The 72,089-nt window shown below is 33.8% G+C and overlaps 1 protein-coding gene across 1 annotated transcript; it reads left to right on the top strand.

Moving 5' to 3' along the window:
• The first annotated feature begins 24,800 nt into the window (after positions 1-24,800).
• Positions 24,801-48,341, top strand: LOC143244668 (uncharacterized). The gene is made up of 5 exons (XM_076489766.1): positions 24,801-25,389; positions 34,428-34,479; positions 36,788-36,986; positions 39,243-39,352; positions 45,465-48,341. Exons 1-5 carry the CDS (start codon positions 25,376-25,378, stop codon positions 45,804-45,806), a joined length of 717 nt encoding a protein of 238 aa, XP_076345881.1. The 5' UTR covers positions 24,801-25,375; the 3' UTR covers positions 45,807-48,341.
• Positions 48,342-72,089: the final 23,748 nt, after the last annotated feature.

The following is a 72,089-nucleotide window of genomic DNA, read 5'->3' as shown; positions in this document are numbered from 1 at the left end:
TTTGTAGATATAAAAAAAAAGAATATTTAAATAGAGAAATATTTTTACACTGTTTAATAGAAAAGTATTGATACAACTATGCTAACTGTAGGTAGAAATACCTGGAGTACACATCTGAGTTTGAATGCACCAAGCTGTTCATGAAACCACACACCCAGAAGAAGCTTTGATTAATCGATCTTAGTATACTCCTTTATATGGATCACTAGCATATAAATCATAGAAACAAAGATTATCACCCAGTAACAATATACGTATATAACACTTTAAAGACATTCCGTATTTTGTTTTCTATTCACACTAGATTTTGAATTATAAAAGACGATTTCTGAGATTCTAATACTACAATTGTTTTTAAAAGTTTGTTTCTAATACAAAAATGCTTGCCACACTGTTACCCAGAAGGGTTTCAAAACTGACAACTTGATTGTATGTAAGACTAGAGGGAAGGCAGCTATTCATCACCACCCACCGCCAACTCTTAGGCTACTCTTTTACCAACGAATAGTGGGATTGATCGTAACATTATAACGCCCCCACGGCTGAAAGGGCAAGCATGTTTGGCATGACGGGGATGCGAACCCTCACATTACGAGTCGCACGCCTTAACACGCTTGGCCATGCCGGGCCAGTTAACAACTTGAAAATTTTACTGTCAATAAGCGTTTTAAATATGACTTCAACGATTAGCATCTTACAAAATTGCTTACTAATATTATTAAAACTGAAGATTATCTTACAAAAACACAAGTTTAGTCACATGATAAATATACAAGACTCTTACTTTGTTCTAAAGTTTAATAATTTATTAACGAAATATTTTAATATTTCTTTGTGAATTACCTTCAAACACATTAATCACTTTTATAGTAAAAATTGTATGATATTACTTTTTATTTACTATTGATAGTGTACTATTTGTCTTTTAATTTATAAAACATCTTCTCATAAGCACAGAGTTTGACAATTTCCCACAAAAGTTAAAAAGCCTAACCGATGAACACAAGTATTTGTGGTTCGGATATTTTGAGAACTTGAAGTCAAAATTTGCTTTAAAAAGTTTTAAATCGACTTTTATGAACACTAGATCTAAAAGGTTTATTTATTAACGATATGGACAAATGTGTTTCTAAGCTTATTTTTGAGTTGATTTTGTTAAATAAATGAAAATGTACAATAACTATTCAATTAAATTATATGATAGATGTCAATTAATCAACCTGAGCAACCAATTAAATCTGGAAAATTCACTTTTAAAATAAATTATATCAGAAAGTATGCGGTTACTTCCATCATTTTTTTTATTTTCGATTTAACTGGCAACTCTGTTGTGCTTTTATTCTTTTCAAAGAAATTTAAAAAAACAGTGATACATTAAAAACGTGACATCATAATATGAAAATTAATCTTATCGATAATGATACTATCACTTTAAAAATGTACCAGATATTGTCCAGCCATGTTATCCTAAGTATTCTCAAAAATCTACGAAAACTTCCCTTTATTACAAATACATCTGTTTGATACAAAGATACTTCAGTTATACTTAATTCTAAACTTCTTAACACTCATTTTGAATCGACTTATAAAAAAAAAACCAAAACAATGACGTAATGACACATAAAAATAAAGTGAAAGTTGGATAGGATGAGTAAAATGATATAAATTCTATCGAACAAAACTCAGCAATTCATTAATTTTATACGGACTTCCTTTCGTGCATGTTCTGGAAAATAACTGTTGGTCTCTTATGGGACAATGTTAAGTTTACGGATTCACAACGCTAAAGCCTTAGAACAGATTTTGTGGTGGACACAGTGGACAGTCAAATGTGGCTCTATTCTAAGAAACAATCAGACGTTTTATTTTTCTCACAAGTATTCGTTCAATATTAAACCACTGTTTTACAAGTCATTACAGGTACTAAATAAACAGCTCAAAATTAGTTTGTACATTTTCCATTTGAAAATAAATAACAATCTAACAAAAGTTGTTTTAAAGGAATAATAACGTAGTCCAAACACAGTAACAGTATTTTGTTGTTCTGTTGTGTTTTTTTGAGAAGTCAGCTATCATAACAATACATATTTAATATCAAATACGAAAACATTTAATAAGTATTTAAAGCTAAATTACGTTAAAGTAGTAGCATAGTTTTCACTTAAATATTTCTTTAGCAAATTAAATTCTTACTCTAACTTATGATAATATTTATCATAAATTATATTAAAAATAGTTAGAGATAACAAGACTGAGAACCTAATTTTCTTGTACTTGTTATTTTCTGGTTCCTCGTGATTTTAGACAGTTTATAAGGTGCAGATCATTTGAATATCTCTTAGTAAAACAACACCAAAACCAACCACTCATTACCGACCTCAAGAGGTAATTATATCGCACATTGCCGAATCAACAAATGTATATGTGAAACAGTAGCAATTGTTTACATAGAAATTGGGTAAAGATAAGACTCAGCGTCTCATCATTCTGCCATTAGTCTAATAAGACTTAACTCAAATAATAACAATAATATTGTGCAATGTTTAGGTAAGTCCTTGAACTTCACAACAAGTGAGCTTCATGTCATTAAACAGAAAAACGCTGAATCTGAGTACGACAGTGTTTCATTATTAATTATTTAAAATTGTCGACCGAAGACTTTCCTTAGTTTCCATCAAAAACAAAAGTTAGTCATTTTTATTAATGTAAAACTAGGATTACTTTGTTCATTTTCGTTATTTTTTACTTTATTGGTGATTTAATATAATTATGAGTTTTATAAAAGTGTGTGCGTGTTTCCTTATAGCAAAGCCACATCGGGCTATCTACTGAGTCAATCGAGAGGAATCGAACATCTGATTTTAGCGTTGTAAATCCGTAAACTTACAGCTGTACCAACGGGAAACAGTTTTATAACAAAGAAATTGTTTTTCTTTTCCATTTGGTAATTATTATTTTTATAAAATTCTTACCTTCAAGAAATAAGTTCGTTAAACTTGTCTATTTTACTTTGAACATTAAAAACGAGTGTTTTAGGATTTATTGATTGCAAAATAGTCTATTTTCATGTGATTTTTTTTTTCTAATCTTCACTGGCAATCAAACGTTTTTTTTTACCTTATTGACAAAAAATTATTGAATTTTCTAAATTATAAATTAAATTAGCGTTGATAGTAAAATTTCCTTTTGTTTTTTAAAGGTAATATTTCCCTAAGTGTCCTTATCAAACGCAAGCTATTCATTCTTACCTTAAACACAATGTTGAAACAATGTCTGATTTTTGTTTGTTTGTTTTTGGAATTTCGCACAAAGCTATCGAGGGCTATCTGTGCTAGCCGTCCCTAATTTAGCAGTGTAAGACTAGAAGGAAGGCAGCTAGTCATCACCACCCACCGCCAACTCTTGGGCTACTCTTTTACCAACGAATAGTGGGATTGACCGTCACATTATACGCCCCCACGGCTGGGAGGGCGAGCATGTTTTAGCGCGATGGGGGCGCGAACCCGCGACCCTCGGATTACGAGTCGCACGCCTTACGCGCTTGGCCATGCCAGGCCCTGAAACAATGTCTTGCCTTCTTCAGCTTAGCAGACGTCATTTTGTGCTTTCAACTTCGTCGTAACCTTCAAAACTAAGCTCTTCATCACAGCTAAAAAGGCATTATTTCTATCTGGCGTGTATTAAAATAATCACGTTGTTATTTTTATTATTCATTTCATTTGCTATTCAAAATTTTAACATGGTACTGTGCACGTAAGGACCCAGCAGTCAAAGGGTTAAGAAAATAATAAGAAAAGAGGTTATAAAAGACAAATCCTATATTACCACTACCAATTTATCATAGGAAATGACATGCATCAGATGTAGATGGCTTACACTGGGATTTATTATCATCCAACCAATCAGAAAGTGCCACACCACCATAAAGCATAACCGAGTAGAAAGAGTAACGCTATGCCCATTAGTTGTAGTTTATTTCCTGTAATGGTTCTAAGGATTGATTACTTCAATACAAACATGGAAAAGTAAGTTTCGACTGACCAGATATACTCCATGCACGGTACTATACCAATACTTCATGTTTCAGTAGGAGCGGTAAGTAATATTTGAAAGCGAGTACAATAAACAGGAATTGTTAAGAAACTCTTTACCAACAAATATTGAGATTGTTTATTGCAAAGCTATACAGTCAAACACATCGATTTTTTCATAGTACAACATTGTTGTAATATAGCTTTTTATTTCCTTTATTACTTACATTTCTTTTCTTACATAATTCATTCATTTTATTAACTTATAGGTAAAATCCCCTAAGTTAATTTAATTTTTTCTCGCTATATCTCATTGTACCGACTTTCTCCTTTTTTCTCTTAAAGTTATTTGTTTTTTTATTACGTCTTCCTGTTTAGAAATAATAGCAACCGTTAAATAACGATCAATAATGTGATTATAATACGCACAGCATAAATTGAAAATTTAACAAGTAAAAAAAAAAATTTGATAGCCTGAAATACTATAAAAAAATAATTTATTTTTGTCGGCATTAGTTTCCGACATTGCCTGAAGATGGCCAGCTACTTCTACTTTTATGAGCAGAAGTCGGAGTTTCAATTACTTAAAAACATTTCTATTATAAAGCTGTTTACAATATTAAATTTAAAGAATCATACTTTATTTGAAAACTCTGGAAAAAATATAATTTTATTGGTTTTTTCTTCTCAAAACTGATGGCTTATTTTATATATGAAATGTTGATTCATTTAACACGAAATAAATGATTGCCAAAGTTGTTTCACTAAATTCACATCCAATTGTTCAAGAAACGTTTTTAAATGAATATAATATCAATCACTTCAAGTGAATTACATTTTCTTCCTCTTTTCAATGTGGTTAATCATAACGGTGTATACGCGTAGCAAATTAACATAAATCACTATTTAAAGATGTTAAGAAATAGCGAGGTACTGCCAACATCCACTTCGAGTGGATAGGACGTTGCGCATGTATGGACAGATTTCAATAATTCCAGATTATGAACTTCGGAATTCATCTGATTTCCTTCATTTAACATTCTGTGTTGAAATAAATCACAAATTACTGCCAAAATTAATAATAGTACTGTATTTTGTTAAGTGCTTAAAATGTGCTCACTGTAGTAAACCTGAAAAAAATTGAAGTTTTTAACATGAGTTATTTACGTTACAAAAGTAGTGTTATACATTATTATTAGTTTCAAATGCCAATAAGCAAATTTTAAGAAGTTAAATTAGTCAACATTAACTTAAAATATTATGTAGTACCGATATCTTTTGATTATTGTTCTCCGCTCTTACATTGGTAAGTCTACAGATTTATAACGCTCATATCAAGGGTTCTATTCCCCTCGGTGGACTCAGCAGAGATGGCTTTGCTATAAGAAAACATACATTCTTTTAATCATTCCAGAATTAATTGTAGAAATTGTGATCAAGAATCACTTAAGCCATTGTGGAACGTGATGAAAATACATGAAATTCTAATGAAATGTTAATACTTGTATCCGCAGATATATTAGTAATGGAATTGGAAATATTAAGGACGCACCACTTATGTATTATATCCAAGCTCTTTCTCCAGAAAGTTTCATCTGGTGTTCAAACCTTTTTTTAGCTAATATTCATTATTTATATGGCATTATTCAAGGGTATTATAGAAGGGCATCTGTTTGTAATGTTTCCAAAAATGTCGTTAGCACCTATTCTTAAAAATTCGAATCTCAAAGTTCCCAATCAATATAGACGCTACATCTCTTGAAACACTATAAAATGTTTCATTTAGTGCTCGAATTGCATGGTATGGCCAGGTGGTTAAGGCACTCAACTCGTAATCTGAGGGTTGCGGATTCGAATCCCCGTCATACCAAACATGCTATTTCTTTCAGCCGTGGGGGCATTATAATGTTATGGTAAATCCTACTATTCGTTGGTAAAAGATTGGCTTAAGAGTTAGTGGTGGGTGGTAATGAGTATCTCCTCCCTCTATTCTTACAGTGCTAAATTATGGACAGCTAGCGCAGATAGCCCTCGTGTAGCTTTGCGCGAAATTCAAAACAAACAAACAAAATTACTGCTTGATGAATTTATTTCAGCTCCGGCTTTATAATAGTTTTACAGTTTTAAAGAAGAAATTTATATTTCATGTCGTCGTTTGCTAACGCTCTATACAAATAAGAATAAAATAATTTCCCTTCTATTCACAGGAAGAACTGACGAGAAATTCGATAACGATAACATATTAACGTCCATAGCCATTTGAAGTTATATCAAACATTCTAGTGACTTTTTAAATAAAATGGTTCATTTATGTATTCTATATTCAATTATATATAATATTTTTTCAGTACAGTTAAGATCGAAAAACAGCAGTTCGAAAATTGAAAGAAAGATTAAACTTCAAGGTTCTATAAAAACATTACGTATAATACAGAATATTGGATGGACATGTCATGAGTATTATAGGTCTTATAAAAAATATATTTTGGTGTTAAAGTGATGAGTGATGAATGCTACGAAACTTACAGATTATATATGTCTTGTTATGTCATATTATGTTAAACAAAATTAATAGTTGATAATGTGTGAGAACCCATTGCGATATTTATCATTTGAATAGCATTCGTTTTGTTTTGTTTTGTTTTTTTACTGAGCCAGAACAATTTTGCAAAGCGAAGAGTGTGTGATAGCATTTCAATTACACCTTACTGTTTAGCGTACGATGCTGTCAACAAGGCCTTTCGTTCAATTCCAGAACTCATTAAGCTGATTGGGTTGTAAAATTCAAAATTATATTGAAAATTACATCAATCATTTTGACACTTCAAGTTACATAATGTACACCAGTAGCTCAGCAATAAGTCTAAAGGCTTATAATGCAAGAAACCGGGTTTCGATACTCGTAGTGGGCACAGCATAAATGGCCCATTATGTACTTTGTGCCTAACAATAAAAAAAAACAACAATAAAAGTTATGTTGACTAGACATGATTTATTGGCTCATGATGGATTTGATATTAATCTTGTTTAAACCTATTAGCAATTGTATTGTTATATAATACTATACTGAATCAACACTTTAACCATTTTTGAAAGCGTTATACTCAATAAATATTTTTGTTTTATTATAGCAATAAGTCATACTGGTTAATGCTGGAAAATTGATTACTCACGTTTCGTTTGTAAAGAACTGCATTTTAGAGATAACCTATTGCTATTATCTGCGTCTTGATTTAGGAATCAACACTTGTGAAACCGAGAAAAAACAACTGAATAACAATAGAACAAGGTTAATCCATCTATAGACATCTCTACTTTATAATTGTAAAGGTACTTGATTATGTATATATATATATATATATATAAACTGTTGCATATTCGAAAAGATGCACAATGTTGACATAACTGAAGCCGTTGAAAGTGCCCATAAATGAAACAAGCTTATTTGTCTATAGAAGTACAAGGAAACTGGTAATTTGGAAACATTACAATCTTATTTTTCTCGCTTTAGCGCTCTTACATCATTACGGAAAAACTCGTGTCGGCATTACTACACAAAGCACTTCTGTAGTCTTAGTGCGTGTGAAAAAGTAATCAGTTAGAGAGGAGTCAATTGATTTTGGGTGAATATAATTATTGTGTCAAGGTTAATAACACCAACTTTCCTTTTTTTGAACATGACCGCTGCTTCACCTCCGTTTCTGAAGACCCGAAATAGATTAACCCTTGTAAATTAAATGGTTTTGTGTATCGGGTATGAAAAATTAAACATGTACGTTCGTCTAATAAGTTGCAAAGTCAAGTGTAAGATTGTTTCTGAAAGCGAAATATTTAAATTACGGATAAAGGTTGCATAGATAAATAAACTATTTGTTCTTAATTAAGGCAATAAAAGATATTTAAGTAAGAAAGCGACAGAATATTTTCACGTTGACTTTAGAACGACAGAAATAGGTTTCGTTTATGGATTTATTATTAATTTTGCGTAAAGCTACACAAGTGCTATCTGCTTTAGCCGCACCTAATTTAACTGTGAAAGACTAGTGGAAAGGCAACTAGTCATCACCACCCATCACCAGCTCTTTGACTACTCTTTTTTTGTTGACTACAACAAATAGCGAAACTGGACGTAACATTATAACGCCCTATACAGCAAAAGGAAGAAAAACATGTTTGGTGGTCTGGGAATTCGAAGCCGCGACCCGCAGATTGCGAGTCAAGTTCTCTAACTTCCTGGCCATGCCTGGGCCCTCGAGAGAAAGAGAAGTATTTATGTACAGTGAAGTTAATTCCACATGTTTCTTTTATTTTCAATAAGAATCTTTGGTAGTAATTTATCCAACAAGTGATCAACAGGTAGATGACAAGGTATCACTCCCTTAAGGAGCCCTTAATTGTTAATTCCCCACAAAACTATTTTCATTCCCCACTAGACCCACGCTATTTCCTTAATAACTTTAAAAAAAAATCTCTTTCAACTCTTTGGTATTTCCCCATAAAGTCATTTCTCGTTAAACCTCACCCCACAATACAAATTCTGTATTGAATAAACCTACTAAGTAAGCGGTAGAAAAGAAATAACTTATAAACACGTCATACCTTACCCTTTAATGTTTCTTCCGTCTTTGTTAAGTAATTTCTTCATAAAGTTATACGCTGTCGTTAGCACTCGCAAAATCTTGCCTTCTGTTAGAAGTGTAATACGTCAGTTACTGAAGAAAGTTGTGCTTAAAATAATTTCCACTATAATTTTCTGAAACAGTATGTATTAAAAACAAATCTTACTTATTGTTTCAAAGCTATAGTATCATACAATTTTCTAGATATTACATTAAATAATCATGTTTTAAACAATGGTTGTCTAAAACTACTATGCAAAACAGAAACGTAAATAAAATAATAAATAAGCTTATAAATTAAGTTATCAATCTAACGTGTGTGTCATCGAGCGTGATTGTCCTTTTAGTCTTGGGGGCGTTATAATGTGTCGGTTAATCCTGCTTTAGCTGAATAATAGGGAGTGGGCGGTAGGGACTAACTGCCTTCCCTCTCGTCTATCATTCCTAAGTTAGGGATGGCTAGTACAAATAGCCTTCGAATAGCTTTTCGCGAATATCCAAAACAAAAAGCTAAACCTAACGAAAAAAATGTAAACTAGCTATCTCTAAATTAGCATATAATAATGGTTAATGACGCATTTTAACCTTACTAAACTTGTAGCGGTACGATAACGGTCAAGATAGATTTCAACCGTACTATATCTGTACAAGTTTAAGATTTAAAGCATGGTTTAATTTAAGTACAAAGCGCTACCAGTATTGAAACATTTATGATAGGGTTTCATAAAAATATATTGTATCGATATTGTAATAGTTCAGGTACATTTGAACTCCATTAGTTTGTTTTTTCGCTGTATGATAGTATAGGCATTTTTCCGCATCAACTAAGAAAGTAAATTATCTTATTTTGGCTCGAGATTTAAAACATAACATCTTGTCAGCAATTGATATTGAACAAATCAGGGTTTTGTGGGCCAAGCATGACCATGTGATAAGGGCATTCGACTCGTAATCTGAGGGTCGCGGGTTCGAATCCCCGTCACACCAAACATGTTCACTCATTTAGCCATGGAGGCGTTATAAAATGACGGTTAATCCCACTATACGTTGATAAAAGAGTAGCCCAAGAGTTGGCGGTGAGTGGTGATGACTAGCTGCCTTCCCTCTAGTTTTAAAATGCTAAATTAGTGACGGCTAGCGCAGATAGCCCTCGTGTAGCTTTGCGCGAAATTCAAAACAAACCAAACCAGTATTTTGTGAAGTATGGTCGCGAACTAAAATCGAGTCTTTCGACATAGCATGATCTATCAGGTAATCATAAAACCATTTAAATCATAATAACAACTTATTCTTCAACGTCTCAGCTCTGCTTTACCATCATTGTTTTGTACACATCTATTTGACAGGCTTAGAGCTGCACTTTAAAGTGTCTGAACTAAACTATTATGTTGGCGTTTTATCTTAATACAAGGTTACATAATGTGCACGTTGTACTGTGCCCACCATGTGTATGTAAACTCGACTTTCAGTATGGTAAATCCTCATACTTCCCACTAAAGCCACGATGGAAGGGGCAGATACACAAGGGCTATCTACACAATTCCTAATTCGTTCTGAACAGCTAAATTAAAGGGAAGACAGTTTTTCAACTGTAACTACCTTCGGCTACTCTAATTGAAGAATGGAACTTGATGGTCACTCTTATAACACAATCTCGATCCCAAATTGCGGAGTGCAGTTTTTGTTGTTGTTATAACAATAATTGAACGTGTGAGTGACCACCCATTCAGAAGCCATGTTGTCTTTTCTTTCCTAAACAAAGTTGAATATATGTTGAAAACAAAATCTTATATTTCAAGTTTCTTTGAAAGGTAAATCCCCATTCCCCGTTTTAGCTGATTATTTAAAATTAACTGTGTTCGAGTTTTTGATGTTCTACTGTGCATTATAGCAAACATTTTTCTATTTACATATTATGCCTCTCTCTGTTAGCGAAGTTTTTTTGTAACTAGATCTCGATTATTTTAAAATCAATAATAATATACTTGAGCTTTAAATGATTATTTGGATAATTCATACAATTATTGAGAACAGAAAGGCTGAAAAGCAACGTCTCTGGCTACATTGGACATGCATCAGTATTTGACAACACTTAATAAACAAAGCTTTAGAACAACTTCAGTTATAAATATTTGACTAATTCATGTTCCTCGTTATTTCCGACAGCCCATTTGTTTTGCTCTGAGAGTGAGAAAAAAACCAAAAACTTGTAACGCTGAGAAGTGGATCCATAATAGCAACTTAGCAAAATTCATAATTATTTCCTGGTTTAGTATAAGATTAGGTTCTGAGGAGTTACCTTTGTTGCAAACCCACTTGTTAACTCAAAGTACCCAATAACTTAGTTCTTTTCTTGAGCTGCTGGTTCATATTTCATTAGGTCTGGCATAGTTATGTGGTTAAGGCTCTCAACTTCTAATCTGAGGGCCGCAGGTTCGAATCACCATCACACTAAACATGCTTGCTCTTTCAGCTGTGGTAGCATTATAGTGTGACGGTCAATCCCACTACTCATTGGTAAAAAAGTAGCTCAAGAACTGGTAGTGGATGCTGATAACTAGCAGCTTTTCTTCTAGTCTTACACTGTTAAATTAGGAACGGTTAGTGCAGATAGCTCCAGTGTAGTTTTGCACGAAATTCAAAACAAATAAACATAGCTCCTTAGCCAATCACCTCAGGCCAATAGCAGATAATTTAGCAGTGCTATTTGTGATATGTGAAAAACAAGAATAAAAAAAAGGGCTTTCAGACATCAAGGCAGTAGACCAAAAGCATGTGTCAAGTTTCCAGAAAGTCAATTTTTAAGTTAATCATACGCAAGAAACCTTGATAAATGTTGTTAGAAAGTTTGCAAAGCTGCTCCCAACCAAATGTTCTGATCATTCTTTGGAGTCAACAGTATTTCAAGATCGCGATTTTATCTGCTTGCCATAAATTCTGCATGCGACTTACCTGGACAATTTTATGGACAGATGAGATAATTAAACTTGCCCTACATACAAACCTAAATATTAAAACCCCTTTCTATCATTTTCCCAAGTTCTTGATGGTACTTTATAAAGACTAATTTAAAGAAAAGAGCTCTTCATCTGATACGAAGTAATGTTAGTTACATGAGAACTAATAAACACGTACACATTTTCAAATGCGCATTCTGGTGTTGTTTAACAATACAGAACGGTAGGTTTGTTATACGACTCTTTACATGTAACAAGTGTTTGTGGTTATAGTTCAGTGTTGTTTCATGTTTGTGTACGTTTCAAAACACTAGGTCAACGTAAAATGACATGTCAAAATGTAAGAAATGTTTGTCTAACCACTCACTCGACAGATATGCTTTGACCCACCTTTTTGTAACATCTATGTTGCTAGTATTATTTAAAGGTGGATCAGTGCTAGTCTTAATGGTAAACAAACTAAGGAGTATAATATTTACCATTTGGTTAATTTATTAGCTTTATAAATTTCCAGATATAAATTAAAGGACAAATTGGATATTTAACACATGCTGGAAGAATCAATGGCTTAGCGATAACTCTACGGGCTTATAACGCCAAAAATAGAAATTTGATATTCGTGTTATGTAAAGAAAGAATAGCCACATGACTTTGTGTTTAACAACAAACAGGAATTAAAACATCTACGTGGTCTACAAAAGAAACTAACGACAGACAACAATACGAATAAAAAACAGATAGGAGTTAGAAAATAATATTTGTATTTAGATATTCCTTTATTCTACTGCGTGAATCATTGTTCATAGTTCCATTCTATGATACGTGTCGTTTTGCATGTTTATTAATACTCTGTGTATCACCTTTCTCAGTACCACTATGTGTCACACATCGTTGTGCATTTGTTTGTCTTATCACTTTGTGAACACGTACTCAAAGACGTTTCTGCGTACTTATCTAAGTTAGAATTTATTACAACTTTACGTTTACTTTTCTTTGCAATAATTGAGCTTCAGTTCGTTTCATAAACTACTATAAATACCTTTCAGCTACTTTTTTTCCTTACTACTGATTTTATCCTTCACTTTTGTGAGTTTTTTTAGTTTAGTTTCAACTCGCAAAACCGTGTTGTACACTGAACGCTTATCTACGTGAGTTAATTTGTGGTTTGTTTTGTTTTGAATTTCGCGCAAAGCTACATAAGGGCTATCTGCGCTAGCCGTCCCTAATTTAGCAGTGTAAGACTAGAGGGAAGGCAGCTAGTCATCACCACCCACCGCCGACCCTTGGGCTACTCTTTTACCAAAGAATAGTGGGGCTGACCGTTACATTATAACACCCCACAGATAAAAGGGCGAGCATGCTTGGTGTGACGGGGATTCGAGCCCGCGACCCTAAGATTACGCGTCGAATGCCTTAACTACCTGGCCATGCCGGGCCTGGTTAATTTGTGTGTTGTAAAATTGTTTTAAATAGACCAATAATTCACGATCTAACATATAATGCCTGCAAGAAACCATAGCTTAAATGCCACACATAAAAGTATTAAACACGGAGGTGGCTCGATCATGCTATGGTGTTCCTTCAGCTCTTCTGGTGTTGGCAGCCTACACTGCGTCAACGGAATCATGAAAAAAGAATACGTTGATATATTAGGCACTTATATCAAGAATGATGGTCAGAACCTGCGGCTTGGGCGTCGTTGGATCTTCCAGCACGACAATGACCCTAAGTACACATCAAAATATGTGCAATCCTGGTTGCAGAAGAACCACATAAGCGTTCTGAAGTGGCCATCGCAGTCACCCGATCTCAACTCAATTGAAAAAGTTTGGCATGAGTTGAAGACCAGGGTTCATCAGCGTCATCCGAAAAACTTGCAAGAGTTTGGAGGCCTTCTGTAAAGAAGAATGGAAGAAAATACCAGTCTAGTACTTTCAAACGATCATGGAGGGCTATGAGGAGAGATTGCGCCAAGTAATTCACCTGAAAGGCTACATAATTGACCATTAAAGTAGACGCACGAACACTTTCTGTACCTCCTATGTTTGGTTATTTGTTTATAAACAGTTTGTGTCGTTTAATTTACATAAAAAATTATGTAGATGTGTGTTAGTATAATATTTATAATATACTTTACTTTCATTATCCTAATCATGATAATTTTTAAGTTATAAGGAAAAACTACTCACGACGCAGGGGTACGAACACTTTCTGTCGTAACTGTATATCCAATTTTGTTTATACTGTACTTTTAAAAGAAATGCAAATAAACTCCATATCACCGTTCAGAAGATGTGATGAGCCTTCTTTTCATCAACTTATTTATAGAAACGTACTGTAAATAGTAGTCGTATTCTTATGTTTATTTCTTGATAAAACGATAACTTTACCCTTTACCAGTTCCTCAGAATATTAGAGCAACAATTCTTCTATATTAAATTTTCCACAGTTCCTTTAAATGTTTATTTATAAAATATGAAATTGTATTTTGTATATGGACTGTGAACTGGTAAATGTGATTACATATCCAAGGAAAGCTGCTGTTTTACCAAACCTATGAAGTATATCGTTACCTATTAACGTATAAAAAATTATAAAAAGTAGATAACTGAGAAAAGAACAATACGATAATAAGTCGAATTTATTAATAAAAGAAATAAAGGAAAATATAATCTGGAAATGTAATCATCCAAAAGGAATTTGTGATTAAGTAATGTTTAAGAAAACAAAGATGATATTCACATTGCAATAAAACTAGGTGTCAAAGAGACAAAGGAATTTATATTATTTCTAAGAACACGTGTTGAGTGTAATTCAATTCCTTATGTGCAGGGAGTAGATTACTTAACGACACTTGGTAACTGTTGTCACGGCTCGGGAAGGGGTTACCCTGGAAGTTTCTGATCCTAACAATTACGTAAACTATACTCTGTGTGCAACTTAACATTCAGGGAGAAAGACTGAGACGTGCAGTGACGTCTAAAAGAGAATGATCACGTCAAATCACGGCATACTCTATACAGGTGTATCAAATATTTGCTTTGATGTAGTTACTTTTCTTAAAGCTTAAAATGGAAGATATTACATACCAAAAGTTGTAAAGAACATGTGTGTGAAAGCAATAAATAAACTTAAGATATTAACATTATGAGTCATGTGTGAGAAATGGCTGAGACAAAACCTATGTATCAGAGCAGTACAGTAAACCTGAATGCGTTGATATTAAATGACGTGTTTAAAACATGAAACGAAACAGAAACTATGTTTACGAGTAATATAAGAAACCTGATTAACTTAACAGAATCATTAATCTCTTTGTATTTATAAACAAAACAAAACCTAACACAATGTTATTCAGAGGTACACTTTTAGGTGCATTCCTTTCATCAGGTCTCACAAAAATATCTGTTGTCGGTAATGCATAATAATGATCAAAAACAAAAACTTACGTCTGATACAACGCTCTTCCGTAACCTTGAGTTAGCCCAAGTTCGTTGTGTTGTTGTTGTTTTTACCTTTTCTTTAGTGTCATAGTAGTAGAATATTTTTAGAACTATTTTCTTCACTACACTAGAGTAGGAAATTTTTTATTTACTGTCAACAAGGTCCGGCATGGCCAAGCGTGTTAAGGCGTGTGACTCGTAATCTGAGGGTCGCGGGTTCGCATCCCCGTCGCGCCAAACATACTCGCCCTTTCAGCTGTGGGAGCTTTATAATGTGACGGTCAATCCCACTATTCGTTAGTAAAAGAGTAGCCTAAGAGTTGGCGGTGGGTGGTGATGACTGGCTGCCTTCCCTCTAGTCTTACACTGCTAAATTAGGGACGGCTAGCACAGATAACCCTCGAGTAGCTTTGTGCGAAATTCAAAAACAAACAAGCAAACAATACTGTTAACATTAAAGTGAATCATTGTTTGTCGGCTGTTTACTCCAGTGATACTTGAGAAAGACATGTCTTAACTTTTTCTTTTTATTTAGTTATATAAGGGTAATTCGTGATTCTTTCGATGGCAGAAGTTAAATATGGTATCATCAGCGTTTGTTTTCTGTAACACTGACTTTGGTTTCTGCACTGTTGTTGGTAACATTAGTGTAGGACGCGTGGTTTCGTACATTTTGTCCCAAACACGTTTTGTAATTCTTTTCTTTAGCTTTGGTGTTGGACCTAAATGTTTATTCACTATCTTCAGTAACACGGTAAAATGACTTAAGTAGTGCCTACCTGTTTTGTTAACTAGCAATGAAGTAAGATCCCTTTGTTGCGAATTTTATTCAGTAAATTCACATTAAACCAGAGCATCTTTCTGTCGTCTCCTCTAACCTTTGGGTAAGACTTGGTTTTGTTAAGTAATATCAAAGAAAAACACGTTCATTGCGTGTTTTGTAAAATAAAATTACAATAAGACCTGTTTACTGCGAATTTTATTTAGTAAATTCACATTAAATCAGAGCATCTTTCTGTCGTCTCCTCTAACCTTTGGGTAAGACTTGGTTTTGTTAAGTAATATCAAAGAAAAACGTTTATCACGTGTTTTGTAAAATAAAATTACAATAAGACACGTTTATTGCGAGGTTGGTTAAGCAATATTAAAGTACGAATGAATAATCTCTTGCTTATTTTATTTGAGTAAAACATATACTTCACTAACGTTTGGATAAAACATGGTTACTCGTCTGTTGTCTTAGTAAAATATGATTTTTCGTTCATTGTATTCAATGATGTTCAGATAAGGCATAAGTTCTCTCTCTCATTTGTTTTTTTTTTTAATAATACTAAGATAAGATTGAATTTCTAGCTTATTCTCTTTAATATAAAAATTTTTTTAAATTATTTTGTAAATAAGAAGATGAAATCGATATGTAATTAAACGTGCAAGTTTGCTTTTGGCATACCATAAAATTTAAACCACTATTCATCTATGCGTTACACTGTGATTTGATCTAAATGCTTTCTATTTGTAGGAGAAAGTTTTTTTTCTTGTTTTGTTGTTGTTGTAACCATACTATAAAGTGATATGATTCAGAATAAAATCACTGTATTCAGAGTAAAGTCTTCACAGAGCATCTAATGAACGTGGCTTAAGATTAGTCTCGACTGCTCAGCCATAAAAATCTAAAAACTAGGTTGGGTGATCTTCCTTATCAGCTCTAAACTCTCGATATGAGGAATTCAACACACTACGGTATAAATGAAAGTTCAAATTTGGGACACGGACGTATCTCCGTGTGTGAACTATCTACACAGTTACATGCTTTGTAAGGATCAGACTGATTAAAATCCCATCCACCTGTCGACACATTAAGATAAGTTTTCGTAGTTATTAAACACTTTCCTCCAAAGGTCTCATTACCTGATAGAAATGAAAAGGCTATCATTCAACTGTCTTGAAGTGAACTACCGAACAGACCTCCAAGAGAGACGTTTCCTTTAAGCTATTTCATACTTCTGCATACGTTTCTCTCTCTTATGAGACTGATAGATATAACTATTTTTTCTTTACATTCAATAACATAAAATTTATAACTCGCGTAAAATATGTTCCATTTAAAAAATGTCAATCTTTTTATCTGTTTTAGTTTATATATGTAACGTTCCACTGACTGTATTAGTTTCTTACGTCTTAGTTTAAAGTCCAATACAGCACTCTACTGAGCGTCTTATTTCTTACCTTTCGGTTTAGAGACCAACACAGCTTTTTACTAACTGTCTCACCTTTTGGTTTAGAGACCAATACAACGCTCCACTGACTGTCTTACCTTTTGGTTTATAGCCCAATACAACATCCCACTGAGTGTCTTATTTTTTACCTTTTGGTATAGAGACCAACACATCACTCCAATGGCTGCCTTATGTATTAACTTTTGGTAGAGAGACCAATACAACAAACACTACACTAACTGTCTTATTTTTTACGCAGACAGCTCATTGTGTAACCTTGTGTTTAAAAGGAACAAACGGAATATTTCCTCTATAAACTTAAAGATCAGACTGTCCCTACATGGACAGTAGATTTTACTCGATTGTTAAAACAGCGAATTTTTTTTTTTTAATATGTAATATCATAAGAATAGCATGTTTAATCGGGTTGATTTTTAGTTTTAAGAAAGTGATACAACCTGTTTGGGAATTATGAAACCAGTCATATAAATTACTTAGTTCGTTAACTGATATTTCTAAATGACAAAATATATCATTGTAGTAGCTTAGTAACTTGATGGATAAAAATTACTTACTTTAACTTTGTATTTCAGCTGTTTAGAGAGTTTGTTTTTGGTCACCTAACAACTAACGGAGCCATCTAAAATAGTCACATGTAGCAAGAAACTCTTTGTAATACGACATGTCTTTCGTTTACTATTTACCTACAACGATTGTTGCCACTACACAACAATACGTGCAATAAACAGTATCCACGATAAAACACAGCCTTCTTCATCAGTTCTGTTCAAACAACACGTACTCATCAGATACGAACAATTTACCTTCTATATTTATTCAATATCATAAAGTAACTTGTACTGAATTAAAGGTAAAACAAAACAGTTGTTTACAAGCTAAAAACAATGTAAACAACTTGATTTTTTATTTCTCCTCTTAAACTATTGTTAATACACAACAACTTTACTTGTTTTTGTTTCTTTTAGGATTGTGTGTTTTATTAAATGTTTGCTGTTGTTGCTTTGTATTGGTTTTGATACGAATTTATTTTTGGTTTATCTGAAAAGAATTCGGTTTTATAACTTCTAAAAATAATTTGTGCGACTTGTATAGTCTCATTTGATAACTATTTTTAACAGTAGATAGCCCGATGTGGCTTTTCTATAAGAGAAAAAAAAAAGCATACACCTATACACATAAAGTATTTTTAAATTGATCGGAAAATCCATTATATCCAATATTAGAATGATGTTAGTTTAAATGTTGCTTTATATGACTTTATTTTCAGAGCTAATACTTCACAATTTCTTCTTATAAAATAATAAACTTATTTTAAACCAACGCCAACCATCGATATCTTATCTGTGGAACAAGTGGATATTACACGGAAGAAAGAATATAGCCATACGTTTGTTATCACATTTTCTTGGAACACTGAAATGAGTTTTCACACAGGTGGGGGTTCAAATAATCTGTCGAGCATGTGACAGTTACCTCCCACCTGACCCCCCACGAAGTTTCCTAAAACCCTCTCTTGCATTATGTTAGACTCATCGATGGATAAGTAGAAAGGCGTGTAGGGCACGAGCTACCTTAACCCCTTTTCACCATGCACGAACACTTCTGATAATAGATATATAAGTTTGCGTCTGCGCCGTGGGAGACAATGTCAACAATATATCGGACCTACTGATAACATTCTTTCTGCACCTAGGGAGATATTTTGATACCATAAAGACAGCGATACAATAACAACTCTAGTATAAGTTGAACTTTGTTTTTTCTTCCATTTTTCTCATACCTACATAATATGTGAATAAACCGACGACCTACAAATAACGTCCATCATATCACCTTGACCTTCGCCCTTACACAAAGCACATTTTCTTGACACATACGCGACGATGCATCTTTGACCCTTCAGGTAGTACGTTTATCGGCATATAGCTAAAATTGTGCATTATAACCCATGATTAGCTTGTTTAATGTTACGCCTGCAAACCTTACAAGTAATATAGTTTTCTAAACGTAATGTTGGCCTTACACGTAGCTTGTACAATCTGCGTACGAAGTGGTTTCTTTTGACTGAATGAATTACGAATTAAAAATACAGTACTTATTTATACTTATGTTTTAAGCATTCAGTTAAGTTTATAGTCTATCCTGGATGTTTTCAGTAAAACTCCAAAGGAAAGCGAATAACTTTTAGTATTTTTCTATGTATAATATCTTAAAAGTTCCTGTTGTTACTTATACATTCAGTTGAAATATCCCAATAAAACAGTTGTTAGCATAACTTGCTATTTGATTAGTTTTAGGAAACTACAACTCATCACAACAATTCTACTACGAAGAGAAAAAATGTAACAAGATTGGTCTCTGTTTGAATTGTTTTATTGCGTTTTAACCAACGTGTGCTGAACATGTAAGTAAACACTGCGAATAGTTATTATAAAATACTTTTATTCCTATATAGTTTTAAAAGGTTAAGCACTAAAGTTTAATGGTTGAAAACAAAAATGTAAGTATATTAGCATAGCTTTTGAAACCCATCAAATGAACGTAATAGGTAATTATGATGGAATAAGTAAGTTTTAAATCTTAAGGACATGGGAGAAAGAAAATACGATTAAAATTTGAGATTTTTGTCTTTAATGAATACTTCTTAAATTGAGTAAAGTTTCATATGTGCATAATGACTATTATTTTAATGGATTTAAAAGCCCGTTGATGAAGGAAATTTAGAACAATTAGACTTCAAACGAACATGAACGCAATTGTGGTCATTACATCCAGTTTTATCTGCATACAAATAAGGTTTGATATTTGATTCACAGTGGTATAGCAGTTTGTGCTTAATACGCTACAGAATGCAAGTAGGTCGGATATACGTTAACCTAATCGGCTTAATAGCAGACAGCCAACAATAGTAGCCCCAGTTCAGGAATTTAGACGTAAAAACATATACAGACGGCACACGTATGTCATGTAAATCTTATTTCCTTTTTATAAAATATTCGCACCAAATAACGCAAAGACTATCACCACACAGCCGTACCAATTTGTAAACTGAAAAACTAGAGGGAAGCAGATATAGTCAACAGCATCATTGCCAGACCGAATTATAAAATTTGGCTCTTTGTAAGTGCACCCAAAGTACAGGACACATTTTATCGGAAATGGGATCCGATCGCATGTTCAGATTCACTTTTGTTGTTTAATACATTTGCTTAATGCCTAGACTAATATTCTATTCGTGTTCAATTTGTGCTTGTCACCAGGCTGTTACATTAAATCTTTAGCCTAAAATATAATGCCAGATTTTTTCGGTATTCAAGTGTTCGCTCCATAGGCTTACTACGATTAAAGAATACGTTTTATTTTTGACAGCCACGCAGTTCATCCTGGTTTACTAGATGTAAATCATTAAAATTTTCTATGTAGCCTAGTGTTAGTGGGTCCGAAGTTAAAGACATTGGACACCAGACCCCGCACTAACTTAACTGTAGGCACGTTATAAAAGCAAAAGTTGTTCGGTTATTTGGTTTAAAAAGCCCTTGTGATGGCGGATGCTGCTTCTTGGCCGCCTTGTGTTACTTTGGTAAACAGTTCAAAATTAAGGACGGTTGCATATCTAAGCCCTATAAGGATTTGTGACGTAACTGTTTAGCCTACGTGCACATTGATGCTGTTCATTTTGCTTTTTTCTTCTTTTTTTTCATGTGTTTCTTGTCAACTGATTTAGTACACCAAGTGTTCGACCAGTACAAGCAGACAAACTAAATTTCTATTGCCCTTCAGGGGCGTATTAAGGTTAACTGGCGCTCTAGGCCCACAAATTTAAATGTGCCCTTTCCTTCTCGAATGACTCACCAGGAAAATTATTCATCAAAGAACAACAATAAATTGAAATCTAATAAGCTGATGGAAATTTGCATTTATTATTTCAAATAAAAAAATTCAAGATTGAATTTATTTTTGTCTGAGATGCGCCTCAAATTTATGCGCTCTAAGCCTAAGCATTGATTGGTTTGTTTTGAATTTCGCGCAAAGCTACACGAGAGCTATCTGCGCTAGCCGTCCCTAATTTAGGAGTGTAAGACTAGAGGGAAGGCAGCTAGTCAACATCACCCACCGCCAACTCTTGGGCTACTCTTCTACCAACGAATAGTGTGACTGGCCGTCACATTATAACGCCCACACGGCTGAAAGGGCGAGCATGTTTGGTGTGACGGGGATTCGAGCTTGTGACCTCGGAGTACGAGTCGAGTGGTTTAACAACCTGGCCTTGCCGGGCCCCTAAGCATTGAAAGCCTATTGGTTATTGCAATCATGTTTCCTTCTTAGGTGAATTTTTAGAGCGGTAACTGATTCTGATGTTAGCTATACCACAGCCTAAAGATATATTGTCATTTTCTGTTAAGGTAACAAAATATATCAAAACGAATCCATTAACAAGTTTTTGAAACTCAATCACACTAACCCATAAAATAACAATTACACGATTTTGTCGTGATGATGTCATTTAAATGATATTTCTCTTTGATACGATATTTTTTTATTCTATGTTCGATATCATAGCTCTTGAATTCTTCTCGTACGATTTGACCAGGTACTCGACGGTACATAGCTAACTTAAGGCTCTGTATAAACAGACAATGGAATTTATTACTATACCAACAAACAATATTTACATAATGAACTGAAACAATCAACTTCTATTCTGTGTAATTCATTGACATTTTTCTAGTGTGCAACTAGGTTATTATTATTAATATTAATATGGTTATTATTATTACTTTCGTTACTGTTGTATCAGGCCAAATGATTATCAGGTGTGATAGTTCTTTCTGGAGTTCCTCTTACTGTTATGTATTTCATTTCAGAGTTCATGATAGCAGACTACTAAATATGAGAGTTTCACTTTATTATTTATGAATCAAGAAGTATCATGAAAAAGACAAACAGAAGTGATGAAACGCAATAAGCATTATGACTAAATATGTTTAATTATGAAAATAGGATAAGCGTTAGAAATTGATAAACCAAAGGAATAAAGAGAATGGACACGCTAAAACATGGAAACCAGTGTTTTCAGCTACAAATACACGCATAAAGGTTCAGGAAAAAAATATGTGTGTATATGATTTAATAGAGTAATATATAGGAAGTGAGAGGACATCTCAATTTTTTACTTTCTAGGAACAAGGCATACATCTAGATTTATACTTTCTAGGAACAGGGCGTACATCTAGATTTATACTTTCTAGGAACAGGGCGTACATCTAGATTTTATATAGTTTAGTAACGGGGCGTACATCTAGATTTTATACAGTTTAGTAACGGGGCGTACATCTAGATTTTATACAGTTTAGTAACGGGGCGTATATCTAGATTTTATACAGTTTAGTAACGGGGCGTACATCTAGATTTATACTTTCTAGGAATAGGGCGTACATCTAGATTTTATATAGTTTAGTAACGGGGCGTACATCTAGATTTTATACAGTTTAGTAACGCGGCGTACATCTAGATTTTATACAGTATAGTAACGGGGCGTACATCTAGATTTTATATAGTTTAGTAACGGGGCGTACATCTAGATTTTATACAGTTTAGTAACGGGGCGTACATCTAGATTTTATACGGTATAGTAACGGGGCGTACATCTAGATTTATACTTTCTAGGAACAGGGGTAGGTACATTTAGATTTTATACATTATATAAATAGGGTGTAAATCTAGATTTATATTTTCTAGGTGCAAGGCGTACATCCAGATTTTATACATTATAGGAACAGGACGTACATTCAGATTTATACTTTCTAGGAACAGTGGTAGGTACATTTAGATTTTATACATTATATAAATAGGGTGTACATCTAGATTTTATACATTATATAAATAGGGTGTACATCTAGATTTCAAAGCTTCAGTATTTAAAAGTAGAGCATGAATATTAAATATTCAATAAGCTCTGGGTATGCAGCTGAAACCGCTGGAATGTTGAATTCATACACGATATACAGGAACAAACATGCCGGCCCAGCATGGCTCGGTGGTTAAGGCACTCGACTCATAATCTGAGGGCAGCGGGTTCGAATCCCTATTACACCAAATATCCTCGTCCTTTCAGCCGTGTGGACGTTATAATGATTATGGTCAATCCCACTATTCATTGGTAAAAGAGTAGCCCAAGAGTTGATGGCGGGTAATGATGACTAGTTATCTTCTATCTGGTCTATCTGAGGGACGGCTAGCGCAGATAGCCCTCATGTAGCTTTGCTCGAAATTCAAAAAAATAAACAATCATGCCATGTACGAATAAGTGAGCATCTGAACAAAATGTCTGGACAGAATTCAACAATACAGTGTATAAAAATACACTTTGTATACATACATTTGAAGATGTGGAAATCTATCATTCATAGATATTTGAAGATTTCAAAATAAAACCGCATTCTGGTGTATAAAACGACACACAGACCTGAGCATACCAAAGCATAAACAAGATGTAAAACTTACCGTTATAAGTATTAATACAGATTACGTATGTAGCATCGAATATGCTGAGTTGTAAAAACAAGTACATACTCAGAATTGTGGAGGTATAAATAATTCTTTCATGCTACTCTTGTTCGAAAGGAAACTGACACGGAAAACACAGTTTTCAAGATTAGCAAAATAATAGCTTCCTGTTGAAGACAAATCAGACAAAAAAAACATAATTCTTTTGTCATGTTGACTACATCATATAAACAAAATGTGATGTCACTTCCGTTTTGAATTACAGCATCTCTAGTTTTATTCACAGGAGCATCTAGTATTTTCAAGAAGTTGACAAACACGAATACACACGTACCGATATTCAGTTCTTCCTGTACGTGAATAGAATAAGTTTAGTTAATTTAGTGAAAAGCGCCCCCAGGAGGATGTAAAGAAACATCTTAGTAAAAGCTAAAACAATCGTTGTAGAAGGAAGGGAAAAGTTATTTCAACATTTAAACACGTGTGACTGTAATACTATAACAAATTGTATGATATATTAGTGTCTGTGTTCTTTCTAATTTAAGAAAGTATCTTTCGAAAAGAGGAAACAACTACAGTATCCAATGGTATTCTAAGGTCTTTCTTGTCCCAGGAACATTGTTGTAATTCGTCTTTTTAACTTTATTTTAAATCTTCTAAAACAAAATATTCTAGTTGACTATCTAGTGGAACTTAAGTTCCAGAGAAATACCTTCTCCCGAGACATATGGAGATTTACAATGAAACGCACGCATACTCATTAAAGTATATTTGATTATCTCAATGTGCAAACCTCACCGCTTTAAACAACTTGCACGGCTGTGTGACGTTTGAACAACCTGACTTGGGCTCGTGTAATGCTAGATTAACTCTTAGTACTGCTGGGAAAATAAACTACCAACGTCAGGTAGAAGTCAAATACTACTGCTCATTCATTGGATAATAGTTAGAAGTCACGTGGCATAAGATCCAGCTACCTCGCCGAGCACGTGCAGAATACACCACTAGGAAACCGCTACTTGAAGTAGTCGAATGTTGACTATAAGAACATCACGTCACGTGTGTGGATCTTAGTATCGATAGTTTTACTTGTGTGTTGTGAGTGTAGCGAGAGACAAATAAGTAATTACTGGTTAACTGTTTGTGCGATCCTCTGGTTCATTCAGTAACTAATCGCCGTTTTCGTGGAATAGAACAAAGAGCTGGTTTTGTGCTGTTTATTAACTTGTATTGGTCAGAAATTTGCTCAAGGCATTCATCTACTGAGTAAGGTAGCATACCTAAATCTGTGTTAAGTGGTAAAACTACGTAAGAGCTAAATTGGCGGCCACGTGCGAGTGTTCTTAACCCGAGACCGAAGATGCTTCGTGTCAACCGATAACCACTGGTCCCGTTGAGACCCACATCCACTGTCAATTACGTTAGTCTGTAAACAGTGTTAGTATTAAACCTTCCAAACTGTCTGATCGAGCCCTGAGTGTGCGGGCTGTGACGAAGGTTGAAAACGGTCTTGTCCTCAGGTGAAGCTCCCCGTTGCTGCGACACGGGAGAGAGATCTCCATGTTTTCTAGGTAGCGCCACATGTTTATAACCAAGTAAGTTGTCTTAGTGACGTATAAGTGGCTTAGAATCGTTATACAAGTGTATAAAGACTTCGTCATACAAACATATTAAACACTACGTCAATGAATTCTAAATAACACTGCTGTAAACGTAAAGATAACAATTTTTCATCTTTCAAATACGATTAACAAAAATTTGATACCTCAGTGAGGTAAAAGCTGAAGATACAAAGCAATCATTAATATGCATTATTTGAATGACATCTTTGTTAGTTAAGCGCAAATCTACAAAATTGGGCTACCTATGCTGATTTAATCGTAGGTATCGAAACCAGAGTTCTAACAACGTTATACGTTTCCACACCGCTGAGCCATTTGTGAGTTTTGGTTAAATGATTTTTATCTGCTGCTCATTTTAAGTATTCATGATTTATCGTTACTGTTTCTCTGAAGGGAATATTTCATTTTGTGTATTAACCCTAACTTTCATGTGCTGAGAAAATATTTTCTTCGTCTCAGCACCAAGAGACTTCTATTTTTTGTAATTCATTATAGTTTTATGCGTGTAACTTAATACCAATACGTATTTCTTTTCTAAATGATAATTCCGTACTTACAACAAGGAAAACAAAATTTCGTTTCCATAGATTTAATTTGCGCGTCATCCAATAGTTAAGAAAGCACAAGTACATTAGTACTTTTAACAAGGTTCAAGCTGCGGTCGAGTGTTTCTCTTATCATTGCTTACATTTCTGTCAGCTTTCAGATTAGGCTTCGTATTGTTTGGTTTCTCTAGGTGTTATGTTCAATGATGAAATTCTTTGTGTTTAAACTTTCGTCGCAAAATATCTGTACGTAGATTAAGAATATATAAGAGTCACAATTTTATATATTCTACACAGTTTGTGTTTGGTATTGATTTCATTACATTTTCAATATCTAATCTAACAAAATATTCCTCCTGTAAAATTATCGTTTCATATACAAAATAACATCTGCTTTTCTGAAGAAAACTACATGTTTACGGAAGGAAGCTTTCATGACAAGTTCCGTATACTGTTGCGCATAGTCGTTACAAATAAAGTGTATTTAATTATTTAACACGTAGATCTGGGAACGGCGAGGCCCTTAACCATAGTATAGGTAGTTGATGATAATGTGTGCGCACTTTATAATTATTCTCTCGCGAATAATTTTACATTTCTTTTGGAATGAATCGTACACTCCTCCTTGTTGAGGGTTAATGGGTGAATGTAATTCTGTCTCGAGCTCTGTAGCTCTAGATATTTTAATAACATTAATTTCACTCAAAATTATCCAGTGACCAGTGGATGCCAAGAAAATTATAGAAATCCTTTGTTCGGCCACCAGCAGTGAGTTGCCGTGCGGTCAGTTTGTCCCAACTACTAGGCAAAAGTGTAAAGCCGACTTAGGTCATTCAACTAACGCCGGATTTTCCTGAATGTTCCAGTATATTTTAAAAACGACTTTTCAAAAGGTCACTTACTTTGTCCTGGTATAGAATACTGTATTCTATGTTCCTGATATTTTCAAGCAGGCCCGGAAGGTCTTGTTAACACTGAGCGTGTTAGAGCAAGAGCAGATTATGTGTTAACTGGGACAGGAGATAATGCAGAAATCCGCAATTAAGAGATCATTTGTTGGCACTATTACCTTCTGATCCTTTGTACACTGCACCTCAGGCTAGACATTATAAACCTTCAGAAACTGGCAGCAGTGTCTCACTCGAGCCGACATCGTAAAGGTCGCAACAAAATGCCTAATAACCCTCTTGCAGTAAGTATGCTTTCTCTTGTCCACTGTCCAAACTTCTCACCTGGGGTAGACGGATTAGGTCGAGATGGCCTGCGAGTCTTTCAAGGAGGGTTGAAGGAGCTCTCTGAAGTCACGGCATGGTTCCTTTAAGGGCGGCTCTTGGCTCTGGTGAGTTGTTAAATCTTTACACATCGTGGGTAAAATACTTTAAGAAAAGGCTTGCAGTCCTTGTAAGGCGTTTCCTAGCTAACCCCAGTATCTTTTGACAGTTGGTTCACAGAGAAGTAGGTGGGTTGGAGAACCATTCTGGGAAGAAAGCGAAGAAAAGCTTCCGTTTCTAAATTTCTGAAGTATTCCTGTTTTGTAGATTTAGTTTCCAAAGATGTATGGTGTTTAATGCTATTCAGAAAAAAAAAAAAAAAAGTTCATGGCACTGCGAAATTTCCTGAAAAGATTTTCTAATGCTTATAACAATAATCAAAATGTTATATGAGAAACACTAACTGGTAAGAATATGTACGTACTTTATAATTGTTTTATGAATAATCTTATACTTCTTTTGGAACGAATGGTACGTTTCTTCTTGAGGCTTGATGAGCAAATGTAATTCTTGCTCAATATCTGTAGCTCCAGATATTTCACTAACACTCATTCCTAATTATTTAAAACAAGTGAAAAACTATGATCTTGAACTACCTAAGCTGTTTCCATGGTATCTGATATTGTGTTCAAAAGTGAAATCCTTGTTTAAACTTTTGACATAAAACATCTATATACAAATTAAGAAAATTCAAAAGAATTATATGCATTTAATTCGGTTAGATATTAAACAGTGAATTTGATCTAAATGTAGATGATTACTGTGAAAGAAATGTGTTTAATGGAAACAAGCTAACACAGTCGTGTGTTTATTTAGTAGATTAATTTCTACATTATTTATGTAAAGCTACTTATATATATATATATACACATATATATGCTTTAGTTAAATAACAATTACAGCATCTCATCAAATAACATCACTGGAAATAATCACAGTGTAACTGTTAATTCTAAAGCAGTTTGATTTTGATAAATTGCTAATTGTAGTCTTTGTAAAAGAGTTCTTTTTAACTGGCATGTCGTACAGCATATCAATCTACTGTCATCTTAAATAACTTGTGTAAGTAATACAATCGATTAGAACCGGTTCGTGCAGCATACTATTATTGGAACGACCGGACGGTGATAACTAATTTTAATAACATATTATATTTAATTGATCTTGGGCTGCAATCTAGGGAGAGGGAAAGATACGGTCGTTAACTTGTTTCTTCTTCTATTTTGTCGGTTTCTCTTAATACGAAGCTACAGTGTACACAACTAATTTTAAATCATTACGAAAATATCCATCCTCGTCGCTACTGGGTGCTGTAACATGATAATTTCACCTAAATATAGGAATTAAAACAGTTCATTCAAGTATAAAACAATGGTAGATATTGTGATATTCGATTAAATTTCTAAATGGTAATCAGTGGTGTCCTGTTTTAATTTTAACATGTTAAGAGGAGTATATTTGTGTTTACTAAACTATTTTGAGTTAATTCATATCTTTGAATTTCTGCATTCATTAAATAGATTTTTTGGGAACGAAAATACCCTTTAACTGCGATTCCTAGATCCATAACCTGGCTTTAACACCAAGGTTGATTACAATTACACAAGAATTACAACGCTAAAATAAGAGGTTCGATTCTTCTCTGTAGACACAGCAGATAGCTCGATGTGGCTTTGCTGTAAGAAAACAGACATTAAAGTTACTTTGGCTTTAATAACGGATTTTCCATAATTCAGCTACGCAGATTTCTAAAATAATATTCATTTTTGTCTATCATGCTAGAATTTTTAGAAATCGGGAAGAAAAATAAAATCTTACCTGATTGAATTATTATTTCTTTTATCACAATAAACATTTCTATTATTGTTTGTGAACAAAATACAAACAAATTGAAGGAAATGGAAGAAGATTGATGTCAAAGAATATGCATCTTCATTCATCCTGATTTTTTTGTATGTGAAATTGACATTTTCTAGTCTCAAAAATACGTGTTGTGGTCCTTCTTTTATGTATTGCGTTATGACATTTTGTGAAAAAATCTGAATGTGATGTTAAAAAATGGATATATTTTTCGGATTCATTGTACAGGAACTACTCTATAACACGTAAAAAATTTAAAACAATAAAACCATCACAGGCCTCTGTTAGTAATGTCAAGATTGCCCGCTAAATCGCATGGTCAGTGTCTTAGGTGTTTAGGGCGCTCGACTCGCAATATGCTCATCCTTCCAGTCATGGGGAGTTACCCTCAATACGACTATTCGTTGTTAAAAGAGTAGCTCAAGAGTTGGCGGTGGGTGGTGATGACTAGCTGCCTTCCATCTAGCCTTACACTGTTAAATTAGGGACGGCTACCGCAGATAGCCTTTTTGTATCTGCGCGAAATTCAAAACAAATCAAACAATCCGCTCAAATGACCTTAAACGCTACAAGTACATATGGACTAAAGTCTTCTTTCTCTCCTAGGTTTACTGTTTATTTAGCAAAATAAAAGATTTTTAAGTATCTTTGCAATGTGAGAAACAGGTGTTGAGTTTTTCGTGATGTTTTTTCAAGCTACTGTAGAACACTTGCTCTGTAATAATTGTCTGTCTTAATGTCAGTGCACCTTGTCACTAAAACTTCATAGCTATACGAGTGCTCACAGGAAAATCCTTAAACATTGTCGGACGGAATATTTCGATAAACGTAACTAAATATTTTCATCTAATATTTCCTGTAAACCAGCTTATCCTAACAGGATTTGAAAATATTGACTTAAATTATATTGATTCTTTGCAGTTGTCACCATGAAATTCAAACGCCATGTTCTGGACTTCAGTACTACTTTTAGTACTGCGAAACGGTATATCTCGGTTACATCCAGTTATCATTACATGCGCCGTTGCTGAACGGAGTATGTACATACACAAACACAAATGGATGTTTCGAAAGAATCGAATTCTATACATTTTTCTCATTGTTTACTTTAGTTCTCGTATGACATTATATAGCTTGGGTTAACGGATTCAGCACAGCATCTCCTAGAATTGTTATGTAGCAATCGGAAGAACATGTCTCTTTGAGGACAGTGAGAACGGAAGTATGCATAACCAGCGATACTGAGCTGCGAAATGACAATGTTACAATCGTTATCTGAAAAACGTCGTCTTTATCTCATGACACGATGAATTAGTAAGAAACATTTCTAGCATTCTTTAGTATTAGGTAACGCCATACTTCATGATTAGAGGGGTGTTTCGTACGTATTTGTCCGAGTTCGCTATGTTTAAAGTTAATATAAAATACATAAGAGACATGCTTGGGCATCTCTGCAGTTTATAGTCTCTTACCACTTTTACTGTTTGTTTTCGGAGACCACAATACTAGATGTGTTAAATACTTAGCTTGACTTGTTTATGTAGTAACGATGTAATATTATTACAGTTCTCATTTTGTTATTTGATTACTACACCAATCTAAAGAAACGATTTTATAAAACGTTATTGGCAACAGCAATGGGTTTCTACCTGTTTAATGGTCAGTTTGGTATGCTCTACATGTAAGTGAATGCATTGTAATTTAATATTTTTATTCACTTATTAGAATAGGCTTTAGAACGTAATATTTAATTCATATTGCTTCATCCAGAAAGAAACGTTACCACCAGTTTTATTTACACAGTTGGTTTGTGATATTCTAGCTTTTCGTTATTTTCTTTCCTTCGACGGTCTTTTTTTTTTTTAGTCTGATTACTGGTTAGGCAGATTTTTCATCGAAGTCTTAGCAGAATCATTGTTTATTACGAATTTTAATGATTGTTAACTTACAATGTGTCAGTAAAAATTCGTTACCATTTGAAGTGTAAAATAAATTTTACGATGGGTTAAACTAGCGTTGCTATCATAATAATTGCTTAGATTATTTGAACGACAGTCGAGGCCCCTGGAGGGTCAACGGTGATTTTTACGGAATTACAGCGGTGAAATCCTGTGTTTGATTCCCTGCAGTGGACAGAGCCCAAAGAGCTTATTAGTTTGAGTCAATAATCAGCAAACGAAACTGGTGAAAATATTTCTTTGTAGCGCCATCTAGGGAAACTTTTCCTAAATACACTAACCGGTGTTCTTTGACAATTCACTTCCGCATATTAGACAAACTAGCTTAAAACTAAAAATAGAAACGTGCTTTTTAAAACATCGGAACGAGTTTGAAATCCTAAATTAAAATATTTGGCTTTAGTTGTGGTCGGATAAAAAAGTGCTGCTTTAATGACAAACGAAACGAATCATAAACCATAACAACACACACGGTATAGTTACCTAAGTACGTTTGTGTAAATTCATTGTTCCAAGTATTTCACATCCAATCACACATAACGTTTATTCTTTCACTAAAATGTTGGTTGTGTCCAAAATGTCGACAGTCGCAAGTTAACCTTTTTTTTTCCGTTTAAGTCACGAATAAATTAGCACCTTGTCCTTTGTTAAGTGGGTGCAATAGCCTGATCCAAAGGACCGCTTGTTTAATCATGACGTCATCTTCAAGAGTATCCTATCGAGGGATAAAACACCTTTGCTATGTACTCCTTTTAGGACTAAGGATCGTAACAGATAAAAGAGATTTACAACAGTAGTAATCGCTGTCAAGCTAAATACACAATATTCAGTCGCGAATTTAATGATCCCATTATTTTTTTCACGTAGAACTTTGCTGTTTATTTTTTGCTTTGTTAGATAAAGCAAGTCTATATTTATTGTACTTCAGATCCAGGCCTAACTTTATCGGGTTTTGTATATACAATTTGATAGTTAAGGTTGTTATTATTTGAACTGTATGTTATAAGTGTTTAAAATTTATTTTATATCGCACAGTAGCTTCCTAGTGTCAACCTTTATACATAGAGATGCTTTAAGAAGAGATTTATTGTTGTTCACACTTGGAAAGTGAATTGTGTGTTCAGCGTTTCTGTACCTTAAAAAGATCAAAGGTAACCAATAATTAGTGAACTACTGTATGTCATTATGGTGGCTTTTTAGCTCAAACTTACATAATGTGTTCTGTTCTCTGCGGGTATCGAACCCCATATTTTAGTGGTTTAAGTCTGTAAATTTTGAAATAACCCACTGGGGGGGAAGCAAATTGTTTTGTATTTTAACCTGAATACTACAAATTAATAGCTAAGGAGTTTTATATATGATTATAGATTGTGTAGTTTCATAAATCAGCCGTCTATTTGTGACTGACCCATTTAATACTCGTTTTTTGTGGGTTTTTTTTCAAAGTTAACGTTATATAATATAAAGATAACTAAATCCGTAAACATTATTTGCGTCTAGCTATTTAAGAGTTGCCGACATCTATTCTGGTAGTTAGGTAATCTCAGAAAAAATACCGGAAAACAAATACATTTCTCTTCTTGTTGGCTGATAACATGTATCAGTTGTACTCTTGGCGCCATGTTTTATTTACTTTTAGACGACTGGTGACGACAGGAATATGTCTAGATGTTTAATAACAAATTTGTGCACGTAGAATTACGCCTTATTATATTCTATGCAAAAAGAAAAAATCAAAATGGTTCATAATGTTTAGCTTCATGTGTGTATTATAATGTTTAAGTATGATGAAAGAAGTCAAAATTTCATTGTAAAGTCAGTAAAAAGTTGACAGGACTAAAATATTAAAAGTATCTCAGATATTCATTTTATTGCTATTTCTTGGTCTTATTGCAAGACATATTTAGAATCTGTCCCTCTGCAGGTCGACCTTAGTTTCTTCACTTCAGGATATTTAACTTAAATCCGCAGGTATGAGTATTATTTTAGAAATATTGTTATATAGGTCATTAATCCTGCGCAACGTAAAAAGAAAGTTTATTAGAGATCAAATAAACGTTGTTTGTTTTCTTTTCGACAGTTTAAGGTCCTTCAACTACAGTAACATAAGAAGCAAACAAGAACTACGAAAATATTAATCGTGTGAAAGAGGGTTATGGCCAGTTAAAAATTCCGCAATATAAATAAAAGTAGCATGTTGGAACTATTTTCAGGTAACGTTCTCCCCCTACCCAGATTTATAGTCGTTGTTCTTCTTGTTCGTTGTCGAATTCCTATCATACCAAATGAAGTTCTTGAGTGTTTCAGCGTAGTTAAAAGTGCTTTGAGTAGGGCATCAAAATCTAACCCATTCTTCAGTTAACATTGCGCTAAGTCGGTAAAAAAGTCACGTGACTTCACCTGGCAGACGACACAGGTGTATCCCATTGACAGAGACTGCCGCTACCTCTCTAACCCTCTTCATCTTAAAGTTTTTGTTGTTGTTTTTTTTCCTTTTACAAAGTGTGTTTGCGTGTCATTTTCTTTGGCGTACCTGCTAGTTTAATACTCCATATTTCAAAGTTAGCAGTGGTCAAAAGTGGTGACCTCTTTATAGAGAAAAAAAGTCGGCGTGTTTTGTACACTCGCAAGGCCCACGTGGGCGACATTAATGGGCGCCTACTATTTACATAGACAACCATTCAAGTCGTACTCTTGGATCCTCAACATTTTCTAGGCACCGTGCCTATCTTTCTCTTTCCATAGAAGGTCTTTGTGCATTGAAGTATGTACACAAAACGTTTCGCAACTTTCATAATATCTGGACAACGTAAAAAAAATCTAAGCAAAGAAGGAAGAAACATCAGAAGACTAGAGTTATGAAAGCTTACTTTTTATTAATATAAAGTGAGTAACAATAACTCTAGATTATCGATCTGAAAGTATTTAGAAAACATATGAATTCAACCACATTAATAAAGAACGCTGACTGAATCTTGATAAAGTTCACATTCACTTATAATTCATTAAATAACTTGCGCTAAAATATTTTGCCAAAGAAACTTTGACATTTGCTGAGTTTTATATAATGCGAAGTATTTGACAGTACCTCAATTAAAAGCAGTTTAGCTTCTAGATACGAAGGAACATCGTAAGTCTGCATAGTTTCAAGCTGCGAATATTACTTCAATATAGATCGCGTTTAATTATGTATGATAATCAAACGGTTCTGTTTTTCTGGATGAGTAATTCGCGTCTCATTTCTGTTTTGTTGAATATTCAACAAAAATTTTCTACAAAACAACTCATTTGTACATAGTAAACGCTTTTCAGCTATATTTTAGGAACACAAAGTATCGTATCTCATTATAATTGGAAGTGTACTTTGTATTTTGTAGGTTTTTCCAAGTTGTCGTCCTGCTGCTAGTTTATCAACGTAATCTCCAAATGGTAAGTTTTTTGGTTTTTATTTGTCTTTATGCCACTTTAATATTTGACAACTGAAAAAAGATAACATTTTCTGTGTGACGTTGCCGCCTTCGACATTCCCCTTAACCGAATTAAGGTACGAACAGCTACTTTGAAGCCAAATCGTAGAAGTAATGGTTGAAAACTCTATGGACAAAACTAATAAAATAAAAACTATGTGAATAATGCATGGTAACAAGTCACCTGTATGCTTATTTCAAGGAATTGTTTTATGAAAATGATATAAACAAAATTGTGCAAGCTATGGACATAGTATTTACCGTACATTTACAATGCTTAAGCCAGCAAGTTATTTCTATTTCTGAGTCTTTTAAACTTTGATTAACGGTAAGTTTCTGTGAGAAATATCCTGTATGGATAAGCTAATAAGATTTAAAGTTCCATTATCCCCTGTATTTTCAGAAAGTTCAGACATTATTGGTGGATCTGGAATAACTTATACGAATCGTTTTATTTACTTTGAAAGCAAAATTGGAAATATATAATCATGAATAAATATCACAAAATACAAGCAGTTTGATATACAAGGAGATATTGCAAAATTTGTGATTATTTAATGAAAACCGGAATAATGCATCTTTCTTATCCTTGATTCCAATTTCTAAACGAAGACTCAGAAATGATTTAATAAAGCTATACTAGTGTTTATGTCTGTTTTGAGATATGCCACACCTATAATATTAAATCTGACAATTAAAATCTAGGTTCTAAATGTAATTTCTGTGCTTATGTGAAAAGTAGTTAATCTTCAGCGAAGTTATTATTTTCTTTCCTTACCAACCAATATTTTAATACAATATCGAAGTAACTATTTTAATTTGTAAATGTTAGTCTTGGACGATCACCAATTAGAAATTTGATCAGAATGAGCTACTTTTCGGAATTCTGGGTTTCCATTTCCCAAATGCTTATCATAGCAAAATGCTGCGTAAAGTTTGTGCTCAAATGTTAAAAAATAACACTTATCATTATTTCAGGATACAGGGAACTTGATCTATGTTAGTTTGCGTGTTTCTCAAACCAGACAGTGCGTACACGACCTTAGTCAAGGATGACACAAATTATCGTTTTTTGATTACAAGAATCGCAGACATTCCTAAAAGCATAGTATGCGAAGTATCGAGAGGCCTTGCTCTGATAAGTGAAGACCTCCCTCGAAGAAGGCTAATAGGTGGGAGTAAATTGATGAATGTTTCAGGATTAACTGTTGATTGAACAACATACATTGTGAAAACACGTTCCAAAAATGATGCCAACAATTTATAATAAGAGTGAGCTGAAAATAAACCTAAAAACATTTTCCCCGCCATTCACCATAATACCGTTATTATGCCAGGTTATTTATTAGCCACGTTACTAAGTATTTACCACAGAACGTTTTCCTTACGATCCACTTCAATTAGTAAGAAAGTGAATTGACTTATCATATAAATCTTGCGGAGACATAGGCTTCGTGATAACGTTATCAGTTTCAATTTCTTACTCTTGGAACCAGTGACTATTTGTTACTCAAGTTTGGTCTCGTTTTTTCTTTATAGGCTTGTCATTAGCAGAGCAACTTTGATCCCCCTTTTGTTCATCGTGTGCACTGTTTTTCTGTATCTTAAGGACTAAACAGAAACTTTTAATTTAACATACGACTGGGAAAAATTATTTATTTAAACACTTTATTTGTTGAAGTTTGTGATATACTTTAGCATTTAGGCAGATTAATGAAAGTTTTATTCCCGTACGAGTAGAATCATTTATTTAGTAAGTAATTGTTACGATCTTATCTCTTTACTGGAGCTGAGTTGACCGTCCAAAGTTTCACCACAAGAAATAATATGTCATTAATTTTCAAGTATTAGCTGAAATATTTCGTAATGTATTACATAGATAATTGTATTTCAATGTTATTTCCAGAGAAGAAAAAAGATTACAAACATTGTTGTTTCCTAAGTTACTGATATTTGTGTCTTTTGTTTTTATCAATATTTTATATTATCAGCTACGGGCGTATTTCTCTGTCAATAATATTTACTACGATGTTATATATTGTTTATTAATCTTTATGGACAGACTCGTATGGATATAATTTCTTCAACAATACTTAAGCTACATAATACTTTACAAAGTAATGAATAATTTGATCAAATTCTTGCTGTTGTACGTTGGTACTGTTAAATGTTTCTGTAAGCTTGGTAAGTAAGCTGGAATACAGTTGAATTTTTTTTTGTAAGGCTTTAATTCAGTTCTTGTTGTTTCAAATTATCTCTTCTTCCCTCAGGTGACATGTCAAGACACAGTGAAAGGCACTTTTAGTGCTGACACATTGAATGATATAATTCGGCACCAAGGGAAGCATGGTGTTGAACGGGAACAGAAATTGTACCATTCATGTTCGAAGCAATTTATGCAGTTATTCCCGAGAAAGAAAGGACGTCGTTATGGTGTTGACGCCGTTGGATCGCGAAATTCTCCATTTAGTAAGTTAACCATGTAACATTAGTTTTGCCATTATCATAATCTGTTGGTGTTAACAGAAAGATACTTCTATATTAATTCATGATCCAGGTGAAAAAAAACTGCTTGTTGCATTTCATAAAATTTATCCTTGTGCTGTTGCACAGACCTCGATTGTAAAACCGCCGGTTTCAAAGTTATTCCACCTGACAGATAATAGCCTGAAAATGACCTAAGAAAGTCGAAACGTTGTTCTCTGCTTTATTAGTAAAAGTGTTAATACCCATACCAGCCATCTTGAGATACATTTTTACTTCCAATGGGTTTCTCGTCATTACGAGATAACGATACTATTGTGAAACGCCTTAAATCTGTTGTGCTTTTAATTTGGACTGAAAATAATGTTTGCTTTTTTCGTTATGTGGTTGAATTTCAGTTCTCAGGTAATTTTCGTGAATATAAGCTTAATTAATAACATTTTAAATACGCAATATTGAAAGGAACAGGCCCTCATTTGTCGTGAGATAGGCATTAGGTCAAAGTTCATTTAGGTTGAATCTGATTCAATTACACGTAATTGTTAAACAAACGCTAAAAAAGCTTGACATGCTAAATGAAATTGATTTTTTCTGGATTTCAAAATGGCAAAATAGTTTGAAAACGCTAGTATCAAAATGAAGAAGCAGGTGTTTCAAAACACATGGTTTCATGTATACGCCTGTCAATACCATTTCAATGATATAAGTTGTTCTATTATGACCTTCATTTGAATATGAGGTCGTGTGTTACGGTGATTACTGAAAAAAATACTATAGTTGAAACTCCAATATTTTTTGTGGGCGATCTTAATAATAACTTTATATTTTTGTTTTTAATCAACGTAACAAAATGCTCAGCGAATACCTGTAATATTACTCACAGATTGGAATGAAAAGCTTTATACCTTATTGTTTAATGAAAAAAAAAATTATGCAGAGACTATATCTGGCTGTTCAGTTAATGATGTCTCGTACTGTTAGTGCAAGTAATTATGAAGTTGGCTTGCAGCCCATAACAGTTTTCAATCCACCTTTCAACCTTGTTATATTCACTTTTCATCAACTGCACTATTGTTTTCCTTATTATTATTATTACACAAAGCTTCATTCAAATTATGATATACTCGCCAAGGTTAATTGTTATTTATGCTTCTATAAAATATATATATCTGTTATAATAGTTTAGTGGTTTGATATTTGAGTGGTACCCCACTAAAATCAGGGGTTCGATTCCCCTCCGTGGACTCAGCAGATAGCCCGATATGGCTTTGATACAGTAAAACACACACGCACACATAGTTTAGTGATATATTTTATTGTTCTTATACATGCTGGTAAGTTATAATAAAATAAATAGTTGATTTCTTAAATACGAAACGAAGCATACGGTTGGATAAAAATTAATAAAACAATTTAAACTTTTGAAAACAGTATACAGAAAGAAAAAAAAATATATTCTAATTGACAAAAGTTGCTTTTCGATCTTTTTCAGGAAAAATACAAATATAAACCTTTTGCGGGGGGAAAAATGGTCAACGTGCTATTATCCTTTATTCGAAACAGCGACCGTTTTGCTGTAAGGAGAAAGTTCACGTGCTACCTTGTATCCTTCATTAACATTTCGAGCTCCATTTCACGTGAACGTTGTATTCAGTGTTCGCAGACGGAACTAAGCTGTCTATACCTTTTGTTCAGCGTCTGCTATATTTGTGTAAATCGCGAATAATGTTTGGTTTCTAACTACGAATTACTACCTGCGAACGTAAGACTTCATAATATCAGGGGACCGGGTATGCCGTTCTAGTTAGCATGTCCTACTGTGAAAGTGAAGGTCTGTGGCTAGTAAAAACGCTGCTTATTCGCGCTCCTCACTTTCGGGAAGTTGATTCGTTACAAAATTTACAGTGAAATACCACTATTCAATTAAGAGAAGTCAAACAGTTGGGGAGAGGTCCTGTTGACTGTGTTATCAATAGTGCCTATTAGCTGAAAGTTGGGACTAGCTCAGATAATCCTTTAATACCTTTGCGTGAATTTCCCAAAAAAGCAAATGACATGCAAGTTCTTCAAGTAACACTTGAAGTCAAAATTGCAATTACTTTTGTCAAATACACTAGTTTGAGAGCATTTCTAATATTAAACAAACTGATTTACATTACTAAATTGTCACACTATTATTTATTAATTAACAAAAGTTTGCTAAGTATGTTATTAACAACTAGATATTTCTGTTTTTCTCAGCGCATGTACTCATCAAATCAACCGTTATCCGAAACCGTGACGGAGTTACAATTCGAAACAAGGACGGTTTCTATTTGTGTTTCAAGCAGAATGGCAAGCTTGTTGCAAGGGTAGGTATCAATGAAATATTATTAGGTGTTTTTTTTTTAATTACATTGTACGTCTAATATATTTTATTATTGTACCTTCTGTTTTAACTTCCTTTTTTTTCTTCTGTTCCCCACTGATACAGCGGTAAGTCTACGTATTTATAACGTTAAAATCAGGGGTTCGATACACCTCGGTAAACTCAGCAGATAGCCCAATGTGGCTTTGTTATAAGAAAACACACACACACACTCGTTTTTGTTTTCTCATTGCTTTAAGATTGTCTGTTGATTTTGTATTCATTTGAACCTGGGCCTGGCATGGCCAAACGTGTTAAGGCGTGCGACTCGTAATCTGAGGGTCGCAGGTTCGCATCCCCGTCGCGCTAAACATGCTCGCCCTTTCAGCCGTGGGGGCGTTATAATGTGACGGTCAATCCCACTATTCGTTGGCAAAAGAGTAGCCCAAGAGTTGGCGGTGGGTGGTGATGACTAGCTGCCTTCCCTCTAGTCTTACACTGCTAAATTAGGGACGGCTAGCACAGATAGCCCTCGAGTAGCTTTGTGCGAAATTCAAAAACAAACAAATCATTTAAACCTCTAGAACTTCCTCTATGCGTTCAGTATCAAAAATCGCATGTTCATTGACGTTCCCTGATGTGTGTGATCTATTTTATTTCTTAACCGCTCGTTTAGTGTTAGCAAATAATACCTTAAAAAATAGTATTTATATCAAGCTTAGAACGCATCGCCTTTTAGCGAGCCGATGAATAATGAGACGTTTGTGAACTCTTTTCATTTCATTGCTGATTGTGACCAAAGTAAAGAGAAATATTGGGAAACCTGGTTTCAACTTGAGAAATGTTATTCTGAATTGAAAACTTACATGATACGACGCATTGTGAGCCTTATCGTCCATCTGCACCTGGCCCGTTAGTCTCACAGGATTGATTTGACGGGGAAAAACCCGTCCCCGAAAACCTGATCACCATTTTCTTCTTGCCTTCAGCAAGGGCTCGTCGAAGACCACCTAACATTCTATGCTTAACTTTACTGAAGTCTTGGACGTGCTTTGAGCCGTTCCCGAGCGATTAAAGTGTGAGCGTGTTTCACAAAAGAGGAATGTATGTTTGCTGTCGGTGAAGAGGACGGGGCGTGATCTGTCAGGTTCAAAGTGAGGTTGTCACTGAAGACATCTTACTTTGTCTCCGGGCTTCTGGACGGCCTACCTAAGCAAAAGGTATTCATATTAGGCCCGGATTAGGCTTCGCTTAGAAGCAAGTGCCCCAGGCCTGGCAGTATCATTCACTGTAAGAAGTTCACTTCACAGAAACAGTGGCTGACAGGTAGAAAGTTGTTTGGAAAGAAATATATGTGTATAACCTCTCCCACACTGTTGCTCCAAATTATTGTACTGAACGAATTCTCCTGTGGACTAACAAAATGTTGTAAAGGGTGTTAAGTTCATCTTATTCCTTTGAGATGTTTAGCTTGTGTGAGTTTGAACAAAGACAGAAAACGGTACCTAACAAAATAAGTAAAAACTTGAGTGTGTGTACTAAACAAACTGATTGTTACCACTTTGTGACCTAGCTGTCCCTTAAAAATTACGATTATTTCCATTTATTTGAAGCAGCGATCGTAGAAATAGCATATTGAACTTTGTTATATTTTATAGGATGTATTTTGTCAAGCAAATATATATGTATTTAGGCTCTCATCGAGGTGTTTAGTTTATAATAATAATGCACATAGTTGTGCTATTATTTTAAATTATCATTTTCCTGGCTCTCGGGATGGTGTAGCACAGTCTCTGGATGAAATGTGAGCGTGCTCACTTTTCAGAGAGACTGTGTGTAATGCACACTGAATAACCGCATGTCTGGTTTGAATTTCATTATGTTTTATTGAAACTGTCAGTGCTAAAGTTAAGCACACAATGTAAAAACTCGACTATAAGTGAGCATTCTTAAATTTCTTTATTAATATTTAAATATAAATTTATTCATGTGACAGTGTTCATGTGTTGAATACCTTTCTTTAGACTTGTACATGTGAGAATACTCTTGTTGTATACCTTTCTTTACCCGTATGTACCCGGGTTTCATTGTGTTGTATGCCTTTCTTTACACTTACATGCGTGAGCGTACTCATTTGGTGTATACTTCTCGTTAAATTTATATACGTGATAGTGTTCTTGTATTGTGTTCTTCGTAACTTATGTTCATTATCATGAACTATAGTTTAAGGTGTCATCGTACGAGCAGAAGCTTGGCCATATCATCACATAGCTTATAATAGTATCTTATGACCAATCTGATCTTAAAAAGAAGTTGGATGAATTATGTAATTTTCTCAATATTTTTTGTTCTTGTTTAAATCCTACACAAACAAAACAAGAGTCAACGGTGAAATACATATTTGAGTCTTTGCTGGGTTGGTTTCATTCCGTTGGTAATTGAGCTGTAGTTCGAAATGTTTCGATTACGGTGATTTGACAAAGAAGGAGTTACTACACCAATTAGAGTAGCAGTGAAGTAGTAATTTTCCTACCAGAGCCAGTGTTTTAAAATTTACGAACACACGAAGCTCCCCGAGTAGAAAAATGCACTGGTCTTTCAGGTAATAAGGACAAGTCCGAAGTTGTGTGTTGAGATGTGGTTAAAATTATTAAAATGTATGTGGTTGATAAACAAATAGCTAAACATGCGACATACATTTTGACTATGTTTTGATTTACTATTTTAAGAAGTTCAATGAAAGAATCTTTCAAGACGTATCTGCTAATATGCATATTAAAAAATACATCAATTCTGTTAGGCGATATTTATTTTTTATTCAGTGTATATCATAGTCAGTTTTAACAATTTTCTTTATCAGTTACATACTCAAATATGCAATGTTTGTGTATTCAGTTTTTACAGTTTTCGTTTCTTAGTTAAATTAATATGGTATTAAAGTTTTGTTGTTTTCATAATTTACGCTAATCCTTTTAGACAGCATTGGTATAGTATTCAAGTTTCGATTTCCTCAAGTTTTTCATTTTATTTGCGTCGTTATCGTAATAATGCAGGAAATTTCGATTTCCTTACAATTTCTGTTTGTTCTGTTCTTTTATACTCGTTAGTGATATGAAACTTTTATTGAAGTTTCAATTTTCTCATAATTTCTGTTCATTCTATCTCGTAACATGAACTACCTTTAAGGTGTCATCAGTTTCTCATAACTTTTGTTTATTCTGTTCGTTATCATGAAGTATAGTTTAAGTTGTTATCGTAAAAGCAGAAAAAAGGTCATTATTCTTTTTTGTGCTGTATTCTTAACTAATTCTATTGCACATATAACAATTGGTTTAGATGCTAGATGAAGGTTATATAAAATAAAAATGGAAAGTATGCAATTTTCCAGTAGGATATTAAATCATTGAACATTTAATTGTCTAAAGTTCCTACAGCTGATAATGGTGGATTAACATGAGAAGTAATATTAAAGACGTACCAATCTATCCATTACTGTACTTTCGAAATCCACGTAACTCGACAAAGTATATCTTTCTTTTGGTATCGTACTAAACATGAAATATGAACTCACCACATGTAATTATAAAATCAAAAGCCACTGATTTTTTATCAGTTTTCCAAGTCTTTGAATATCATTCCAGAGATATGAGCACATTTTAAATAGTTATATATATATGGAGATAAGCCTTTTTTCGGTACAATATGACCGTAAACAATATTAAAGGTTCTGCATAAATTATGATTTGGTTTGTTTTGAATTTCGCACAAAGCTACAAGAGGGCTATCTGCGTTAGCCGTCACTAATTTAACAGTATAAGATTAGAGGGAAGGTAGCTAGTCATCACCACCCAACGCCAACTCTTGGGCTACTCTGTTACCAATGAATAGTGGGATTGACCGTCATTTTCTAACGCCCCCATGGATGAAAGGGCGAGCATGTTTAGTTCGACGAGGATTCGAATCCGTGCTCCTTAGATTACGAGTCGAGCGCCTTAACCTACCTAGCCATGTCGAACTACATAAATCATGAAAATAAAACATGCAGATTAAATAGGATGTCAACTCTTATCCGTATTTTGCGAGTTCGCATGTACCTTAATTTACATTGAGGTATTTATTACCTTAATAAACATTAATTTAAATTGAGTTTACAGAAGACAAGTGACACCTTAAAAATGTGATAGTTGAAAACATTTCGTGTTGTGAATATGTTAAAAACCGGGTTTCAATACTCTTGGTCAACACAGAATAGATAGCCCACTGTGTAGTTTGTTTTCCAACAAGCAAACAAATTTTACGAATATATAGAGCGTAATTCTTATTTCATAAATATAATGCTGGATAAACAACTCAAATAAATGCTGATTAAATTAAGATTGTATTTAGTTTTAAAAATGCATTTAAGAGGCATTCGTCTGCCTATTTGAGATTGTTTACAGATGGCCACTCGGTATGTCAACGTAGATAACGTAAGAAAGATTTGCACTAACAGATACTATAGTTTATTTTTTTAAAAAAACTGAACTTACAGGTACCGGTTTCTATGTGAGAAACGTATGCAATAATAGATACCGGTTCGTACATAAAGTGTACACTACCAGTTACTGGTTTCTATATAAGAAATCTCTGCACAAGTAAATACTGGTGTGTACGTCAGGAAGATCTGAACTAACAGATACCGCTTTCTGCATGTACGAAACCCGTTAAACCATGACTGTTAAACACGTAAGACGCACATGGAACCTAGAATTATAGATGGAATCCATAAGAATCACCATTAGCAATTTCAGCACAACTTCGTCAATTATTTATGTACTAAATTACCTGTAGGTTAATGGTTTTGTAGGTTTTCTAATAACACTAGTCGCATATAGCTTTTGAACATATATACCATTACAATAGTAAGTAATCTCAATAATTACTGCTGCTCTACTCTACATGTTTTACAAATAAAACTGGTTATTTCACACAATCCTTTATTTCTTTGCATCGAGTGTTGTAACAGGAAAAACAAATTACTATTATGATACAATATGCTGAAGCCCCACCAAAAATTAATGGTATAAAACATATGTGTAGTTTGAGAATTAAAGATAGATTTAGTTTGAAATAAATTAATAAGTGTTCGGCATTTTAGTTGTTATAACTGTTTATACACAAGTGATTACTTTGTTAAGACTGGAATTCAGATACAAGCAATCTGAAAGGTTGAAAAGCAAAACCTTGGATTGAGGTTAACGTTTAGTAGGCGAGGGATATGACAGATGTAATGTGGTTGAAATACTGTTATTATACACTCTTCTACATTTTGAAAGTTAGTAAGGCAATAGACAGAAAGTGCGAGTTTTCTTATAGCAAAACCACATCGGGCTATCCGCTATGTCCACTGAGGGGAATCAAATTCCTGATTTTATTGTTGTAAATCCGTATACTTACCGCTGTCCCAACGGGGGATCTAAACAAAGAATTTAGTGCATGAAAATATAATATGCCTAATGTCTAATAAAGGTATCATTTAGTGCAAATTATGCTTTCCCGCCTTGTAAGAAGGCACTCACACCGTAGTTTTGTATTGTGTAGTAGGTCCAGTTGCTGAGGTAGACATTGAGGACCTTCTAGTACCAACTTATTTACTCAACTTTTCTCTTAGGTTTTTCTGTCTCTGTATAATGGCCCTAGTCCAAGTTTGATGTTTTTCAGATTCATTAATACTTAAACTGAATGGCACTATCCAGTGTTTGTACGTATGTGTGTATAAATAACTGCCATGAACGTATTAGTTAATTCAGCACCCAGGATAATTTAATGGCTCAGTAACAAACTGCTTGGGTTTTCAAATTGTAACTTTTGTTTTCTCTTGTGTAAAATTTGCAAAAAGAAAAAAAGTATTTCGTCAACGGTTTAATAAACTTCGATGTAAGATTTTACTTAGCGTGAGAGATACTTAATAAAATAACCATTTGTGATTTTTGTTCTTAAATATTTAAATCCAGGTATGACAAGATTATCAATATTTTTTGAAAGTGAGAAAGTAGGAATTTCACCACCTGTAATTTTTCTTATCTGCTTCCTATTGTTGGTAATATATTAACTGATGTTCTGCTAATTTCTTTCAGCCTGAAGCCCACGAAAAGCTTAGATGTCTCTTTAAGGACGAAGAAACAGAAGGTTATGTTAGGTGGAGATCTCAGTGGAAGAAAAATTGGTACATTGGCTTTGATAGACGAGGAAATCCACTGAATGGGTTATATAACAATCCTAAAAGCGTACACGATCAAAAGTGTTTCAACTTTATAAAATGTTCCATAAAAAGCTGCAATAATTCAGATTTGGAGCATTCTGAGTCTGCAGTTGGGCCAACTGGTCATTTTGACTGGTCAATTTTAAATGAAGATGTAAGGCATGCAAGCCGAACTAAATCGATATTTAAAATATATTTAAGCAGCAAATCTACTTGAATTTTATTGCTTGAGTAGGAGTAAAAACAGAGTTGTAAAACGAGTCGGTAGCAGGGCTGAACAATGAAACCATCTTTCTTGTCAAGAACATCGTTTTACTTCTGATTCAAGGAATGTAGTGAATCACGAAGTTCGTGTTATTTTGAAGGAATAATTTATATGGAAATGATGTTTGTGCTAAAATTCAGCGGTTTTGTAACTATATGTGCATTTACACATTGTGATTTACCGTAAGTGAAAAAGAACATTCTATAATGCTGAGATTTCAAACTATTCTTTCTTCATCTGCTGTCAAGATTGTGCCCATCTCGAAATATTCCAAACATAAAGGTGTTTCTAACAAAACTGTTCCGGTGTATTCTGATAATGTCCATATATAAAATGAATATATGGCTGGTTATTGTTCCATTACAGAAACAGCATAAAATCAACAGTCTGTTCGAATCAGCGGTTTCATATTTAATCGTACCAGTTGTGTTATGGAAACTACAGTGATATTGTCACATTTTCCTTTACCGTGGCACTGAATTTGGATAGAACTTTTTTCATAGTTATTTTCGAATTGTAATCCTTTGGCTTTTATAGGTAGACGTCAACGCTCTAAACGATAAATGTGTTACTCATTTAAACACATTTTCCTTTGAAAAATAGTTTAGTTCAATTAGTATTCTTTCATGAATGATGATAAAAATGTTAAAAAGAAAACCTAGCTTATACAATTTAAATGTAATTATTACAATCAATTTAAAATAATCGAATGCAAAAAATTCCAAAGAAGAACGATAATAGTTTCAAATCACTTAGAAACCTTAACACGTTCCTTAGTTGTTTACATGAGGATCTATGTACTTAAATATGATAATCTTTAATTCTAGGTAGAAAACTTAACTCTGTAAATTAAGGTAAGCATAGAATTGTTTTGATGTAATGTTTTTATTTATGTTATTAAGTGATATAAACTGACTTCGTTCTAGTTTTAATAGCAACTGCGCAAAAGTTGTATACTATCAGATGCTGATACATTAGTCTCCATGATGTTTTATTGTTGCTCAATTCATGAAATCAGCTTATCCTATTACCATGGTGCCAAACTATTTAGTTCCAAGCCAGTATGTTTTTGTATCACTCGTATGAGGTTACAGAGGGCGTCGTCATGCCCTTACGAAACATTGTAGTATTTCTAGAAGTTTACGAGTATTTCTTTATGCGAAAGGTTTTGATTTCCTTTTTATTCGATCATAAAACTGGGGAAATAACTCTGTAACTGTTTATTACTGTGAATGTAGGGAAAGTTAGTTGTTTTTTTATTATTTGTATTAGATTATTTGTTCATGCATTAATTTGGATGGTTTGTCCCTAAATTCACTCCCCACCCCCTGTTCTAAATTTTCAAATAATGCCAATTCGTAAAGAAGAGATGCTGCTAAAAAAAGTGCTTTAACCACAGAACGAATGATCGTGTATTTATTGTATAATATTGTCAAGAGTCACAAAAAACGCCTTTCTTTAGTTCTTTGTTAATGTGTAAACAAGTATGTAGGCTTAGTTCAGTCTACAGCCTGAGTGTACGTTTCGTATAGTATTTATTATTATCATTCCATTTATGAATGGTATCATTAATGTTTCTGAGTAATGAAAAAATACAAATCAACCAAATGTTCATAGTACAGACAGCAACGTTAGAGAGAGAGCTGTACGAACTGCAATGTTATTACTGACAAAGTTGTTTTCAGTACAGGTTTTGGTGTTGTTATGGACAGAGCTGTGTTTAGTGTAAACTGCAACGTTGTTACAAACAGCTGTATTTAGTAGAGACTGTGAACTCGTTACAAATTTAATTTTAGCGTCAGATTTTTTTAAAAAGCTATATAAACTATTTTTAATTTTTGTCTGATTTACTAAAAATTATAAATTAGATTTATTTAGAATTTTTTAATGATAACACTAATTAAAAAATCTTTGTTGAAAATTTCCCTATAATCTGCTAAGGTTCATGAAATTTCAGTTTTATTTGTAATTTAAGAAGTCAAACTACTGGGACAGTCGTGAATACATCTGTACAAGTAACTCAATATTTCTTTGATGTAAAATTATTTTGAACATTTTCGGTTTCGAATCTCGATTGTAAAATAATAAGAAGAATATAAGTAAGAATTTTCATAGACAAGTGAGTAATTGTCAAAGTCTATATTTGGTGAAACAGATGTTTATTGTTCCAATATATAATGTTGGTTTCATATATAAATATGTGTGTGTTTGAGCGTGTGTGTGGAATATATACGCCAACTTGAATATTTTTTATTAACCCTGCAGTTATAACAAAGCAGATATACGGCACTAACTGTCAAATTGTAATATTGTGTTAACATAGAAAATTCTGTACTAAAACTTACCTTTTTTTAACCAGCAAAGAGGGATTTGTTAGTGTATGTTATAATTCTGTTCATGGTTACTTGTACATACGCATGTAAATATTGTTGATATATTTATTCAGATGTTTTATATGAAATAAAAATGGTGTCTTCCTCTCTGAAATGCAGCCTTCGTCTTCTTTCTTACATTTTTGTTATTTCGCTGTGCATGTTGTATATTCGGGAAACGAAATAACCTTTGCTTTTGTTTTTTTAAACAAAAACTTGAACAGTTATTTCGTCCTATCAGAAGACGCTTATTTAATAATGTGTGAGTGATGGGTTCAAATCCCGTCACCGAATATGCTCGCCCTTTCAGTTTTGGGAAGGAGCGTTACATATGACAGTCAATTTCACTTTTTTTGGTAAGACTCAAGTGTTAGCGGTGGGTGGTGATGACTAGCTGTTCTCTCTTTCGTCTGTTACTTCTAAATTAGGGACGGCTAGCCCTGAGTAATTCTGCGCAATATTAACAAATATCAAATCTTCATTTCATCACTTTACTGTTTTAGAAATATTAGAGATGTTCTCTCCTTTTTTAAAATGAATTTGATACTAACTACTCTGTTTTGTATCCAAGTTTTTATTAGCATAAAAATCTCCATACGAACAACTTTAAGAAAGTCGAAAACATTAAACGTAAAAACGGTTTACGTCACTTTGAATAATACATTGTACTAGAACTGCTATAGCTGTCTTCATCAGTTTGTCGTGGCGTTTTAAATTATAATTTTGTGCCATATTCAAGTATACTACTATGAAAGACAACTATTTATAGATGCTTGTATATGCGAATAATTATTACTCGAATGTTCTTGAGAAATAATAAAGAGCTAGCTAATAATTACTTAATAATGCATGACATTACATATTTAAATGTAATTTATAATTCTATATGAAAGTTATTTATAATCATGTCAATTTTAATTTCCTAATAGAAAAAAGTACTTAAGTTAGTTTCAGCAATTATTAAAAGCTGTATCAGTTTTAAAATAATTATTAAAACCAATATTATTTTCAAATGTTCATAAAATTGCAGCTTAATGTAAAGGAAAGAAACTAGTGAAATTCATTTTACTATCTATTGTAATCCTGGCGCAGATACCCTAGTTGCTTTGTGCCATAAAACACCAAACCAACCAACCGTTATAATCCAGATTGACAGGGATATATCCAAAGTTAGAACTCGCGACAATAGCTGTATAAACACGTTACATGGCTTAAAATTTAAGCTACATTTAAAAGGCACAAATACTGATTAATCGATGTAAAATCGAAATGCTACATCAGTAGACATTTATGGAATATATCAAACATGTATTCAAACTATTTAAATCATGTTTATTTCTAAATTTTCTGATATGACACAACTGCTTGAATATTAAAGCAATATATTTTTATAATGCTGCATTTCCTGAATTTTTTTTTCTCTTATGAATGTCTTTTGGTGACACAACTGCATGTCTCCGAACTTACAACATTAGAATCCAGGTTTCGATACCCGTGGAGGGCAGAGCACAGATAGCCCATTATATACCTTTGAGCTTAATTACGAACTCTAACGGACACATGCTAAAAGTATCACTTCGATTCAGGCCAGGTGGTTAAGGCACTTGATTCGTAATCTGAGAGTCGCGGGTTCGAATTCCCGTCACACAAACATGCTCTTCCTTTCAGCTGTAGGACGTTGTAATATTACAGTCTATCCCATTATTCGTTGGTAAAAGAGTACCCCAAGAGTTGGTGCTGGGTGTTGATGACTAGCTGCCTTTGCTGTAGTCATACACTGCTAAATTAGAGAAGACTAGCATAGATAGCCATCGAGTAGCTTTGCGCGAAATTCAAAACAAACAAAACCATTCGTCCGATTCAGTTATATCAAATTCGTATAAAGTCTATTCAAATGGAAGATGAAAAAAACAATATTTGTTTACTGATTGAAATAAGAAAATAAATTGTAATTCAGGCTGAAAAAGAGGAACTTCCCGTTGACCATAGTTGGTGAGCGATGTTATTTTGTCAGTGAAAAATAGTGCACTTGAATTGTTAAAATGTGACAACATTAAGTGTGTGTATATATATGTATATATAAATTGTAATATGCTGAACGTTTCGTTTATATTTCTAATAAAATTAGTGCTAGGAAACAACCAATATAAGTTTTTACTAAGAACGAAATTGTGAGAAACCAATGAAAAATAAATATATTGATTTTCAGCATATATATATATATAATACATTTTTGAGCATATAGTGCAATAACAGGTAAAAAAAGGCTCTACTTGTCAGAAAGACAGTCAAGAATGTCATAACAAAAGTTATGCTTTAAGTTTGGGATCGGATGGAAAAGGAACAGTTTACTGTGTTTGGCGGTAAGGCCCCCTACCGACGAAGTAAATGCCTTTAGGTAACTCTGCCGCATTTTACAGACCAATTGAGCCTGATTTGTCCTTTCTTAAAAGGTGAATTATTCGGCTTTATTTGAAAGGTGTATTTGTGACCTTTCCGTAACAAGGTCTGCCAAAGGTAATTCCTAGCTACGAAGGCGGAAACTTCTTTTTTCTCCGCGTGAGGCGTGTTTTTCTTTGCTCTTTGTTACTACGTTGTCATGGTTGACCAGAAGGAACTGCTGAGTGGTAGGAATGAATGCTTTTGTTAGAACCAACGGCCAATTGAAAGAAAATAAAGTGATTAAAAAGCTTCTAGTAGGTATCCAGACTTAAAAACCACCATGTGATCTTGAAGTTGTGACGTTATTGCTCTGAATCTAATTACGGAGTTGCGGTCTGTTATGGTAAGATTAAAAACAGCTTGATATAATAAATAAATGTTCATGCCACCGTCTCAGATCTTTTCGTTGCTACATTCACAGCCTAGTACAGAGTCATGATTTTTTATCCATGACGACTCCAATCTTAAACTAATTATTTTAGCATGTATTGGGTTTCGTACAAATAAAGAATACTTTACCCAAATCATAATAAAACCTTTTAGCTGTTAGCGGTGAACTACTGCTAGGCCTAAGAAAATAACAATTAAAGAGATTTGAGTTCAGAACCGAAAAAAGAAAGAAGGATAAACTGTTCTACTTAAATAATACCGTTTATATGAGATTAGAAAAAGAAACCACCTATCAAAAATACGTTTCTATATAGTGTTTTTAGTGCATTACAATAAGAGAATGGTCTTACTTTCTTGCCCGGCATGGCCAGGTGGGTTAAGGTGTGCGACTCGTAATCTGAGGGTTGCGGGTTCGCATCCCTGTGTCTTTATTGAAAGATGGTCCGAACATGGCCAGGTGGTTAGGGCACTCGACTCCCAATCTGACAGTTGTGGGTTCGAAACCCCGTAACACCAAACATGCTTGCCCTTTTAGGTGTGGAGGCATTATAAAGTGACGGTCAATCCCACTATTTGTTGGTAAAAGAGTAGCCCAAGAGTTGGCGGTGGGTGGTGATAACTAGCTGCCTTCCCTCTAGTCTTACACTGCTAAATTAGGGACGGCTAAGACAGATAACCTTCGTGTGGCTTTGCGCGAAATTCGAAACAAAACCAAATTATTGAAATATTCTTATATAATATGTCATAAAATATATGTAAACAATGTAAAAAAAGTAGTTCTTCCTTTGATTACTTTTGTCAAAAATGTTCTTGAATTATCCGTTTCAGTATATCACTAAAATATGAGTTAAAGTGTAAGAAACGTGTTTCTTTAGCTGCTCTTGTGAGAGATGTTCTTGAATTATCCTTTTCATCATGTCACTAAAATATGCGTTAAAAAGTGAGAAACGTAGTTGTTTCTTTAACTGCTCTTGCCAGAAATGATCTTGAATAATCTATTTCAACATGTCACTAAAATGTGAGATAAAAGTGTGTGAAACGTGATTATTCCTTCAGGTAATCTTGAATGATACGTTTACAACATGTCATGAAAGTGTGAGTTAAAGAATAACAAAAGTGATCGTATATTAGATGCTTCTTTTAAATATGTTCTTGAACATTTTGCTGACAGCATATCACACAAATGTGAGTTAAATACTAAAAAATATATTGTTTTTATTAGCTACTCTTGTTGAATATTTTCTTTGATGATTTGTCCGTAGAAGCTATCAAAATATGAAATAAAGTGTGTTAAACCCGTCCCCGAGTGGTCCATCCACGATATGTCACAAAATAAGTTAAAATTTAAGAAATGTGTTGTTTCTTTAGGTACTCTTCTTGGACGTGTTATTGGATGATTTTTCTACAGCAGAACACATAAATACGAGTTAAAGAATAACCTCTTTCTTTAGCTACTCTTTGGTTAAATATTTTCCTGGGTGATATTTCTAGAGCATTTTACGAGCATTTTAGTTCTATAGTATGAGAAATGTGCTGATTTCCTTCTAACCCTTATTAAATATGTTTTTGGATAATCTATCTTCAACATATTACAAAATGTGTCTTAAAGTGTGAGAAATGTAAAGCTTTTTACCAGCTCTTCTTAGATAAGTATTTGAATGGTATGTAAGATATACGTTGAGGTGTGAGAAACGTTACCTACCAGTTTTAAATATGTTTTACAATAATTTCTGCACAGAACTCACCAAACTGTGAGAAACTTGTTTCCTTCTCTAGCTAATCTTGTTAGATATAAAACCTATTACAACATTAAAAGTAACCTACATGCTGAACCCACGTGGTTTATTCGAGGTCTCAGTATGTGAACGAACAAGCTCTCATTCATGTAAACGCTTTGTTCTTCATTGGCCTTTGCTACAATATTTAAATTATTTGAATGTACAACACGTCTTATTCTCCTGGGGCATGTACTAGTACACTTGACTTAATTGGAGGTCTGAAATGTGTATGTTCTTTCACACGGTTTAGCAGTATATAGCTTTGCTCACAGCATGGACAAGCAAATTTATAAACTACATTTGATGGCTTTTGAGAAGAAATACAGCCTTTACATCCTAAAAATTAAAAATCGTGGGTGACAATTAGGTTTAAAACATATCTCAGTTGTATTTGTTGGTAGGCCATATGAATTATTTTAAACTGTTTCTTAATAACGTAATATTTATCCACATATGGTAAGGTGATAATAACAGGATATTTTGGAACTTCTTTGTTTTGTTTTTTGGAATTTCTAGCAAAGCTACACAAGGGCTATCTGCGCTAGTCTTCTCTAATTTAGCAGTGTAAAACTAGAAGGAAGGCAACTAGTCATCACCACCCACCGCCAATTCTTTGGATACTCTTTTACAAACGAATAGTGGAATTGACCGTAACATTATAATGCCTCCATGGCTGAAAAAATCCGTGTGACGGGATTTCGAACCCACAACCCTCAGAGTAGGAGTTGAGCACTCTAACCACCTGGTCATGTTGGGCCTGAACATTAAAGTGCACATAAATAAATATACTTCACATTGAAAGTAACTTGTATTAATGTTAACCAAAGTGTCAAAAAAATAAAATTTTGTAATGACGCTGATTTTCAATAGTGATTTGTATGATTCAATTACACAAGATACTAAGAAGTTTGATAGGAATTTCTGAAAACTGTGGAAATACCATCCACATATTCGCGATAGTAAAACAGTTTTCGAACATCGTTTTTCAAGATAGCACAAAACAGATTGGCCAAAGAGGAAGCTAATCTATATACACTCCAGGATGATACCATCAGTTTGATCGTAAAGATTGCCGTTAAAAAAAGGCGAGATTCTTTTGTAGCAAAGTTTATCAGCTTGAGAAACATAGATTTCGAATGGTTAAATTTTCGGAGCTGTTGCTTTGTTAAAGATTAGATCAGCACTTAACTGTACAGTTTCTTCCAATGGTATATTTGTATACTGGCACAATATAGCGCGTTCGACTCATAATCCGAGGGTCGCGAGTTCAAATCCCCATCGCACCAAACATGCTCCCCCTTTCAAGTGTGGGGGCATTATATTGTGACGGTCAATCCCACTATTCGTTGGTGAAAGAGTAGCCCAAGAGTTGGTGGTGGGTGGTTATGACTAGTTGCCTTCCCTCTAGTCTTACACTGCTAAATTAGGGACGGGTAGCGCAGATAGCCCACGTATAGCTTTGCTCGAATTTCAAAAACAAAACAAACAGTATAGAGACAGAACATCAAGGCTAGCACATTGAAGATTGATATCAAACCTTACTTTTTGCATTTTACTGTAAAATTCAAATCTGTCTTTCAACGCGTATTTATCAGTGGTGAAAAATTCAACCAAGAAAAAAACAAAATGTTGTTTTTTAATAAACTCCAATATTAAAAACTATAGGTCGTAATGGACACTCTTTTGTTTGAATTTTAACAATGTTGTAAAAATATTTGTGGATGAATACCTTATTGTCTTATGTTTAAGTGCTGGTTTCCTTTAAAATATTGTCCTCTATCAGTTGCAAAAAGTATCTTTGTAACTTTGCTTCTCTCGTATTGACAGAATCACGTCTGAGCTTAGTATGTTTAGTAGAATTACTTAAAATATCGTTAGCTTTTCTTAAATATTAGAGTTTATCCAAAATTACAAATCAAAGACAATGGTAACATCATTTTACTTAAATCTTTTGGGAATTTAATTCATTTGAATGCAAATTTAGAAACATTTCATGGTTATCATTATAATTATTGAAAAACGTTAAAGCCGTATAATTAATCTCAATTCTAATATTACTTAACAAGTGACCAAAACCAAACCAAACTATTTTGTCAGACAATGATTGCAAAAAAAAAACAACTGTGCAAAACAATCTTCAAACTTTAATTTATTTGAAATTCTAAATTTTAAGAGAGAAAGTGTGTGTGTTTTCTTATAGCAAAGCCACATCGGAATATCTGCTCAGTTCACCGAAGGGAATCGAACCCCCTGATTTTAGCGTTGTAAGTCAGTAGAGTTACCGTTGTATCAGCGTGGGACTTCTGAATTTTAAACCATGTGCTAAAATTATATTTTCAAAATATACCTTGAAATAAATTAAGATAAGATCATCAAGTTGTTCTATGAGCAAATGTTACTTTACTGTCGCTTTAAATTCCTCATATTAACCTTCTGTTTTCGCTTCATTGTACAATAGTTTTTTTTTATTTTGTGCTTTAATAAATAACTTAAAATATAAAACATCTAATTATTTTACTTGATTTTCCAGTAATTTAAACATTTCTATAAATGGTCTTGTTAAATATTTGAATAATTATTCTTATGTGTAATTTCAAAATTCAAAAGTTCATTTTAAATTGTGTGATATTATATAGAATAACAAAAATGTGATGCTCGAACTATGAAGCTTAATTAAAGAAACCAACATTTACTGACGAATGCAACACATCATTGTCAATTAGTCCCAACATGACCAATTTTAACACCAAAAAAATCTAAAACTGTCATACTAGAGCTTAGAACCTGCAAGAAGGTACCTTAGTATCAAATTCCAAATAAGTTATTTGATATACACATGGAGAGTTTACGAAAACCGCAAATTGTACTTTCCTCGCTTAAAAATTGAGTACAAGACAAAAATTTGAAAACTGCCCATATCTTAATTTGAAACTTGTAAAAGAGGTATCTTTAAACCAAATTCCATAATGCGACAGAGTAGTTGTAAACAAATACTCAAAATTATGCTTTACGTAGCACCATGACTACTCTAATAAAAATGGGTAATTATACCATTTTATTTTTGTTAATGTGTGGAATCTGTAGAAAAATATCATTCTACTAAATTTCATGGGAACTGTTCAAAGTATGGACGAGTAACTGACCAAAAATTCCAAAATTATGCTTTTTGTGAGCCCTGATTCCCTAAAAAGGCTTAAAATGGGAAACTCTAACCTATCTTAATGTGTTGAATATGTGAAAACTTGTGTATTTACCAAATTTTGTCTTGAGTGCTATGACCGCACAGGAGTCCAAAATAAATCCACTGCAAACTCTCTTTGTTCACCTGAAGATGACCTAAGAAGGTTGAAACCTTGTTCTCTGCTTTCTTATTAAAAGTGTTAATATCCATATTAGCCATCCCGAGATAAATTTAAACCCTTTAGGGTCGTTTTATCTTTGACCCCATGAAATTCTAAAAATAACTAAACCAAAAAATTAAACAAGGTGTTTGGGCGAATTTCCTAGTTAATCAGCCGAAAAATGGAGGAATGGCGGTCGGTTGAAAAGTGTTTGGAGTAAGAAGAAACAGTAGGAAAACAGTATGTCTCTCTGTGGAAACATAAAAATTGAGAAATTATTTTTCATTGTTTACATTAATTAATACACACACATATATATAGAATTTGGTTTTAAACAATTTTAGGTGTAGATTTTTTACATTTCTAAACTCAATTAATGATGCAATTGTTTAATGACAACACCAACAGTTAATTTATATTTGGGAAGTCTTAAAGTAATAATAATTTTAATTTTAGGTTAACCAATAAACACATAGTTAGCTTCAATCATAGGTGCTATTGCAAACAATATTTATGAAATAATAAAACCATAAACAAACCTTATATGTTCCCTACTGGGACAGAAATAAGTTTACGAATTTACAACGCTAAAATTAGTGGTCTGGTTACAATGGGTGGACACAGTAGATAGCCAGATGTAGCTTTGTTATAAGACAAACACATACACAAACCCTATGTGAAAAAAAAAAGTTATGTCTTTTCCATACTTCCCAAATTTAATTTATGAGTGGAATTTGCGCAGAAAATCAGAATCGCCAAATAGAACGACACGGTTTGCTAAAATTAAAAATCCAATTGGAATAAGAAAACAAAACAGCTCCTACAAACTAAACATCATAATATATACAGTATTAATATATATATTAGTATATATAATATATATATATACTAACGTTATTTTACAGACCAAACTAGGTAAAATAAACTTAAATGTAGATTAAACCTATCAAAAACAAGAGTAAGATAAAAAATAACTAATAACTTAATTCTTAAGTCTGCTTTCTCTTCATAAAATAAGAAACTTACTTGAAATCAAATGTCCAACACAAAATTAAAACCACCTACAGTTCCATGGTCAACTGGAAACTAGCTTACTCTTGGTCCATTATCAGGTTATAAACTCATCCGTCAGATAAAAAAACTACGTTAGAATGAAAACAGACGGAAATCTATTATAACATAAAAAGTAGCCTATACGCTGAGCCTATCTGGTTTATACGAGTCCTTTTATTGTTAAAACAGGGTTTCGTTTTTCTGCAGCTCTTTATCTGATGATCTTGGATTATTTGTATACAGCATGCCCTTAAAATGTGAGTCAATGAGTTGAAAATGCTATTCTTTCTTTAGCTTTATTTATGAGGTTTGCTTTTGGATGGTTTGTTTACATGGCATCAATGAGCGAGACAGAGAGTGAGGAATCTGCTATTGCCTGAATTGTTCTTGTAGCATGTCCCTACAACGTAAGTTAATGAGTAAGAAACGTGACTGTTTCTCCAGCTACTTTTAGATTGTTCTTGGGTAATTCGTCTGTTTGTTTTTTGGATTTTCGCACAAAGCTACTCGAGGGCTATCTGTGCTAGCCGTCCCTAATTTAGCAGTGTAAGACTAGAGGGAAGGCAGCTAGTCATCACCACCCACCGCCAACTCTTGGGCTACTCTTTTACCAACGAATAGTAGGATTGACCGTCACATTATAACGGCCCCACGGCTGGGAGGGCGAGCATGTTTGGCGCGACGCGGGCGCGAACCCGCGACCCTCGGATTACGAGTCGCACGCCTTACGCGTTAGGCCATGCCAGGCCCCGTAGTAAACCAACAATATTAAACTGTCTTTTCGCGTGTTGCGATATATAAACTTTAAGGCGAGGTTTTCGAAAATTCAGTTGGCAATAATGCTGGCAGTCTTTAGTATTTTACGTACACACATAGTACATTGTTGATCCTTACGCTCGAGAATCTTCTGCAAATCTAGAAAACAGGTGAGAATTTCGCAATACGCATTTAACAATAAAAGTTACAGGTACTTCTAAATATATATTAAACTAAACTTAGGATAAATTTTATAATCCCACATTGTAGTTTGTATCTTAGGATTTTTTTAAAAATATGCAGCGTATTTGGTTTACAGGCTACAGTATGTCACCAAAATGTCAGTTGAAAAGTGAGAAACGTGTTCTTTCTTTAATTAGTCTTGGAAGATAAGCTTCACAATAAATGTAAAATAAGACAATATTTTACATAATAACGATACGACAGGTAGTCGATCCATTCTGAGAAACGTACCCCACTCCGTGGCACCTCGAAGTTTGGAGATACAATTTGTACAGTTGTTGTAAACACTTTAAGTAAGAATTTGATTACAGTGATGCGAGTGGCAATGCTCAGCATGAACTGAAAAATATTAGTGTTTACTTGACAGCAACAAATTTCACGCGTATTAAAACTTATGTGAATATAAATTGCTACGTACTTTTGCTGAGCATTGTATTCAGAGGAGAGACTGACATTTTGAGTATTGCCTCCGTTACTATAGCAACTGTGGATTTACATAGCACATTCCTTTCTGCCAGAATTAATTTACTTAAATATATATATACATTATTACGTATTTTAGTTGAAACATAAATGTAAAAACTTATGTAATGCAATTTAACATGTTTTTATTTGATTCCAACATGATTCTTAAAAGGTGTTTTTCATGAGAACATTGTTATTGATGCAGAAAACAAGCCCCTTTAACTAACCGAAACTACTTTAAGTTTCCTGAAATACTAATCTCTAAATTTATTTATAGAATACCATTGTTCTGGGTAGATCACAAATGTTGCATAGATATAAAGTAACTGTATTTTCTGAACATTCTTTACACTTTTTGTTCTGTTCTATTAGTATACATTCATTATTAACTTTCTTTAAGATGTATTTATTCTATTATTCTAAATGTAGTGAATATTACGTATTTTTATAATAACAATAATAACTTACTTATACTCTATTCTTTCTTTCAGACTACCTTTATTAAAAATATTAGTTATTATACTTACTATAGCTAACTTTAAATATTTTTAATAAAGGTTATTTTATAATTATAAACTTAGTTTATGGATTTGGACCTGATCTAAATTTACCAAGCTGGTTGATCGAAGTACAACTTTTACCACAGTGTAGTATTTCAAACATAAGCCTTAACAAGTGAAACTTTTACCGCAATGCAAACACATTGTTTATAATACCTAATATATTTACTTTTATTTTTATTATTTCTAATTAATTTTATGATATTTATTTCATTATAATGACTGTTCTGCTTCGTTAACCCACTGTATAAAGTTAAACTAATATAAGCTTCCTGGGCTGGCCAAAAAATGAGATATTATTATATTTACGGCCACAAACATCATTAACAAAAATATTACCCAAGTGATCAAACAATTGATTAAAATATAATTCGAACATTTTAGCTTATTAACAACGCTCATTACAATGTATGTATTTTTATTTCCAATCTTTGTAAGTAGTTGGCTTTGATAAGGAATTTGTATTAATTCTAGGTTTATGGTGTCCTCATTACACAATTAAGTATATTTATTAGATTAATATTTCTTTTGATGCCCAGCATGGTTCGAATCCCTATCACACCGAATATGCCCGTCCTTTCAGCTGTGGGGCGTTATAAAGTGACGGTCAGTCTCACTATTCATTAGCCAAGAGTTGGCGGTGGGTGTTGATGACTAGCTGCCTTCTCTTTAGTCTTACATTGCTAAATTAAGGGCATTTTATAGACATTTATGTTTGATTATCCTACATATTTGGGCTTATATTTACCGGATTAACTTCCGGATAAAATAAAAGTGTGCGTGTGTTCTCTTAGAGTAAAGCCTCATCGGACTATCTGCTGAGCCCATCGAGGGAAATCAAACCGCTGATTTTAGCATTGTAAATCCATAGACTTACCGCTGTTCTAGAGGGGATGCTAAAATAAAAATAATTACTACTAAATTTATTACAGTCCATTAAAGGTGATTCGTCAAGTCTAATCAAGTAACTGAATTTCAGTATGTTATTCATTACTATTCTTTTATAGTTTCCAGATCTCTTAAAGTGTTAATCAATCTGAATTTATTACCACTTATCTCTAAAAAAAATGAGAGATTCAACTTTCTTCTTTTAACGAAATTTTATTAGTCCTGTTTGTAACTAAATTAGATGAATTTCGTAAAATTAAGAAGGATCTTACATTAATTCTTGCTCATCATAATAAAATAATTTTATCTTTATATAAATTATTCAACCTTAATGAGAAAGTAGTTAATTAACGATACTTGGTATTGGCCTTGACTTTTTTTTCTGTTGCATTTTCTGATAAGTGTGTTACTAATGTACTTTTTCTTTTAAATATTCTAACCATGAAAGATGACAAGTAAATTTATTTGCTGTTTTTTAATGTCGTAAGAATCGCTAATCACTTCTTCCCTTCTCTTCTAATGTGTTATTTATTGACTTGTTATCACTGTTTACCCACTTTTGTTGAAGTAGATTAAGTGTTTGAAGTAATAGCAGAAACTTTTCAATTTAGATTTTTGATAACTTACAAAAATAACCTTTTTACTTTTTGTACTTTTACATTTCATTCTTTTTAAACAGCAAATTTAAACAATATAGGTCATTAAAATACCTATAACTGTGATTAATTTTAAATCTTAGTCAAACACGTTTAACGAAAAGGTTCCAAATTCAATGTTTCATTGATATTTTAATTTTTCTAAAGACTTTTGAGTAAACTAAAAGGTTGTTTTGTTCCTCATATACTTGCTGATGGCAGCATTAAATAATTATTTGTTGCTTTTAAAACGACCAAGAAGTCTAGAGAATTTATTTATCGTGAGCTTCAAAACACCTATGATTTTAAAACTTATACCACAAATCTATAAAATGCAATAGCATTGAGGCATTTATTCATCAAATACTTAGATTTCGTTTTGTATAACTTTTGAGATTTGCTTCCATTTACTCATTTTAGTGCGTATAAGCAGGTAATAAACTACCTCATGGATAAGAGTAAATACATACAGAATTTAAGCACAAAGTTTTATAATTTCGTTTATTGCGAAGTACAAAATTAAACAATTGGTTATCTGTGGTGTGCCCATTATGAGTATCAAAACCCTGAGTTTTAGAGTTTAATCTTTAGAGATATCACTGAACCACTGGGAGATTGATATAATATGTGTTTCAGGATGCATTATGATCATTGGAACGTAGATTGTAAAACAACATGCTGGTCTTGAATAAATCCAGTACTAAGTTATCTGTCAAGGACTACTTGTTTAATTCTCTGCTCAAACTAAAGGTTGGTGTCCGATTCTACAGCTAAACATTAAACTATTTTAGGACTTTAACTTCATCAACTTACCATAAGTTCCATTAGTTATGTCTTTTATTAACTTTTTCATACATCTTCTTACATCTAAGGTTAAGAAACCTTTAATCAGCCTACCTTTAGTCGAGATATAAATAATATTTCCCCCATCTCTCTCCCTAAACGATATAAGCTAGCTGGTTTTGTTTCCTATTCATGATGGTACCACATAGATTGTTAGGTATACCAGGTTTATTTTCTTAAATCATTAAACAAGCTGATAATTTAGGAAAGAATATTTCATGATCCTAAAAGAAATAGAAAATGGAAAAACTGCTCTCATAAATTATGCTGTTTAAAAGGTACTCGTGTTTCTCTCTTTAAGACCTACCACATGTTTGACTGAGATATAGAATAATAAAATTGATCAGTTCATTTCTTCAGAGAGATTCATACTAAGAGTTTTTGCTTTTGGACAAGTAACAAGTGCTATCCGTGCTCTGAATCTTCTTCGTTTCAAAGAGAGAAAAGTAGAACACGTTTTTGTGAATTATAGTCAATCGTGTGCGAAATAAACGTATCCTTGACAACCATAAGCCTTAAATTACGGAATAATTACTGTTATTGACGCCTTAAACGTTACTTTTATTGTTGTTGTTTGAAGTGCAAATCTGATAAATATACATTGGTACTTCTGTTGCTTACGTGGAGAGTGCATATATTTGTATAAGATAATTTTATATTAGAAATTTGCATCACATCCTCTCGACTTTTTTAGTCTCGTTATGATTCCATCCAATCACTATGAAGTTTATTTATTTCTAATTATCAAAGTGTATTTTGTTTTATTATTTATTAGGAGCTAATAGTACTTTTTTTCTACCTAGAAAATAAAGGCCAATACGTGATACACACAAACAGATTTAACTATAATATGTTTACAAATTCAAGAAAGTTAATTTTCTGTTCGTAAGGTTCACAAACCACTTTGGAAAAATAGGTAGATTGCATAATGTTTTTTTGTTGTTGTTTTTTAAATCATCTTTTAAACCCGAATCTATCTTCCCATCTGGTATTTCAAGATATTTGAATTAAATTTGTTGGATATATAAAAGGAAAGAACTGAATTCTGTAAACATTTACAAAATAAAGGAATAGTATAATAAAAGTTAAAATTACTCAATTTTCCAAAGTCCATGGCTCAAGATAACATTATTCTTAGAAAAAGGAAATAAAGACAACTCTTTAAAAGCGTTGAAATCCGTTCTAGTGGGTGCTAAAAATGGTGTCATACACGAACAGCGTAAGGCTGTTTTGATGAACAGAGAACCACAAACCTCCCTGAGACATTTCGATGCAGAGACCCCAAACGACACAATTGCTGCTTGCTTAGAGTGTGTCACAGCAAGTCCACTTCCGTGACGTCACTATTTGTAGATAAGTTAAAATTCATCCAACATGTAGAAAACAAAAAACGGACTTAGTAAAAGACAACGCAACATTCTTTGAACTCTTCCTCAATGACATCTTTCACAAGTTTTCTGGGTCGATATTCATTTTGTTAACTGAGTAGGCATATACAAAGAAATCGTATAACAACTGCATTTCTAACAACTAGAAAAAATGTTCACGATCTCATTTTTTTTAACCCAAACAGTTTTTAACATTCGGCTTTAAACACAACCTGAAAGCAATACTTCTCTGTGTAAACATCGTAAATCACTCCCATCTTCTGATTAAGTGATGAGTGATAATATATGTAAAGTTGTCTTGAATAGCACGTTATACCCAGGTCTAATTACATAGATATATAATTCATACACTATCAAAAGAGAGTAGAATGGATGAATAGAATGATAAATGATGTACAGACAGACAAACAGTTAGAGAGATGGTTGTTTCAATAATAGGCTGAAAGTAAATACCACCCAAAATTTGTTTGTATTCAAATCACAACATACGTAAAGTAAATCTCATATTCTTTGACAAATTTTATCGCACCCGCAAAAACAAAATCAAGTGGTCACGTGGTTGCAAAGCTTCTGAAAATAGTTTGGCTCAATACATCCAAAATGTTTGTGTATTTATGTTATCCACACCAAAAGTTATCGCAATGGTTATGGCCAGTCTCCATAAAGAAGATTTTAATGATGCCTGAATAGAATTTTACGATTTCGCGCGCAGATAAGGAAATTTTGATCACAAGCATACGAGCAAAGTTAACAAAGCAGAAAATTTTTAATTGACCTTCAAGGACCCATAATCGCTGGTTCAAATAAGAGCGATAAAAATGTGGCACGTCATGAAAGTCCCGCTTTTTTGGAAGTAAAAGGTCTAAATTTACGACGCCATATTAGCCTCTGGCAAAATTCTCCTAAAAATGATTTAGTGTGGAGTTTATTACACTAGTAATTTCATTCCCTTTACCCCATATAGTGTGGAGTGTGAAGAGTGTGTGACACTTCAACCTTTGCTTAATTAATATGCAATGAGCGAAGTTAAGATACGGGTGTGGAAACTGATAGTATTTTGCTAAGAAGTCTTTCGGTGGGTCTCTGACAAAAAGGAACAAAGCTTTTATTAAAATAAACCAGTTAAACATACTTTTATGTGAGTTAACAAAGAAGATATTATAAGGAAGCAGACATTTTCATCAGCACTTAACATAATTTTTAAATTATTTTTTAAAGTTATTTATAGAGCTATAAATCTGCTAATCTTTAATAACTATACAATTAGTGTACAAGTGAAACAGGAGCAGTGCAAACACAGCTTTATTGCTTGTAAAACATTAATAAAATTAAGAATTAAAAAACACAGCACTACTTTAGAATAGAACGACAATTAAAAAAATGAAATTTTAAGCCAGCTAGATCATGACAAACTCTAAAAGTAGATTATGATAAACCTATATGAGAAACTAAAAATACGGTATCAAATATTTCAATAATATAATAATTATGTTTCAGTTCCAGAAATTTGTTTGACTGCTTGATTTTAGAAATTCGCACAACGCTAGACGAGAGCTATCTGCGCAAGCCGTTCCTAAATTAGGAATGTAAGACTAGAGAGAAGGCAGATAGTTATCACCACCCACCACCAACGCTTGGGCTACTCTTTTGTCAACGAATAGTGAGGTTGGACGTCACATTATAAGGTCCCCACGGCTGAAAGGGCAAGCATGTTTGGTACGACGAGAATTAGAACTCACGACCTTCAGGTTGCGCGTTGAGCCCCCTAACCACCTGAGCATTCCAGGCTAAGTAAAGGTTGTAAATATCTATAAACACATATTTATAATACAGCTATAAAACAATTACGTTTGTAATACTTTATGAACATACAAGTACAATGTCAGTTTTTACCATTGAAATGTTAATATGATTAAAAATTGTCCTGCCATGAGGCTACAAAACTACCTTAATTGCATCATTTGTACTGTTTAAGAAGTAACAGTTGCACACAAAAATGACGATAAAATATTTATTTTCAAAGTTTATGTTTCAAGTTATAAAGTAAAACCATAAAATTGTTGAAAATCGTTCAAGTAAGTACAAGAAAATTTTAAGATTATACCAACTGTAAAAAATATTATAGGCATAATGTTATAAAGATATATTTGTATAACTAGGTCTCGAAAGGTGATGGAATTAATTTGTTTCAACAGATATGTTCTAAGTTGCAGAAAGAACAGTAAAGACATATTTTTCTGTAGTATTCAAGTTTACTGATAACCAACAAATAAGTTTCAAAGTATGCTCTAGGTCACAGGTACAGGAAATTTAATAAATAAATCTAACTTGGACAACAAAGGAAAGAAAAACACAACTGAACCAATAAACACTCATTATAAATAATTATAGTGTGAAGTGTCTATTTACCACACTGGCTATTAGAATTAGAAGAATTGTCCGCACAGGACAATGGGCAAGAGGAATTCTGATATGCTGCACCAAATTCCAATGTAATTCTTGATGTGTTTGTGAATTGGTTTGTTTGTCCACTAACTCTTCCCACATCTTAGGAGATGGCAGGACTATACATGGCAGAACATGTATAGGGTGAACAGGGGGTGTCCATATCTAGACAAGGAGACTGAAACGGGCCCTAATTCACTTATACATGATGGTAGCCTACGAGTATGTTTCATATTGGCTAAGATCGAGTATGAAACGGGCCCTAATTCACTTATACATGATGGTAGGCTACGAGTATGTTTCATATTGGCTAAGATCGAGTATGACATATAATTTTATGTTCCTGACCGCCATCTGGATTCCGAGGACGCCATGTTTGAAACTACATTTCAGCCTTCATTCACAAACTAGTCGGGTCAACCTTGACCCACTTGCTCAGATACCTCTCCAAATGGGTTCTGTTTTCGGGTACGGGGTAGATGTAAAAGTAACTGAGAATATTAGAGAAGAATGATTAGTTCATTAGGGCTTATTAAGTGAATCATGGCAAGGCTTTTGAACACTACAGTTGAACACGGGATATTTTATACTAATTTATATAAAATATCGGAGTGAGTGTGCCAAAATCCTACTACATACGTCAAAGACTATTCCGTATACCATTATAATGGGGGGAATCCAAACTCGTAATTATATGTACAGGTATCCATGCCATTCTTAAGATGCGCTTATACCTGAAGAAATCGGACAAAGACATTGAGTCAAAATGATACAAGCTTGTAGCATTGCTATATGCAACATTATCTAAACAAAAAGACTATCAAATTGAGTATTTGACTATATGATTAATCCTCTCATTGAATTAGTAACAACTTAACATACATGAAGACATGCTACGCACAGTAATATGCTTTTAATAAATCCACACAAATTTTATTATCACTGGCGTGTGTATTCCACGTGAATATAAAAATTCGACAAGGATAAACCAACGCTGGTGCTCCGACCAAGAGACAACTTCAGGCACTGGAATGCATTTTCACACTAATGAAACTCTATTGCCACATCGCAAACCATGGTAGCTGTATCATTACGCCTTGCATGATATGCTGTACGGAGGGTAGTGGAACTTGTGGTCAACATTTATTTGAGACTTGAAGGCCATCATAAACCCTAGAGGCTAAAACTGTTTCTTTCCTTGCTTCATCTCAAAATTATAAAGTTAATCACAAATCATGAGATGCTGCAATTCTTCTCACTAGGTAACACAAGACAAGAAGACGCCTTCACAAAGATAATGAAAGTTAACATAGAAATGTCAGAAACAACTAAAAGAAAAAAAAAGCACAGTATACTAAAAGAGAAACCGAAAAACATACATATATTAAAATGCTTGTAATTTATATGAGATTTATCATCATGTTGTATCTTATCTAACTACTTTATGTTCTAATAGCTTAATAACATACACCATGAAACATCTTAAAAAATTGGAACAGTCTAACATCCTGAAATATTTTGGTAACCTAACAGCCTAAGACACCTTTTTGCAATAAGTATTAGCCTAACATTCTAAGTCACCTTGTTACAAGAAGTACTAGGTTAACAACCTAAGTCACCTTGTTACAATAAGTATTAGCCTCACATCCTAAGTCACCTTGTTACAATAAATACTAGCCTATCATCCAAAGTTATCTTGTTACAATAAGTGCTCGTCCATTTATTTAATTACGAGACTGAGTGCTTATTAAGTTATACTATTTGAGTGTGAAAGACCTCTAATACATTATCCATCATCTTGCGTAAGAGACTGACAATTTCGTAAAATGTATCAGATGTGGATGACAAATTTTCAAGTAGTTCATACGCCACCAACCTCCCAAGTAGAAAAGTGACGAGTGTAAGCTGTCCTAATTGAAAAAGATGCATTTTATATCACCTTATCACACAACCCATCGTCTCAAGTATAACACTAAACATTTCATGAAATATTAAAATAGATGTCATTATCTAGTAATTTAGCACACAACCAATCATTGCAAGTATAACACTAAACATTTCATGAAACACTGAAACAAACATTATTTTCCAGTAGTTTAGTATACAACCCATCGTCCCATGTATAACACTGATCAGTTTATACGCTATTCTAGCTGAAATAATATTTTGTAACACATTAGCACATCATTCATCACGTAGAATGCTGACAAGCTTGTAAGTTATACGGCCAAGTAGTTAGGTCAATCTGCTTGTAAATTGAGGGTCGCGGGCTCGAATCCCCGTCACACCAAACATGCTCGCCCTTTCAGCCGTGGGGGTGTTATAAAGTTACTATTCGTTAGTAAAAGAGTAGCCCAAGAGTTGGTGGTGGGTGATTATGACTAGCTACCTTCTCTCTAGTCTTACACTGTTATATTAGGGATGGCGTAGCTTTGCACGAAATTCCAAAAACAAACTGAAGAAAACTCGTTTCAGCATTTTGATAAGTATCTTTGCGCAGAATATTTTGTCTGAGAAATCTGCAAGAAAAGTATTTAACTTTCACACGTTTTCTACGCGTGTTACAATGAATAACACTTTCAGATTAGATATTATGTGTGCTGAAGTGTCAGTGTGTTCTCTAGAAGCGAAGTTCTACGGTTCTTATAACGCCGAATAAGTCCGATGCAAACTATTGTGAGTGTAACTTAAACACTTAGTTCAAGTTGTGTTGTGTATCGTAATTAAAATAAGTAAGTGACTGCAGTAGGTTTAGCCGAATACAGTAATTAATCTAACAGTCATGAAATGAACCAACATGCAAAGACAAGAAACATTCATGATGGTAACAGTGTTTACTCTTTTACAAGAACAAATCGAATTACTCCACTGAAAACTGAAGATCAGTAGACATCTTGTAATAATATTCAGTTACTAATAGATTATACCGACCTAACGATTACATATCTACAATTATAAGATAACAAATCATCAAAATATACTCTTCAAAAAAAAGAAACGCAAAAGGCAAAATATGAGACAAATTGTTAACAAGTTTATTCCGGGTAGTTCTGTATGACATGTGTGAAACTTTGCACATTCACTGCTGAACATCCAAAGTCTGCAAAGGCGAAGTCCACGCTCACTAGGTGAAGTTTAACGTTACTCAACGTCAATAACGAGTATGCCCCCCGTGAGCATCAATAACTGCTTGGCATCTCCTGCCCATGGAAGCAACGAGATGACGAATCACATCCTGTGGAATGGCTATCCACTCAGCCTGCAAAGCTGCTGCAAGCTGAGGTAGAGTCTGCGGTTGAGGTTGTCGCCGTCGCAGACGTCGGTTTAACTCGTCCCAAAGATGTTTGATGGGGTTTAAATCTGGTGATCTGAAGGGCCAGGGAAGAATGTTGATGTTGTGGTGTCTCAAGAAGACAGTGGTGATTTGGGCTGTGTGAGGACGGGCGTTGTCATGTTGAAAAACGTCGTTGACGTTCACCATGATGGGTTGCACATGAGGCCTAAGAATCTCGTCGACGTATCGTTGAGCTGTAATATTCCCTCGAATGTGCAAAAGGTCTGTTCTGGCATTGTAGGCGATGGCAGCCCACATCATGACGCTGCCACCACCAAATCTGTCAACATCCTGCACACAGTTTGCTACAAAACGTTCACCTCGGCGACGGTAAACACGGGTCCTTCCATCCTGCCTACGAAGCATAAAACGTGATTCATCGCTGAACCAAACATCCCTCCATCGTCGATGAGGCCATACCCGATGTGCCCGAGTCCACTGCAGCCGTACTTGACGATGTTGCTGGGTGAGGATGACGCCTCTGACTGGACGTCGAGGTTGAATTCCTGCACATCGTAGACGGTTGCGTACGGTCTGATCGGAAATCCTACACATCCCTGGTATGGTTGAGGCAGTAGACGTTGCAGTGGTGGTCCTATCCCGAAGGTGACGTAACCGGATGTTGCGATCTTGTGCGGGCGTGGTCATACGAGGTCTGCCAGATCGTGGACGGTCACGAGTTGATCCATGTTGTTGGTGACGATTCCATAGCCTTGTGATGGTGCTTGAGTGGCCATTCACAGCTCTGGCAACATCTGATCGAGATTCGCCTGCTTCCAAGCGACCAATGGCGTTGTTGCGTTGTGCTTCAGTCAGTCTTGGCGTAACTGTATTGCGTGTCGGTGGCTTAACACTGAGCTATGGAAACCGAGAACCCGTCACTTTTATAGGGATTTTGCACATGTTGCACTTGCATAACATGCAGATCTCTCAAACAAATTTATTGGACACGCATGCGTTTTGGCGAAAAATCCGATGTTTTCCTCCGTTTTCAAAGTGCACAACTTTTATTGTCATTTTGGTCTGAAATGTTAACACGTGTAACATCACATACTTTGAGCTTGTAACGTTATTACATATATTTCTCTTTAAAATAACAAAAATATCCCTTTTGCGTTTCTTGTTTTGAAGAGTATAGTATATCTTCCGTTTAAGTAACTACCCTATACAGTCCAATGATAAATTATGATACGCGGGTTTTTAAATGTTATTAACTAAATTACAATCACAAGCTCATTAACCATACAAAGGCTTCTAGAATCGTTTACTGTTGCATCATAATGACCTCACCCATGTCAACATTGAAAGGATTTTTAAAATGACTTCTAGTTTAAATTGTAGCCATATAATCAGAAACAAATCAATGAATTTTATCGAAATAGTTATGTGAATTTTGTTGTAGATCACGGAAATTCTCATAAGAAATGTACTGTTTTAGTTTATAACAAAAAAATGTGTTATTTGTTTGTTATTTAACGTGATTCTCTACAATGGACAACCTTACTAGGGGATTAACGTTTTTTTAATATTTGTATAATAGTTATAATATAACTAATGGTATTTTTCAAGGTTTTCTCAAGTGATCAAAAATGCAATTTGGAACGTTTTTTTTTTTATTTCAGTTTTTCTAGAAGAGGTGCTCTCTCGTCCCAGTCGCACATCGGTATATCTGCGGATTTAGAACACTAGAAACCGGGTTTCGATATCCGTGGTGGGCAGAACACAGATAACCAGTTGCGAAGCTTTGGGATCAACTACAAACAAACAAATTTGATAGATTTAACATATGAATAAAATATAAATAATATTAAATATTGGCCTTGTTTGTTGCTAAGCATGAAGGCATATAGCTGTGACACTAGAGCAATGAGGATAGTAAAATTTTGATTTTATCAGTGTGTTGATAATGAATCTTTACTGGTTTTGTTCTACTCAACTGATGGTACCGCTTTGTTGGCAGACTTCGTTATATTAAAAAACTGATTCTAAACATTACTCTCAGCTATATGTGTGTTACAGGAAGATAACGGACGAACCTCTTATAAGCCAGGGAAATTCAATTTCTTGACGACTGATGTTTAACCAACTAGACACTGTTAAAATTTCTTGTTTGCAAGATATATATTCTAAACAAATTTCAAAAACATTCTAAAATATCTTTATTCATTTTAGAACTGAACCATACGTTACATAGATGTTATTTTCGCTTAACAATTATCTCCAAATTCTACTTTAAAGTTTCAAATTTGAATATGGGTTTTTATAGCGTTTTCCTAACACCCAGCGCAAAAAAAAATGCGTAAGTGCTTATGTATGTTGAGACACTTCCACCGTAATAAACAAATCATTATTGTGTTTTAACACATTCTAATGTGGTATCTGTTATCACTTAACTCTCAGCCCACCAGATAGTTGGTAATGGTCGCTTTTTCAGACTGAGCACGTGTAGAAATCACTACTTTAATTTCGAAGCATCACTGACAGGACCCTGTTAACGTTGGTGATTAAAAGTAAAAACATTTTCTGCACCTCATACAAGCTCTGTAGCTTTAGGGATAGAGTCGGTCACCCAAAGAAAATAACACCGGGGAGGCCAAGTCGGCACGCAGCTCTCTGCCACATCCAAAGAATTTACGAACTAAAATAGCCAAAAAGAATGTCGTTTCTGATAGTTTTACGATTGCTCCTCCTCTTCGTTTTTCAAGCGGCTCGTGACCTTTCAGACCCAAAGTGCCAGGTTGGCCACCCTCGCAAAGAAATAGAGCTCCAATTTTCCCGCGGCATAGGGTGGAGCGAGAATCAACGGGCAGAGAGGCGGGTAAAAAGGATATTAAGGCATTTATATGGTCAACAGTTTACTCCGCACTACACATATTAAAACGCTATTTTATGTTTGTAGGAAATAATTCAACTGTCTTTTTTGTGTAATTTCACACAAATCCAGGCAGCGTAAACATCTGAGTGATCGTTAATCTAGGCTTTTCAGAAAAAAAAATAAATTTACAACTTTAAAGTCAGAGACAAGAAAAATATAGTTTACTGTCAATTTTCCAACTTTTATGTCAAGCAAGAATGGTGTGTAAATGATTACGTCATAATGCACGCGCATCAATATAGCTGCTAAAAGTGAAATAATATCGACTATTTAAATGAAACAATAAACTCGTTCATTGTTCGAAGCACAAAATTACACAGTTGGCGATCTGTAATCTGACCACCACGAAATGCGATTTCCAGCGTTTTAAGTAAGCAGATATGCCGCTATGTTGCTAAACTGGTTAATATTAAAAAACGTAAATTAT

Source organism: Tachypleus tridentatus, chromosome 2 (genome assembly GCF_004210375.1).
Source record: "Tachypleus tridentatus isolate NWPU-2018 chromosome 2, ASM421037v1, whole genome shotgun sequence".
Taxonomy (NCBI): domain Eukaryota; kingdom Metazoa; phylum Arthropoda; class Merostomata; order Xiphosura; family Limulidae; genus Tachypleus; species Tachypleus tridentatus.
This window is presented reverse-complemented; position numbering and strand designations above follow the sequence as displayed.

Excerpts from the sequence above, each read along its gene's own strand:
- LOC143244668 (XM_076489766.1), top strand. Across the intron at positions 34,480-36,787 it reads ATCAACGTAATCTCCAAATG|GTGACATGTCAAGACACAGT; the intron begins GTAAGTTTTTTG and ends TTCTTCCCTCAG. Across the intron at positions 39,353-45,464 it reads ATGGCAAGCTTGTTGCAAGG|CCTGAAGCCCACGAAAAGCT; the intron begins GTAGGTATCAAT and ends AATTTCTTTCAG.